The 57,034-nt window shown below is 40.3% G+C and overlaps 3 protein-coding genes across 4 annotated transcripts in view; 2 read left to right on the top strand and 1 right to left on the bottom strand.

Annotated features, from left to right (window-relative positions):
* The first annotated feature begins 6,950 nt into the window (after window positions 1–6,950).
* Window positions 6,951–46,769, top strand: rc3h1b (ring finger and CCCH-type domains 1b). 2 transcript variants are annotated; one of them, XM_034183705.1, is made up of 20 exons: window positions 6,951–7,076; window positions 12,840–13,264; window positions 20,295–20,415; window positions 26,555–26,794; window positions 26,947–27,122; window positions 27,254–27,454; window positions 27,666–27,798; window positions 29,545–29,663; window positions 29,995–30,107; window positions 30,256–30,498; window positions 30,764–30,975; window positions 35,346–35,758; window positions 35,890–36,048; window positions 36,182–36,337; window positions 39,030–39,249; window positions 40,544–40,634; window positions 40,749–40,845; window positions 41,328–41,540; window positions 41,704–41,807; window positions 41,903–42,080. In XM_034183705.1, exons 2-20 carry the CDS (start codon window positions 13,034–13,036, stop codon window positions 42,054–42,056), a joined length of 3,396 nt encoding a protein of 1,131 aa, XP_034039596.1. In that variant the 5' UTR covers window positions 6,951–7,076; window positions 12,840–13,033; the 3' UTR covers window positions 42,057–42,080. The 2 variants fall into 2 exon arrangements, with proteins under 2 accessions (XP_034039596.1, XP_034039597.1); XM_034183706.1 differs by lacking the exon at window positions 6,951–7,076 and having other exon boundaries at window positions 13,034–13,264; window positions 41,903–46,769.
* Window positions 46,770–48,339: 1,570 nt separating this feature from the next.
* zgc:110366 (uncharacterized protein LOC550476 homolog) lies at window positions 48,340–49,174 on the bottom strand. Its single transcript, XM_034182596.1, has 3 exons — window positions 48,980–49,174; window positions 48,538–48,597; window positions 48,340–48,435 (listed from the first exon to the last, which is right to left on the bottom strand). The coding sequence occupies exons 1-3, from the start codon at window positions 49,172–49,174 to the stop codon at window positions 48,340–48,342; spliced, it is 351 nt and encodes a 116-aa protein (XP_034038487.1).
* A 2,770-nt stretch (window positions 49,175–51,944) lies between these two features.
* The window catches only part of extl2 (exostosin-like glycosyltransferase 2), a 10,501-nt gene continuing 5,411 nt past the window's right edge, over window positions 51,945–57,034 (top strand). Inside the window, exon 1 of the mRNA XM_034183709.1 lies at window positions 51,945–52,101. Coding sequence (XP_034039600.1) covers window positions 52,097–52,101 — 5 coding nt within the window. The 5' untranslated portion in view covers window positions 51,945–52,096. The remainder of the gene's footprint in view (window positions 52,102–57,034) is intronic.

Here is a 57,034-nt window from a genome sequence, read left to right as displayed (position 1 = left end):
AGCCCACCTAACAATGAGACAAGCTCCCCCATCATCCCCCCCCCCCCCCCAAATAATTCTGCTAATAATGTGAATAGCGACTGACATATTTGTGGATCTCAACTGCAGTTTTGCACTGAGAATGTCTTAATATTGCGTAACTGAGCAAAGTGATGAATGTGTGTCTTCGATGATCCACCAATGCTGAATCACCCTTCACAAAAAGAATTTTCAGTTTTGCAAATAAACATTTATTTGCAAAAACCCACACACGTTATAAATCAGAAATTTGTGTTTGTGGATCACTAAGCACGTGTACAAATCAAAGGATATTTGTAAATCACCTTCTGTGCATTTGCAAGTATTGAGACAAATTTAACTCCATACTCCAAAAATTTAGGTTTCCTAAATATTTATTACAGCCACTCTTAAAATTTCACTTATCTTTATTTATACTTATGTGCAAGTTTACTAAACTTGCATTCATTCTAAGTGATGTGTGTGTACATTGATACCACATTTTAGAGGAGCATGGGTAACTAAAACATATACCTTGGTATTTATAAAGCAATTTACTATATACTGTTCATTTCAACGACATTTTGTGAAGCCCCCCCAACTTTTACCCCAGCCCCCCTCAGCCCCCCCAACAAAAATTTCCTGGCGCCGCCACTGAAGGAGGCACAAAACGAGTGGGTGAGGAGCCCTGATCGCAAGAGCGCAGGTGTGATGGGAAAGTTGGGGAAACCAGGGGCAGAGTAAGACTCTGATTTGCCTGGGTTGAAGCTCGGGGGGGGGGGGTGGCGCTATTTTTTGCAGCTATTTTCTGCAAAAAAAAATGTGCACAACACAACCATTATCACAAACACAGCCCAGTTTCATTTTTTTTTTTTTTTTTTGTGCTCCCGTCACAAAATGAGTCAAATTTTCGTGACATTTTTTTTAACTCACTATTACTAACCCTACTCCTACCCCCAGCCCGAACCTTAACCATAACCATAGGCTTCACTTTTAATTTCGTGCAGCCATCACCAAATGAATTAGAATAAATTTGTGCTGCCGTGACGAAAATGAGGCGCTTTTTGTCATAATATATAGATTAATGTATAGTTCGTGATGCTGAATCATGACTTGCCGTGAGACTGGGTTGCACAAACAACACTATTCGCCCTACTGAGGTTTCAAATGCTGCAAAATCTCACAAAACTTCGGCGACATCATGTAGCCAATGTCATTGAGAAATGCATTGAGACGATCTGATCAGGCTGCACTTTAACCGCTGCACACTGACAACAGCATTAACATCACAACATAAAACGCTTTGTATATTGTGCCTAAAACTCTTGTGAATATATTATCTGGGTTTTTAGATGTTGTTATTGTGTTTGTTTTATGTAAACATGTGAGAAGCTCAGGTTGTTTCTCTGTTATTTTCAGTGGGAATTGCTGTGAACCGCGATCGCTTCCAAATTAAGTTTGCTCTTTAACGCCCTGCTTCTTGTCCTTTACAACACTGTTTGTCCTGTTTGTTCCAGAGTAATATACTGTATATAAGATGTCTGAAAGTCGGTTGGCAAAGACCAAGCTTTACTAAATTATAAATAACTTTTTAATGATATGAGATAGAAACTTACGGGTTTTTTTTTTTTGCTGAAAAGTTAACTCCGCGGACTTTAGAGCCAGCCATCGGCCATCTTTGTACTCCTCATAGAAGCTGTGTGATGACGTGTGCAATGTGAGTATCCAATCGGAATTGGTTCACCGTCACATGGTTTTCCAAAATCCAATTGTAGGGCAGATTTACCTCACGTGAAAAGCCAAAGATTGTTTTCAGGAGTGATATGTTACTAGTTGGCCCATTTGAATAGCCCCCTGGGTGCTCCAATGAGTACATACTATTAGTACATACTCAGTGCGCCCTGCGCCATTACACACAGCGAAAGTGAAAGCAGACCGAGCAGACGGAGAGCCTCTGATGACAATCTCACGTGCTCAAACAAAGAGTGTGTAACTATCAGGATTGCTCCACTAGTTTGCATATGAATGTTACTGGATAACTCTGATGCTTTCTCTGCATAAAGCACTGTTTACCATATCAAAATAACAAAATGCATAGACCATTTTGTATATATTGTTCAAAATGTGCATTTGTGTTTATCGTTTGAACCTTTTTGTTGTACAGTCTTTCACACAAGACCTCAAATTACCTTTATAAAGTGTCAAAACAGTTGTTTATTATAGTTTGCTGTGTGTTTTGAATAAATGTGTGTGGAAAATTATTTTTCGCTTTATTTTTTCCTTGTCTATTGTTGATTGTAAACATTTATTACACTTATAAAACACAACAAAAACATATATATTCTGAAAGCACAGGTTGTCCTGAAAAAAAGAGACATAAAACTTGATTGTGGGATGCAGGGAGAGCTGTTAACAGCAATAATAAAACATTTATGCCAGGCGAGTTAACTGTCCAAAAAATGGCCTCGGACTCTAGAGGGTTAAACGTAGAAGACACGGAATATTTGTTTTAGCAAGTTTTCAGGGTCTCATGCAGCAGTCTCTTATTAACATGACAAAAAGCATACAAATTTACATTTCAGTAGTATAATGTTCATTTGCACTTGTTGTCATGTGGATTCTCTATGTTGTTTAGACTGCTGCAACTCTCTGGTGTGCAACGGATTATGCGATATCTCAATAGGGCGAATGGGTTGCCGCGAACTTTACCCAATCGCCGTTTTTAGCCAATGAAATCATCGCTGAACGCAATACAAATACATGTAATTTGGTCACTTTTCAAAGGGGTCGTCAATAAATCAATTTAACAACGGCTCATTTCAGGTCAGCTTGGTGTATAAATCTCATCATTCCAGGCAATGAGAGCCGTCAGGTGACTCTTAGAAGCAACTTAGAGACGAAACAAAACCAACTGATTTCAACAGACAATCAATGCAGCCCGAGCTTGTTTTCATCGGGCGTCCAGTCGCGGAAGTACAAATTCTCACCTTCGGATTCACCATTTCCCCGGAAGTGACGTGTCTCCGCACCAACCCATTAAGGTAGCATGAAATACAAAAATGGCATTCAGAGAGTGCAACACCAATGTTATACAAAATATTTCTTTGTGATTCAGTAATACAGTAATGTGTGGCCTTGACATTTGATAAAGTCTGTCCAAAACTGAGCCACTTTGTCCCTGACTAACATACAAACCTTCCACCATGTATTAGCCATATCGCACCCCACCCCCATAACCTGTAAAAACGGTTAGGTAATAATGGATTATGTGTAATCCAGATTATGTAATAAAGGCCTTTATTGTCATTGTACAGACATATATTTGTTCTCTGCATTTAACCAATCCTAATTTCAGTGAGACACAATCCAACCAGAAGCAGTGGGCAGCAGCCATAGTCCGGAGCCCGGGGACCAACTCCAGAAGTAGAGATGCTTGGTCAGGGGCAGAGAAAGGAGTGGACCCTTAATAAGCATGGTTTTGATAGTGGGAAAAACCGTAGTGCCCAGAGGAAACCCACACAGACACGGGGAGAACAGACAAACTCCACACAGAAAGGTTAGACGGGAAATTATCTCAGGACATTCTTGCTGTGAGAAAGTAGTGCTTACCACTAAACCACCAGATTACAATGAGATTACAAAACCTAAACAGATATAATCAGGCCAGATTATAATGAAAACAAAATTGGAATTCGATTGTAGTTACATTGTCAGGGATTACTTGACTGGATTTTAATTATAAAAATTTGGTGATTTTTTCTTTTTGTGAACTACAGGTAGAAGCAGGTCTACCTGTGTAGTAGGAGAGGTCAATCTTCAACCAATATCCTGTCTTTTTTTTTTTAAATACTTTGTATGGACTGTCCAGTCTTAATATATACTGCCCAACCATCACTGTGTACTCAAAGTAAAGAAGCGAGTAGTGGACACAATTCATATGTACTACACCACTACCATCTTGTACTTTGAACCGGATGTTCACAGATGATGCATCTGTGGAAAACTACATATGAAGCAAACATTTCTATTTCGCAACAGCAGACTTTTTTAAAGTTCCTCGTGTATGTTTGTACAGTTCCTTGGCCCCACCACTTCAAAGTATGTCCGCGTCTTCTTTGGAATTTCCAAGGAAGTAATTCATCTTTAGTTACCAGGCTCTAGCATCCTCACGGCATACCACAGTGTAGTTCATTTGCACACTATGGAGGTAGTAGATCAACGGGGTAGAGCCAGACGATATCTCAGGTAACCGATGAGATTGGCTCATATGCACCTTTCGCCACATGTCAGTATTGGCGTTATATAAAAGAATTTATTTTCCCGAATAAATAATCCAGAAGACATTTTGGATGTTGGAAATGGTATCATTATGTATTTTGTCCAGCAGAGGGTGCTCCAACAGCATTGTTTAGAATGCTGTCAAGCATGACTGGGACCGCCATCACCTCTTGGTCACCAAGCCACCCGTTATTTCTCATTTTCAATCAGAGTGGGTATTTTACAGTGACAAGAGGTTGCTATGCTGCCAGCTAAGCATAGCCAAAATTACGACGGCGTTTTAGGGCCACATTGATTTTTTTTTTTTTTTTTTTTTTTAGACTTCGAGAATGAAGTCGTAATATTACGAGAATAAAGTCATAATTTTAAGACTTTGAGAATAAAGTTGTAATAATATGAGAATAAAGTCATAATTTTACGAGAATAAAGTTGTATTTTTATGAGAAAAACAAGTTTCCCGGTTGACACACAGCTATCGTAGGCTAACGCTATCATGTGGAAGCAGCTCTAGAAGTTTTTTTTTTTTTTTTTTTTGGAAACAGTCTTAGAAGTAGTTAACTAAACAGTGCCTCAAACTTGGGTTTATGAACAAGCAAAACCATTTTATAGAAGTTTGACGTGGATGTGGCACACCAGAGAGGAGTCACAGAGGCTGTTTTGTGTGCTGTCATTGTTTCATTTCCGGAATCAAGGTTTTTTCCTCTTTCACGATTACGAGTTTTTTCTCATAAAATTACGACTTTATTTTCGGAAAATTATGACTTTATTCTCGGAATATTAGGACTTTATTCTCGACTTCTAAAAAAAATAAATAAATTCAATGTGGCCCTAAAACACCGTCGTACAAAGTAAATCATCTATTTTATATGGAAATGCTGAGCAATGCAACATAGTGACTGCAACCTGAGTGAAAGCAGCATGATGACATTACAGTGGTTGGTTGTTGGTTATACAGTGCAACCAGAGAGTGTTCACAGCGCTTCACTTTTTCCACATTTTGTTATGTGACAGCCTTATTCTTATGGAGTATATATATATTTTTTCCCTCAAATTTCTACTCACAACACCCCATAATAACAAGATGATTTTTTTTCCTAATTTATTTTTTAAAAAACAACTAAGAAATCACATGTACATAAGTATTCACACCTTTTGTTCAGTACTTTCTTGATGCACATTTGGCAGAAATTACAGCCTCAAGTCTTCTTGAATATGATGCCACAAGCTTAGCGCACCAATCTTTGGGCAGTTTTTCCCATTCCTCTTTGCAGCACCTCTCAAGCTCCATCAGGTTGGATGGGGAGCGTCTGCGCCATTTTAAGATCTCTCCAGCCAGAAATTTTCAATCACATTCAGGTCTGAGCTCTGACTGGGTCACTCAAGGCCATTCACAGAGTTGTCCTGAAGCCACTCCTTTGATATCTCGGCTGTGTGTTTAGGGTCATTGTCCTACTGAAAGATGAGCCATCGTCCCAGAGCGCTCTGGAGCAGGTTTTCATCCAGGAAGTCTCTGTACATTGCTGCATTCATCTTTCCCTCAATTATGACTAGTCTCCTAGTTCCTGCCGCTGAAAAACATACTTCACTGTAGGGATGGTGCCTGGTTTCTTCCAAACATAACACCTGACATTCACTCCAAAGAGTTCAATCTTTGTCTCATCAGACCAGAGAATTTTGTTTTTTCATGGTCTGCGAGTCCTCCAGGTGCCTTTTGCCAAACTCCAATTGGGCTGTTATGTGCGTGGCTTCTGTCTGTCTGCTCAGCCTGATTGATGGATTGCTGCAGAAATGGTTGTCCTTCTGGAAGGTTCTCCTCTCTCCACAGAGGAATACTGGAGCTCTGACAGAGTGACCATCAGGTTCTTGGTCACCTCCCTGACTAAGGCCCTTCTCCCCTGATTGCTTAGTTTAGACAGGCAGCCAGGTCTAGGAAGGGTCCTGGTGGATCTGAACTTCTTCCATTTACAGATGGTGGTGGTCACTGTGCTCACTGCTCACTGGGACCTTCAAAGCAGCAGAAACATTTCGGTACCCTTCCCCAGATTTGTGCCTCAAGACTATCCTGTCTGAGAGGTCTACAGATAATTCCTTTGGCTTCATGCTTGGTTTGTGCTCTGACATGCACTGTCAACTGTGGGACCTTATATGTAGACAGGTGTGTGTCTTTCCAAATCATGTCCAATCAACTGAATTTACCCCAGGTGGACTCCAATTAAGCTGTAGGAACATCTCAAGGATGATCAGTGGAAACAGGATGCACCTCAGCTCAATTTTGAGCTTCACTGCAAAGGCTGTGAATACTTATGTACATGTGATTTCTTTGTTTTTTTTTTTTGTTTTTTTTTTTCATAAGTTTGCAAAAAAAAAAAAAGAAGCTTTTATCACATTGTTATTATGGGGCATTGTGTGGAGAATTTCGAGAACAAAAAATGAATTCCATTTTGGAATAAGGCAGAACAAAATGTGTAAAAAGTGAAACGCTGAGAATGCTTTCTGGATGTACTGTATGCAAGTTAGAATAAAGTTCATGGTGAAATTGTTAACCATCAAACCTCAGGAATCATTGGAGCAATTGTGCTTGCGGCTTTTTGACAGCAGATGGCGCCACTATCACATTGCACGGGCACAGCGCTCCCCCAGCTAGCTGTAACCGGCTAGCGGCTCTCTGGTTCTGTTGTTGAGTTGACAGACAGACCTTTCCCAAATTACGGCAGCAGCAAAGCTGCACAGTCGAAATGGCGAGAAAGTATCGCAACGTTTTCCTAAAGAAAAATGGAAATCTTCCAAGTGTTTTGGAATGAGTGAGTATATTCGACCACCATGTTCCATTTGTAAAAGTGGTAACACCCGGTGATAAGCTTGATTGTGTCATTTTAGACACATTAACGACGCGTTGATAATGTTGGTAACACGGAAGGTAGCTAACAAGCTAACTGCTGAGAGGAGCTAACTGGTTAGCTTTATACGATCAAGCTTGAGTCTTAACGTGTGGTCAAAATATCACCAGGATATAATTCCAAACACATAATGTCCACGGTGTTGACGTAGGGTGACTGATCCGGTGCTAAGAATTAGGTTTGAAGAGTGTTTAGTTTCGTGTTAGCTTCGGTTACATAATCTCAGTGTTGCAAGTCAAAGGGCTCGACTTTTCAAGTGTCGCTGTGCTTAAATATGTTTTGTACAAGACACTAAATGTTAGTTTTTAGCTGCGTCGTCGAGTCATACCAACTCCGATACTCAAGATAATAACTCTTTTATTACGAAGCAGTAACAGGTAGTACATTATTAAGCGCCTGCTTTATACAGCCAAACAATGTTTGTCGTTAGCCAGCTTAGCAAACTAGCCACCCATAGCTTAGCTGGCTAAAGCCAAGCTAAAGCTAACCATAAGTTCCATTCGCTGTCTAATATTAACACCGGTGTTTAGATAAAATTGTTCTTATTATTATTAGCATTATAAATGGGCTACCAGAGGATTACAGTCGTGGCAGTCGGTAAGTTATTTGAATTTATATTTGTCGTTCAGTGTTGGCAAAGTGCTACAAGCTAGCCGACGTTAGCTCCGTATCAAAGTAGATAGCTGAGGGACTTTGCTGTTAGCCTCTTCAGACCCTTTGTCCATAGTAATAACCAGCTCATCAAACTAGGCCACACGGCACTTGTTTGGATTCTTCTTTCCCCTTGTTTCCTCAGTGTTTTACAAATATGTGCTGTGTCACCAGTGACGTATTTTAATTTTGTGTGTTGTTAATAAAGCAGTGCAATGACGAATGGTCTTTAAAGTATTGTAAATTTCAGTGTCAGTCGATGCTTCATTAACTGATTATTTCATTACTTTTCGTTTTTAGGCCGTTTTATGGTTATTTACAGCAACCGTTGTTCATTCACATAAGATATCATTTGTCTGTATACACAGTCATGTTCAATCAATCTTGGTCTTTAATGCTAGTAGTTGAACAATGACAGTTTTTGTAATTTTGCCTCCACACTCGAGTTGAAATAAAATAATCAACATGTGCTTGTAGTATGGACGATCAGCGTTAATTGAAGGACTTCAACAACAGTATCACATTAACCATTTTTGAATTACAGCCATTTTTATACACAGTCCCCTTTTCAGAGCTCATGGTGGTGGCCAGGGTGTTAGTGCGCTTGGTTTCTGTGTGGAAGGTTCCCAGTTTACACCTCACCCCTGTCACATTTCTCCATGTAATGTATAGTTGCGTCAGGGAGGGAACCCGGTGCAAAACTTGTGCCAAATCAACATGCAGATTCACCTCGGCTCTGCTGTGGCGATCCCGAGTGAAAACAAGGCAGCAGCTGAAGGGACTTTTAATACACATCATTATTTTATTTTTTTTATTTCTGTTTTCTTTAGGCAACTTAAGGGTAGCAATATTAATATTTTGTCTTGGACTTAATTCCCGTCAGTCATTACAAAATGCAAACCTCATGGTCCTGTATAGTAAATCTGTTTGGAGTAGTTTGTTTTCTTGAACAAAAATTCCTCTCTTTCAGTCCATCATGAAGCTACAGTTGACACAACAGGGAAACACACACACAAGACAACAGGAAAAATTGCAGCATTTTCAATTCCTCCATTCACAGACACAAAAGTGTGTAACTCCTTCAGAGTTGTTAGCAGTGTCTTGTTGGCTTCCCTCACTTGTCTCCTTGCATGGCCACTCACTTTTTGATAACTGCCTACTCCAGAAAAGATTTACCATACAGTACCACACTGTTTTTATCTTAATGATTGACATGAATGAAGATGAAGACAGTGTCGTGTTTCCCCTGGAAATATTATCAGGCCCAGTGGTACTCACCTTGCGTTGGGGGGGGGTATCCTTAAGCCACAACGTGCATTGTATGGAAAAATGTGAGGTTCACAGAAATGCTAAAGCTCAGGTAAATTCACGTGTTCATTATTTATACAGTCTGACCACAGCCCTGCAAAGTTCAGTCTTTTATATACACACAGACACACACACACACACACATATATATATATATATATATATATATATATATATATATATATATATATATATATATATATAAACGCAACACTTTTGGTTTTGCTCCCATTTTGTATGAGATGAACTCAAAGATCTAAAACTTTTCCACATACACAATATCACCATTTCTCTCAAATATTGTTCACAAACCAGTCTAAATCTGTGATAGTGAGCACTTCTCCTTTGCTGAGATAATCCATCCCACCTCACAGGTGTACCATATCAAGATGCTGATTAGATACCATGATTAGTGCCCAGGTGTGCCTTAGACTGTCCACAATAAAAGGCCACTCTGAAAGGTGCAGTTTTATCACACAGCACAATGCCACAGATGTCACAAGATTTGAGGGAGCGTGCAATTGGCATGCTGACAGCAGGAATGTCAACCAGAACTGTTGCTCGTGTATTGAATGTTCATTTCTCTACCATAAGCCGTCTCCAAAGGCGTTTCAGAGAATTTGGCAGTACATCCAACCAGCCTCACAACCGCAGACCACGTGTAACCACACTAGCCCAGGACCTCCATATCCAGCATGTTCACCTCCAAGATCGTCTGAGACCAGCCACTCGGACAGCTGCTGAAACAGTCGGTTTGCATAACCAAAGAATTTCTGCACAAACTGTCAGAAACCGTCTCAGGGAAGCTCATCTGCATGCTCGTCGTCCTCATCGGGGTCTCGGCCTGACTCCAGTTTGTCGTCGTAACCGACTTGAATGGGCAAATGCTCACATTCGCTGGCGTTTGGCACGTTGGAGAGGTGTTATTTTCACGGATGAATCCCGGTTCACACTGTCCAGGGCAGATGGCAGACAGCGTGTGTGGCGTCGTGTGGGTGAGTGGTTTTCTGATGTCAATGTTGTGGATCGAGTGGCCCATGGTGGCGGTGGGGTTATGGTATGGGCAGGTGTCTGTTATGGACGAAGAACACAGGTGCGTTTTATTGATGGCATTTTGAATGCACAGAGATACCGTGACGAGATCCTGAGGCCCATTGTTGTGCCATACATCCAAGAACATCACCTCATGTTGCAGCAGGATAATGCACGGCCCCATGTTCCAAGGATCTGTACACAATTCTTGGAAGCTGAAAATGTCCCAGTTCTTGCATGGCTGGCATACTCACCGGACATGTCACCCATTGAGCATGTTTGGGATGCTCTGGACTGGCGTATACGACAGCGTGTACCAGTTCCTGCCAATATCCAGCAAATTCGCACAGCCATTGAAGAGGAGTGGACCAACATTCCACAGGCCACAATTGACAACCTGATCAACTCTATGCGAAGGAGATGTGTTGCACTCCATGAGGCAAATGGTGGTCACACCAGATACTGACTGGTATCCCCCCCAATAAAACAAAACTGCACCTTTCAGAGTGGCCTTTTATTGTGGACAGACTAAGGCACACCTGTGCACTAATCATGGTGTCTAATCAGCATCTTGATATGGCACACCTGTGAGGTGGGATGGATTATCTCAGCAAAGGAGAAGTGCTCACTATCACAGATTTAGACTGGTTTGTGAACAATATTTGAGGGAAATGGTGATATTGTGTATGTGGAAAAAGTTTTAGATCTTTGAGTTCATCTCATACAAAATGGGAGCAAAACCAAAAGTGTTGCGTTTATATTTTTGTTGAGTGTATATACACAGTAGTGTTCAGAATAATAGTAGTGCTATGTGACTAAAAAGATTAATCCAGGTTTTGAGTATATTTCTTATTGTTACGTGGGAAACAAGGTACCAGTAGATTCTCACAAATCCAACAACACCAAGCATTCATGATATGCACACTCTTAAGGACATTTTTTTTATGAAATTGGGCTATTAGTAAAAAAAAAAAAAGTAGAAAAGGGGGTGTTCACAATAATAGTAGCATCTGCTGTTGACACTACAAACTCAAAACTATTATGTTCAAACTGCTTTTTTAGCAATCCTGTGAATCACTGAACTAGTATTTAGTTGTATAACCACAGTTTTTCATGATTTCTTTACATCTGCATGGCATTCATTTTGTTGGTTTGGAACCAAGATTTTGCTTGTTTCCTAGTGTGCTTGGGGTCATTGTCTTGTTGAAACACCCATTTCAAGTCATGTCCTCTTCAGCATAAGCCAACATGACATCTTCAGGTATTTTGACATATCCAAACTGATCCATGATACCTGGCATGCGATATATAGGCCCAACACCATAGTAGGAGAAACATGCCCATATCATGATGCTTGCACCACCATGCTTCACTGTCTTCACTGTGAACTGTGGCTTGAATTCAGAGTTTGGGGGTCATCTCACAAACTGTCTGTGGCCCTTGGACCCAAAAAGAACAATTTTACTCTCATCAGTCCACAAAATATTTCTCATTAGGCCAGTTGATGTGTTCTTTGGCAAATTGTAACCTCTTCTGCACGTCTTTTATTTAACAGAGGGACTTTGCGGGGGATTCTTGCAAATAAATTAGCTTCACACAGGCGTCTTCTAACTGTCACAGCACTTACAGGTAACTCCAGACTGGAGCTGATCACTGGGTGAGCCTTTGCCATTCTGGTTATTCTTCTATCCATTTTGATGGTTGTTTTCCATTTTCTTCCACGCGTCTCTGGTTTTTTTGTCCATTTTAAAGCATTGGAGATCATTGTAGATGAACAGCCTATAATTTTTTGCACCTGCATATAGGTTTTACCCTCTCCAATCAACTTTTTAATCAAACTACGCTGTTCTTCTGAACAGTGTCTTGAACGTCCCATTTTCCTCAGGCTTTCAAAGAGAAAAGCATGTTCAACAGGTGCTGGCTTCATCCTTAAATAGGGGACACCTGATTCACACCTGTTTGTTCCACAGAATTGATGAACTCACTGACTGAATGCCACACTACTATTATTGTGAACACCCCCTTTTCTACTTTTTTTTTTTTTTTTTTAACTAATAGCCCAATTTCATAGCCTTAAGAGTGTGCATATCATGAATGCTTGGTCTTGTTGGATTTGTGAGAATCTACTGAATCTGCTGATACCTTGTTTCCCATGTAACAATAAGAAATATACTCAAAACCAGGATTAATCTTTTTAGTCACATAACACTACTGTATATATACTTTTCCAAGAAAAATGCATCTGTATTTTTCATATTAAAGAATACTCAAAGGTGAGGATCACTCAGTTTCAGCATCAGTAGCCTCCCCACTACCAGCTGTATGGGTGCAAATAATATATTTGGGTATAAGCAAGCTTCATCTACAAATTTATTGTTGGAATCTCCCCAATCATTGCTGACTATAGTTTGTCACTGCCTTCGGGCCTCAGAAGATGGAGGGACTGTTTGAAGAAAATGGTTGTAATTCCTAAATGGTAGATGTGTGTGGTAGATTTGTGAAACCTCTTGAAACCTGAAAGTTGACACTACAAGTGTACCTTGGCTGTTCCAGTTCTGTTGTAGTGGTGTACAGAGGCAAAATTACAAAAACCTTATTGGCTAGACTGTACACTGGTTTTATGTCGAATTCTTTGTTGCTACCTAATTTTAATCCATGCTGTCTTTTCTTTTACAGTATTCATCACGCAATGTGATCCAAAATCCACAATGTGTGAGGACATTTAACGTTTGAGTTCGGAAGAAATTTTTCTTGATTCCAGTGGAATCTTCCATATATATTATATAATTTTTTTCTGTCTTGGGGCCTAACAACATTTGCATACGCACCCTCCCAAACCCCTGCCACATTTGTCCCATCACCACTTAACCATGCCAGTGCAAGCACCACAATGGACAGAATTCCTGGTGTGCCCTATCTGCACCCAGACATTTGAAGAGACTGTTCGCCGGCCCATCAGCTTGGGCTGCGGGCATACTGTGTGCAAGATGTGCCTGAACAAGCTGCACCGCAAGGCCTGTCCATTTGACCAGACAGCCATCAGCACAGACATTGAGCAGCTACCTGTCAACACGGCTCTGTTGCAGCTGGTGGGAGGCCAGGTGAGATGTATGTCTGTATGTATATATGTGTGTGTGCAGCAGTTTGTGGTAGACATTTGTGAGTAATGTAATAGGAATTCTGTATTTGTTGTTAAAATGCTCTTAATTGGATATAAAATTATGTGTGTTGTATTTGAGATAGTTTTTGAACTGGTTATGTAATTTACCCACTTATATTAATTATATGCATTTATGGAATGCAAACACTTTAAGCACAGCCAAATATCTCTCAGGTAATGTTTGTCCAAGGGGCTGTGGCACAGCAATTTTAGTTTTGACTGTGGCAGCTGAGTTTCCAATTTTGTTTCCTCTAAAATCCTGCGTGACAGTGTCTTGATCAGAAATGTGATTGTATGATACAGGCATCGCTTTGGCATGTTTTCTCATTTGTGAGTTCTGACATGTCTTTGCTCATAGATGTTTTGTAGGGTGGTGGATACAGTATAATTGATGTGGTCAAATAAAAATAATGCAGTGATGAAGCAGTTAAAAAGTGTGTGTGTGTATATATGTATGTGTATATATATATATATATATATATATATATATATATATATATATATATATATATATATATACTTGCATCTAAAATCATTCTGCCATGCCAGTCTGAGGGCATCAGATCTGCACATGTAGAATTGGAGTTGCATCAGGAAGGTGCCAAATCCCAATGTGGGTCTGTGCTGGATCATTTTCAGCAAGCTGGATCAGCCACAAACAAAAAAAATGTGTGTGTAATGTATCAAAAAGTAGTACACTATAATGAGGAATTAATTGAACAGTAAAAATGTCAAATTGACATAAAATCAACACCAACAAAATTAACTTAAATTACATCCTGTCACCTCCAAATGATTTGGTTACTTACAACAAAAATGATTCACTTACAACAAAAATGATTCATTAGTCACAACAAAGTAATGCTCATTCACGTTCCAGGTGAAATTCAATCCCCCCACCCACCCTCCCCGGCAAAAAAAGTGTGTGTGTGGGGGGGGGGGGGGGTTCAGTTTGGTCAACATAGAATAGTTCCAGATTAGTACTTGGTTGGGAGGTGGTTTGGGAACACTTGGAGCTGTACATGTAGAAGTGGAGTTGCATTAGGAAGAGTATACAGTGTAAAACCTGTGCCATATCCTAATGTGGGTCGTGTGTTTTGGGTGGGGGGGGGTGCTCTAAAACTAGCACATTAAAATGAGAAATTAGTAATTCATCACAGTAAAACATCATATTCAGTGGGGGAAAAGGCTAGATGAGATTGGTTAATGTTTACTAAAGTTTTTGTCCTTCAGTTTTAACATTTTGGGAATGTTTGTGCAGATAAGAATACTCAGTACAATAATTCACAGTCAAGGCAAATAAAGGTTTCATATGTTCATTAATAAAGCCTGTAACACCCAAGGTGTGCAGTGTCCTGTCATTAGTCACATGCAGTGAGGGAGAACAGAAAACGCTTTTCAGCAAAAGCATTCATTTTCTTTTAACACTTTCATGCTCGGAATATTAATGTATAAATAGTTAAATTTGATTCTTGTGTCTTTATTAAAAGATACACTTGAGGGCTGCATGTTGTTTTGGGAGTACTGAAAGCTGGTCTCTTTATTGTATCTGTATGTTGTGTTTCGTTGACATAGTGAGACGTGAAGCATAAAGGTCTGGTTAAAAAAGGAAAAAAAAAAGTGTGGTCCTTCCCAGTCAGTGCTACTTCACTGCTTGAAAACTTCCATTTCTGTTACTATTTATGCTTCATTTCTGGTGTGTTGTAGGGGTTTCAGTAAGGAAGTAGAAGATGGGATGAAAAAACATCAGTTGCACATTTTTTTTCTTGCAGCATGGGCAAAGATGTTTGAGAGGGAGAGTATAGAGGGGATTTTTGAGAAAATTTGCAATTTTGTGTCTGTTGATACCTTCTGGTGCCTTTTCAGGACAAAAATAAGAATGAATTGTCATTATACCTCATTTATGAATTGTAGTAATATTGTATTGTTGTTGTTATTACCAAGAATCAAGGACCTTCATTTTTGTTCTTTTGCATATTTATTTTCTACTACCACCCCTGGAAACCTGCCTTCACATTATGAATTTATTTATGGAGATGCATGAATGAAATGATTTGAAACATATTTCTGGACCATTTGAATGTGAATTATTTAATTGTCCTAAACTAAAATGTAGGAGATTCATTGATAGCTTTAATCATTCTAGAAAAGACATAAATAAATCTGAAACCAGCGCACTTTATTTCATCAATATTGACTGGGTGAATGTGAAACCCATTCTGTGGTTTGCATTTGAAAACTTTATAGATGAATCGCCTGAAATACTTAAAAACACACTGAACAGATGATGTCTTCATAAGGTTTGATTGCATCAAAATTTTCTCAGTCTAATCAGTCCTGATCTGACCAAGGATGCTCAGATCAGGCTTTATGCTGCTGATTGTGATACTGATCAGCCTTGAGTGCTGATCACCGATACCGATCACATGGATTGGCTGTAAATTTTTGGATTTAGTTATGATGAGCTACTGGCTACATAAAATCACCTTAATTTATCCAAAAACATATTTTTACATAATTCTTGATAGAAAAACGTACAAAAACCTTACAGGGTCAATGTGGCAGCTATTCAGTCAAAAGGACAACTGAAAAACACCTCAATTTACCTGCAATCAGTAACACAATCTTTAACAGATTGGAAACATTAAGGCTGTCAAAAAGTGCAGGAAGTCAAATAAAAGGGAACATATTTCACAACATTGCATAAAAGAAAGAAGGGATATATCGTCACCTTCCTAAAATAATGGGCTAAGTCATATTCTCCAAAACATGTCTTAGGCCATTATTTTGGGAAGGTGACGATATTCAAAGTCAAATGCAACTTGCATTCAAATAAACTATCATAAGTCTTGCAAATTTACTCCGTGTTTGTTCTTTAAAGGTCTGATTTAATATTGAAGCATTTACTGTACTTCCCCTACGAGGATGCAAACTTTCCAACGCTCTCACAGACCATATAAAAGTTCTACATGGTAGACATGTTTGTTGGAGTTTGCCACCACGTGCCTGCGCAACGCTGCACACAGGGCCTTCTTTCGAGTTAATTGTCAGTTTGCAAACCAACACGGTGCATTACTGCTACCAGCTGATTGGGTCACACAGGGCCTCTACATGCTGCAAAGTATGAGCTACAGCCGATTGGTTTTTGTGAGTGGCAATGAAACACATTTGATCATCAGATGCCGATTATATAAAATGTCTTTCTGATGCCTGATTCTGTTTTTTTCTCTCTGTTTAAGGTACACTTCCATCCAGAGATGGGTGTGGTATTTGTGCTGAAAACCCTCCTGTCCTGTGCATCAACTGCATTTTTTGTGTATTCGTTTTGTGAATTGTTCTGTAATTTATGTCTTTAGCATGGGCCAAGCAGAGGGTCACCCCTTTGAGTCTGGTCTGCTTGAGGTTTTTTCCTCAGAGGGAATTTTTCCTTACTGCTGCTGCTCTGGGGGTTAGTAAGGTTAGACCTTACTTGTGTGAAGTGCCTTAAGGCCACTCTGTTGTGATTTGGCGCTGTATAAATGAAAATAAATTGAAAAAATAAATTCAAAAATTGAATTGACATACTTTTTCACGGAAATCGCCCAATAATGTTCGGTAGTCGGATCAATCAGAGCACCACTACAAATGACTGAATGTTCAGAAAATCAGTTTTGCATAATTTGTTGTTGTTGATAATTAGATTATATCATTTTAAAACTTTGCGGTTTTCCTCTTTATGCGCATTCCCACTGATGTGCTACATAACTTAATAATAATAATAACTTTATTTTTATACCACTTTGCAGATGCATTAGTACTCACCTGAGCAGACACATCACTTCGCAAAAGTCAGATAAAGTAAGCCCAGTGGAATTTCAGCTCTTAGCACAGGACAGCATGGAGAAGATGAGGTACACACTCTCTGATCTCAGTAATATTGGTGCACGCATTCCGTTCCCAACTCCAGGGCCCGGTTTCATAAAGTGGTCTAATCTTGTTTAATGGACTAAACTCACTTAGTCGACTCATCTTTTGATGTTAGTTGTTGCAAAAAGTGCTTAGTTGGCTAAAGTTTCGCGTTACCCGACTAAAGTTTTTAGCCTGGTACAGAGAAGGCTAATCTTAATTTAGTCGACAAAACTTCAGTATCTTACCTCATAAAAGGCAGCTATCATGTCTCACCACTTGATGGAGGAGGAAGGAAGGAGAGACTTGTGGCGGGACTGGATGTTCCAGGACCAGAACAATCCATTGGAGATGTTTACAGACACATTTTTGTTGGGAGCGCTTCTCCTCTGCTGCAGTGGACTTGGCCATGTTTGTAGCAGACAGACCAACCCGGAAATAAACAAAACCTTCGTGCATTGGAGGTGTTTATTAGCAATGGCACTCGTGAGGCCGCTATGACTGTACAAATCATGAACTAAGATAACATGGGTTACCTACAGATAATGTTGGGCGGCTAACCTTAGTCGAATAAGTAACCTTAGCAGAGTAAAAGATTAGATTGCTTTATGAACCTGGGCCCTGATATTTTGGAGTGAATATTTCCATGTTGAGAACCCAACGTGTCGAGCCCCCAGCAATTTTGAGTAGAACACAAACAGAGACCGTCTGTCTTCTTTTTTCACTCCTTTTCTCCACTCTCAACTGCTTTAAGGTCACTACTCCACGTTGACATTTATGCAGTTATTACTTCAAAACCAATTCATTATAATCATAAATCTGTATTTCATATAAGTAATGTGGGCTTTGTAATGATTCCGTGGCTCATATGCGTGCAAAAACGCAACACCTCTAAAAGTTACCATCCCATTTTGCAAAGTGAGTTGGGATTTGGGATGGCCAACGGTAGCTTTCGAAATCCCTGGTGTTGACTGTTTTTAAAATGGAATTTGACAATTAAGTACAAAACTTTCAGCCTGAAAAGTCATGACATTTTGAACAATGATTCTCAACAGCATCTCAAGAGTTTCTCAAAGTATGGGGATGTTTGTGATTTGTTTGCTGTAGTTACTAAGATCTCTCTGTTGCTGTCTAGTAATTCAATGAAACATTTAAGCTGCTTTTACACATGGCCAAACAAAGTCCAGAAAAGTAATTTTTTTTCCCCAGAGCTTGGTGCACTGTCAGACTGCTTATTCACCTGTCACCGGTCACCTGTCCTCTGCTCAGGATGGCACAGGACAGGCACAGCGTCACATTCTGTCTTCAACTACTGATATCGCTGAGCAGTTCATTATGTGGTGGGCGTGTGACAAACCTGCACCGAGGTGTCCGGGAGTCCAAATGAGCTCCAGAATATTTTGAGCATGTTCCAAACAGGCACAATTTAAGCGCGCTTTCCCAGGATGTGCTAATCTGTGCCGTACAGCATGCCGTTTTCTCCCCGACACACACGCACACTTGGGGAAATCCGGCACTGAACTTGGCAAGGTGTAAGAGCTGCATTATGAGGATGTTGGCATGAGCAATTAATTGTTGACTATTAACAGATACAGACAGGCTTTTAAGAGTATCATCCATCATATCAAACCAGTAGTGATGAAACTCAAGTAGTAGTTCTAAACTGTCAGTGCCATCAGAATTGTGCAGTTGTAATGTTCGTAGGCTTTAATGTCATGGCAATGTGTCTTTCCGTGATTTCTTTGAATTGATTGTTTTACTGTAACAGAATGTTTGTATAACATACAGCCATAATAGAAACAAATGGTGCACAAGTTTTAAGTTGTTTTAGGTTTTCTGAAATTTACATAGGGTCCAAGATATTCATGCACCCATTTTGATTATAATATTATGGTGTTGAAAGTTCCAAAATGTCTGATAATTCTGTTAGCTTTTGTTTGTTGATGGCTGCCCCACTGATTTTGGTCTGCTTGAAGTGTCTTCCCATAATCAAAAAAGGCCTCAAGGAGTTTTTCCATACCACTATCACCAGGGTACTTGCTCATAGGGTGGGTATGGTGAGCCTGCTCATGTGTAAGCGCCTTGGAGTGACTGTTGTGATATGGCGCTGTATAGTAAGTCCCTACGGCTTCTCCCTAAAATTTTCACTCAGGGTTGCCACAGCATATCCAAGGTGCATCTGTGTGTTTATTTGGCACAAGTTGGATTGAATTGAATGGAGGAGCAACTGAATGCACCGCATAATTTTGGAAAGGAAAAAAATGGTACCCATTGGTAACTCAATAAAAATTTTTTAAAAACAATATATAGCTTTCAATGTTGATATTGTGGCCGCCACAAATAAATCAACTTATGGGAAGCACTAAATTCATTTTTAGCAGGACCAGTTGGACCAGCATTATGTGTGGTGCACTAGACTGCCTTTGTGTTAAATCCTGACGGTGTACATTTTTGATCCTTTATGTTCAGTTTTAACTTAGTTGCTTCCAGAATTCAGACTTAGAAGTTGTACACCAAATTCTTCTTTTGTTTTTCTATTACAGATGCATGTTGTACAATCGTTGTTCTCCCCAAGAAGAACAGATGAACAAAATCATCGAAAGCCCAATATTGTGATGACTTTGACTTAAACATCTGACCACAGTTGTATGCCTCTGAAGTTGTCTGTTCCTTTTATTGATGCGGCCATGTTATTCTGTCAGTTGTGTATTGTAAAAGCTCATATGCCGTGATGTCAAAGTCTGCATCTCCTTGATATACAGTTGATCTGTGATTTTGAAGCTCCAAGTAAAACAGACAGCAGTCTGTCCTTTCTCTAATAATTCTTAGGTTTTCCTTCAATTAAAACGTTCTTGGCACACGGTGTACTATAATCACAGGATGTGTTTCTTTTTTGCTTGTTAAAGTGCCTTAAGCCATTCTACTTTATTATTGTGATTCAGACTCATTGCTGTGGGTCATCATGCCTCACGATACTTGTTTCTAACATTACTTGAGACATCGTTGTGGCACACAGTTTCAGATAGTGCTGCAGGTGATTGATTAAGTTTTGTGTACTTATTGCCCTTCACTATGTTCTGCTGCAGGTTCCTAAAACTCAGCCAGTTGCCTTGATCACCAGTCCAGAGGATTCACAGCATTATGAGGAAGCCCGGCAGTGTGTGGAGGAGCTGGCCCTCTACCTCAAACCTCTCAGCAACACACGAGGTACTTACATTATCTCTGTGTTGAGAGTATTTGTATGTTTTTTGTTCATTTATTGTTATCTGGACATTCTTGGTGTCTACAAATTAACAATGAGGTCATGGTTGCATAACTTGAATAACGAGTGGCGAAATACAGTAAATAGGAATTAGTCACTGCTGTGTTTGAGAATGATGTGGATCATGTTGCGATTTTTTTTTTTTTTTTTTTTTTTTTTTTTTTTTTTTTTTTTTTTTTACGACCTTGCGACTTAGTCATAAAAACTACAGAGATGGGAGGGTGGAAGCAAAACTGCTCCGTAAATGTCAGAAGGTGCAGTGTCTGAGTCAGTTAGCTTTGGGAAGTGTTGTCTCATGTTCGACTGCCTCACCGCCTGGGAACTTGGCTACATTTTTGAGAAGCCATGACCTTTTATTTTATGACAAAACTTGTTCATTGGTTGCTATTACTGTTGTAACAGTTTATCAATCAATCAATCAATTTTATTTATATAGCGCCAAATCACAACAAACAGTTGCCCCAAGGCGCTTTATATTGTAAGGCAAGGCCATACAATAATTACGTAAAAACCCCAATGGTCAAAACGACCCCCTGTGAGCAAGCACTTGGCGACAGTGGGAAGGAAAAACTCCCTTTTAACAGGAAGAAACCTCCAGCAGAACCAGGCTCAGGGAGGGGCAGTCTTCTGCTGGGACTGGTTGGGGCTGAGGGAGAGAACCAGGAAAAAGACATGCTGTGGAGGGGAGCAGAGATCAATCACTAATGATTAAATGCAGAGTGGTGCATACAGAGCAAAAAGAGAATGAAACACTCAGTGCATTATGGGAACCCCCCAGCAGTCTAAGTCTATAGCAGCATAACTAAGGGATGGTTCAGGGTCACGTGATCCAGCCCTAACTATAAGCTTTAGCAAAAAGGAAAGTTTTAAGCCTAATCTTAAAAGTAGAGAGGGTGTCTGTCTCCCTGATCCGAATTGGGAGCTGGTTCCACAGGAGAGGAGCCTGAAAGCTGAAGGCTCTGCCTCCCATTCTACTCTTACAAACCCTAGGAACTACAAGTAAGCCTGCAGTCTGAGAGCGAAGCGCTCTATTGGGGTGATATGGTACTATGAGGTCCCTAAGATAAGAAGGGACCTGATTATTCAAAACCTTATAAGTAAGAAGAAGAATTTTAAATTCTATTCTAGAATTAACAGGAAGCCAATGAAGAGAGGCCAATATGGGTGAGATATGCTCTCTCCTTCTAGTCCCCGTCAGTACTCTAGCTGCAGCATTTTGAATTAACTGAAGGCTTTTCAGGGAACTTTTAGGACAACCTGATAATAATGAATTACAATAGTCCAGCCTAGAGGAAATAAATGCATGAATTAGTTTTTCAGCATCACTCTGAGACAAGACCTTTCTAATTTTAGAGATATTGCGTAAATGCAAAAAAGCAGTCTTACATATTTGTTTAATATGCGCTTTGAATGACATATCCTGATCAAAAATGACTCCAAGATTTCTCACAGTATTACTAGAGGTCAGGGTAATGCCATCCAGAGTAAGGATCTGGTTAGACACCATGTTTCTAAGATTTGTGGGGCCAAGTACAATAACTTCAGTTTTATCTGAGTTTAAAAGCAGGAAATTAGAGGTCATCCATGTCCTTATGTCTGTAAGACAATCCTGCAGTTTAGCTAATTGGTGTGTGTTCTCTGGCTTCATGGATAGATAAAGCTGGGTATCATCTGCGTAACAATGAAAATTTAAGCAATGCCGTCTAATAATACTGCCTAAGGGAAGCATGTATAAAGTGAATAAAATTGGTCCTAGCACAGAACCTTGTGGAACTCCATAATTAACCTTAATCTGTGAAGAAGATTCCCCATTTACATGAACAAATTGTAATCTATTAGACAAATATGATTCAAACCACCGCAGCGCAGTGCCTTTAATACCTATGGCATGCTCTAATCTCTGTAATAAAATTTTATGGTCAACAGTATCAAAAGCAGCACTGAGGTCTAACAGAACAAGCACAGAGATGAGTCCACTGTCTGAGGCCATAAGAAGATCATTTGTAACCTTCACTAATGCTGTTTCTGTACTATGATGAATTCTAAAACCTGACTGAAACTCTTCAAATAGACCATTCCTCTGCAGATGATCAGTTAGCTGTTTTACAACTACCCTTTCAAGAATTTTTGAGAGAAAAGGAAGGTTGGAGATTGGCCTATAATTAGCTAAGATAGCTGGGTCAAGTGATGGCTTTTTAAGTAATGGTTTAATTACTGCCACCTTAAAAGCCTGTGGTACATAGCCAACTTAATAAAGATAGATTGATCATATTTAAGATCGAAGCATTAAATAATGGTAGGGCTTCCTTGAGCATTCTGGTAGGAATGGGGTCTAATAGACATGTTGATGGTTTGGATGAAGTAACTAATGAAAATAACTCAGACAGAACAATCTGAGAGAAAGAGTCTAACCAAATACCGGCATCACTGAAAGCAGCCAAAGATAACGATACGTCTTTGGGATGGTTATGAGTAATTTTTTCTCTAATAGTTAAAATTTTATTAGCAAAGAAAGTCTTGAAGTCATTACTAGTTAAAGTTAAAGGAACACTTGGCTCAATAGAGCTCTGACTCTTTGTCAGCCTGGCTACAGTGCTGAAAAGAAACCTGGGGTTGTTCTTATTGTCTTCAATTAGTGATGAGTAGTAAGATGTCCTAGCTTTACGGAGGGCTTTTTTATAGAGCAACAGACTCTTTTTCCAGGCTAAGTGAAGGTCTTCTAAATTAGTGAGACGCCATTTCCTCTCCAACTTACGGGTTATCTGCTTTAAGCTGCGAGTTTGTGAGTTATACCACGGAGTCAGGCACTTCTGATTTAAAGCTCTCTTTTTCAGAGGAGCTACAGCATCCAAAGTTGTCTTCAATGAGGATGTAAAACTATTGACGAGATACTCTATCTCACTTACAGAGTTTAGGTAGCTACTCTGCACTGTGTTGGTATATGGCATTAGGGAACATAAAGAAGGAAACATCCTTTAAACCTAGTTACAGCGCTTTCTGAAAGACTTCTAGTGTAATGAAACTTATTCCCACTGCTGGGTAGTCCATCAGAGTAAATGTTATTAAGAAATGATCAGACAGAAGGGAGTTTTCAGGGAATACTGTTAAGTCTTCAATTTCCATACCATAAGTCAGAACAAGATCTAAGATATGATTAAAGTGGTGGGTGGACTCATTTACATTTTGAGCAAAGCCAATTGAGTCTAATAATAGATTAAATGCAGTGTTGAGGCTGTCATTCTCAGCATCTGTGTGGATGTTAAAATCGCCCACTATAATTATCTTATCTGAGCTAAGCACTAAGTTAGACAAAAGTTCTGAAAATTCACAGAGAAACTCACAGTAACAACCAGGAGGACGATAGATAACAACAAATAAAACTGGTTTTTGGGACTTCCAATTTGGATGGACAAGACTAAGAGTCAAGCTTTCAAATGAATTAAAGCTCTGTCTGGGTTTTTGATTAATTAATAAGCTGGAATGGAAGATTGCTGCTAATCCTCCGCGCAGGCCCGTGCTACGAGCGTTCTGGCAGTTAGTGTGACTCGGGGGTGTTGACTCATTTAAACTAACATATTCATCCTGCTGTAACCAGGTTTCTGTAAGGCAGAATAAATCAATATGTTGATCAATTATTATATCATTTACTAACAGGGACTTAGAAGAGAGAGACCTAATGTTTAATAGACCACATTTAACTGTTTTAGTCTGTGGTGCAGTTGAAGGTGCTATATTATTTTTTCTTTTTTAATTTTTATGCTTAAATAGATTTTTGCTGGTTATTGGTATTCTGGGAGCAGGCACCGTCTCTACGGGGATGGGGTAATAAGGGGATGGCAGGGGGAGAGAAGCTGCAGAGAGGTGTGTAAGACTACAACTCCGCTTCCTGGTCCCAACCCTGGATAGTCACGGTTTGGAGGATTTAAGAAAATTGGCCAGATTTCTAGAAATGAGAGCTGCTCCATCCAAAGTGGGATGGATGCCGTCTCTCCTAACAAGACCAGGTTTTCCCCAGAAGCTTTGCCAATTATCTATGAAGCCCACCTCATTTTTTGGACACCACTCAGACAGCCAGCAATTCAAGGAGAGCATGCGGCTAAACATGTCACTCCCGGTCCGATTGGGGAGGGGCCCAGAGAAAACTACAGAGTCCGACGTTGTTTTTGCAAAGTTACACACCGATTCAATGTTAATGTTAGTGACCTCCGATTGGCGTAACCGGGTGTCATTACTGCCGACGTGAATTACAATCTTACCAAATTTACGCTTAGCCTTAGCCAGCAGTTTCAAATTTCCTTCAGTGTCGCCTGCTCTGGCCCCCGGAAGACAATTGACTATGGTTGCTGGTGTCGCTAACTTCACATTTCTCAAAACAGAGTCGCCAATAACCAGCGTTTGTTCCTCGGCGGGTGTGTCGCCGAGTGGGGAAAAACGGTTAGAAATGTGAACGGGTTGGCAGTGTACAGCGGGCTTCTGTTTAGAACTACGCTTCCTCCTCACAGTCACCCAGTCGGCCTGCTTTTCCGGCTGCTCGGGATCTGCCAGAGGGAAACTAACGGCGGCTAAGCTACCTTGGTCCGCACCGACTACAGGGGCCTGGCTAGCTGTAGAATTTTCCACCGTGCGGAGCCGAGTCTCCAATTCGCCCAGCCTGGCCTCCAAAGCTACGAATAAGCTACATTTATTACAAGTACCATTACTGCTAAAGGAGGCCAAGGAATAACTAAACATTTCACACCCAGAGCAGAAAAGTGCGGGAGAGACAGGAGAAGCAGCCATGCTAAACCGGCTAAGAGCTAGTAGCTGCGCTAAGCTAGCGGATTCCTAAAAACACGCAAAGTGAATAACGTGTAAATAATTTAGAGGTGATTCAGCAGAGGGAGTGCTTTAGTTAAGGCACGTGAAGATTACACTGTGAAACAAATCGTTAACTAGGTAACTAGATCAATCTAACTGCGCAGATTAAACAGCTAACAGATACAGCAAAACGCCGCTGTGCTCCGGAACAGGAAGTGATACAATACCGCAGTGAGAGCCAACCACCAGTAGAGTTATGTTAAGCTGCGCTGCCCTGATCACCAACATCAGCTTGTTATGGTCCATCTCATTCAATCTCATGTGCACACAGACACACATGGCACTACAAAGTTGAAAGCTTTCCTCCCCACTGAGGAAGCCATGGTTTGTGATGCACTGAATGAATTTTACCAGCGCAAGTCAGCTTGACGGTTGTGTCTATAATCCCTTCTTCCTAAATCTAACATCAACTCACAGTATATTGTATGAAGGGCTGTTAGGCAACGAGGTGTTTCTTAGCTTATTAACTACACACTTTGTGATTAATGTAAATGAATTGCATATATCATTTTTGTGCGGTAGGGAGAGTCTCAAATCTTAAGGTGCATACAGTGTAAAAATATGAGGTGCTCAGAATCACAAACGCAGTGAGCAAAAATAACAACCTCCACTTCCATTTGAAAACAATTACAAAACTATTTTTTAGTTTGCATATTAGGGTTTTTATTTGTTTATTTATGTTTGGCATGATTTTTGAATACAGTGGTTCTCCTGGGACCTCTTCCAAGTTAATTGTTAGCTAACATTAAAACCTGGATGAAAGATGTCACAAATGAAACATTATTTCCACCATTTTAAACATTTAAGAGACGTTTCATTAATAAATGTTAAGGCTTAAATGAGCATTTCTGTGCATAAATCCAATATGTCTACACGTGCATGCACACACACACAAAATGTTTCAGGTATGAGGGTTTAGTTATGTCAAAGCCAAGTTGCATAGATAAGAAAAATAAATAACAGGTGTTTAACTTAAGTATGCCGCAGAACAGTAGGAAGAATGAACTGAGCTGTCTCGATGCCTCACATTTTAAAAACACATTATTTCTTGTGTAATTAATTTAATTAATGGGTTGTTTTGACAGCTGTATTTGTGTGTATGCATACCATGGTAAGAATGTAAAATGCCATTTAAAACGTGCCGCTTCAATATGAAAAGCACATTGCATGCTATGTTTCTGAAAATATTTATGAGCTTATAACTTATCTCGTCAAATCTCTCTCCAGGTGTTGGTCTGAGCAACACAGCCCAGAGTATGCTTAGTCGACCCATGCAGAGAAAGCTGGTAACATTAGTCCACTGCCAGTTGGTGGAAGAAGAGGGCCGTGTTCGAGCCATGAGAGCCGCCCGCTCCCTGGGTGAGCGAACAGTCACCGAACTCATCTTGCAGCACCAGAATCCACAACAGCTCTCCTCTAATCTTTGGGCTGCTGTCCGTGCACGAGGATGTCAGTTTCTCGGTCCAGGTAGATGCATTTTGTCACCTCGTGAGAAACGTGTTTTCTAAAGAAAGCACTCGTATGCTACATGTATGTACGGGGGCTGTTTTTATGAAAATCTTGATTAACAGTTTTCATGTTTATACTCCTCCACACCTCCCACCCTCCCAAACCTCCAGCCATGCAAGAAGAAGCTCTCAAACTCGTTCTTCTTGCTCTAGAAGATGGGTCTGCACTATCCAGGAAGGTGTTGGTCCTCTTTGTGGTCCAGAGGCTTGAGCCACGTTTTCCACAGGCCTCTAAGACTAGCATAGGCCATGTAGTACAGCTCCTTTACAGGGCCTCTTGTTTCAAGGTAGACATCACTGTGAAAGTGAAAATAAAATGCACGCTATACTTTAAAAGTAATGTAGATCTAAAACGCAGCATGTAATAAAAAAAAAACACAGTCTAACTTTCTATTCTTTTTTCACTGTGGTTCAATAGGTGACAAAACGTGATGAAGATTCGTCATTGATGCAGTTGAAAGAGGAGTTTCGCACTTATGAGGCTCTCAGGCGGGAACACGACTCTCAGATTGTTCAGATTGCCATGGAGGGAGGGCTGCGCATAGCACCAGACCAGTGGTCTTCTCTGCTATATGGAGATCAGTCTCACAAGTCACATATGCAGTCTATCATAGATAAAGTATGTAGGAGAGGTTGATGTTTGTGGTTTCTTTGTCTGAATTCCATCTTTTTATCCTCATGCAATTGCATGTATTGTAAAGATTGTTTTATGAGTTCCATTGAATGTGGATGTATCCTGCATCTTATGTGAAATCTTGTCCTTTCTGACCATAAATTCTACAACATGGACACTATAACATTCACTTCCTATTCCTTTATTCACTGCACAGCTACAGACACCAGCATCTTTTGCTCAGAGTGTCCAGGAATTGACAATTGCCCTACAGAGGACAGGAGACCCAGCCAACCTCAACAGGCTGCGACCCCACCTTGAACTTTTGGCCAACATTGATCCCAGTCCTGGTAAGCAGCAAAATAACTTGAGTAAACTTCATGTCTTCGGTGATTCTTTGCAAATGAAGATACCATGTTACACTAGAAAACATTGGAGCCAACATCAGTTTAATCTTAATTTCAGAATGCAGCATGAAAATTCAGATGAAAGTGTCACTTGAAAAGTCTATTAGATTGCTGCCCTCATGTAATTTCACTTGGAAAATACCAAGTTCCATTTTACACTCGTGTCAAAATATGGATCTTGAAGCACCAAAGACGTATTAATATATGTAATTATCTGAAATGCTAAAATATTGGTATCCCAACTGCTTAATTGCTTTGTGATGAGGGTATGTAACCCACCCAACATCATAAGCACTGTTTGGTGAACTTACCACTTTACCGCTACTGTGTGGAAGATGAAAAACAACTTTGGTCAGGTGATAGCAGCTGGGTTGTAATTTGCAAATGAGATATGAATGTTGTAGTTCTCTAGGACCAGTGATGCCAATAGGTAACGTGTTACTCAGTAACGCGTTACACTAATCTAACCACTTTTTTTTTTTTTTAGAAACGAGTAATCTAACTCGTTAATCTTTCCAAATCAGTAATCAGATTGAAGTTACTTCTCAAAGTCAGTGTGCGTTACTATTATTTTTGCATTGTGGGTCGATAGCAGCATTAAACTTGGTCTGTGGGCAGCAGGTCGGGGTTCGACTGAACTGCCCACTTTAAGCGAGCTGTGAGCTTTTCATCCGTGGTTTTCTGCAGCAGCTACGACTCGTCCTCACTTCTTAAAGCGACGCGACGCGCGGTGGAGCAGCTTCTCTTTCCATGACAAAAACTCCTGTAACAGTGAAATGTGCCGTTCATTTTTAAACTGGACGCTGTCTTGATCCAGTATGTCGTCTGACTAGCACAGGAATTGTGAAAAGACGTGGACATCAGCACTTTTCTGGCACATTAAGACAGACGTGCGGAGGAGTTCCACGCGTCGCAAAGCAACGCTGTGATGAAGCCTCACGGGACATGTTCTGGCATGTCCAGCTCATGCACAATCACAATCGGATATTCACACGACTGGAAAGCAACCGGAATCCATCTGAAATCCACCTGAAAGCTGTCCTGAGAGACCAACACCGAGCTGGTTTTGTCCCGCGTAATGAACGGAGCCGTGGCGCGTCCCTCCGCTTTTCTTTCCATGAAAAAAAACTCCTGTAATGGTGGAATGTGCCGGAAAAAGTGCTGATGTCCACATATTCTGCCTTTTTGTGAAAGTCAGACGAGGTCCTGGATCAACAAAGCTTTCACGTTGGAAATGATCTGGTTGTTCCAGCGGGGTGTCAGCCTGTCGATGGGGGCTGGGAGCACGCTGCGCTCTCAGCAGTTGTGGGCCGTCCTTAATGCGGCAGTAACACCCCGTAATCTGTTTAATCCCCATAAAATCTTCCCTCAAAGCCATATTAATTTTTTGAACGGTGTCCACCTGGAGGTCTCTCACAGTTTCTGGAAAAAAATTGATGCAGCAAAGCTCCAAATCGTTCAGACATTTATTCGCAATAAAAAATAGACGAGAGGGGTGGACCACACGTCACTCAAAGCCTGCTCACAGGCGAATGACGCAACCGACAGGCATGAAAAAACTCACGCATGCGCACGAGGGTTCAAGCTTGTCTGACGCAATCACACGTGATTCAAATCCATATGGTTTTTTAAAAAAAATAATAAGGTCGGATACTTTTCTAACAGACCTCGTAATTTCTGTTTCGAAAGATGCTCCCCCTCCTACATGGGAACAACTAGAAAAGGGATTGGTTGCTGTCAAAACAGTGGTGCATGGCCTTGTGGACTTCATTCAGAACCACAGCAAGAAAGGAGCTGATCCTCAGCAAGTGAGTTTGCCTGTTTGGCCTCAGAAACAGTTGGGTTTCAATTTGTGTGTATTGTGTCATTAAAAAAGGCTACAGCCTGAGATTTGTGTCAATATTTATAACTCTGCTAATGTGTGAGTGCGCGATGTACTGATGTCATATACATATACATTAGAGCACTGTGTGTGTGTGTGTGTGCGCGCGCGCGCAGGGTTCTCCTCAGAAATTTATATATTATATGTTATATATTATATGCGCCAGGACAGCGTCACTGTGAACTCTGTCTACCAAAATGATGCTTTTAAGGAGTTTACTTTTGATTCCCTGACTAATTTTAAACATATTTCCTTAGCCTCCCCAGCACAGCAAATACAAGACATACATGTGTCGTGACATGAAACAGAAGGGGGGATGTCCCCGTGGAGCCAGCTGTACCTTTGCTCACTCTCAGGAAGAACTGGAAAAGTGAGTCTGAAAAATATCATTGTGAAAGTTATTTTAATTTTTTTGGGGCGGGGGGCTGGGGGTATTGCTGTTAAGTGAAATCGTGTTTCTCTGTCAAAGTCCATGTATATTTGTCTAATACATTGTTTTGTTGCATTGTGTGTGTCAGGTATCGTAAGATGAACAAGCGTCTGGCAGCTCGCCTCCCTGGCCCAGGGGGGCTTTTGTCTGATGAGGGCCTTCCCCTTGACGTAACAGTGACCAGGAAACCTTCTCCGCTTACCAATGGGAGTGGTGGTCCCTCCTTACCACAGTTAATTGCCCGTGGTACCGACACAGGTGCATATGATCTACGTAAACCTGTCAAAATGGATGGAGGGAGTCCCAATGCTCCAGGGTCACCACCTGATGTGTGAGTTAAAGCATCTTTTGTAGCTTCCAGCAAAATAATTTTAAAGCTGGGAAGTTGCTCCACAAAATTGTAAAATTGTTTCATCTTCCAGATTTGACATAACAAATCTAAGTTCAGTTATAATTAAATGGACACAAAATGAAAAACATAAATCTAATGTGCTGTGCTTTTAGAAGCTGTTTGCTCTGCAATGCACAGTTGCTTCATCCTTTGTTAATCATGTTTTTATTTTCATTCTTTCTTAATTTAACCTTAATTCTTCTAGACTGGATGCTGTTCCCAAATCTGGTATGCCACTCCCACCCCATCCTATGGCTCACACCAGGATACCAGCAGACCACCTGTCTGGCGTGAAACAGATGCCAGTGGTACCCAGAGGTTCACCAATTTATCCACAACAACTGCCTGAGATGTACTACTCTGATACACGTCCGCCACCTTCTGCCTCCCAGTATGAACCCTCACAGTATCCTACAGGTGAGGGCCAAGATGCTGTTTATTACCACAGGATTGTGGGAGATACTATGTTTTGTTTTGTTTTTTTTGGGGGGGGGGCTATGCACCCCCTCAATTTTTAATCCATTTTAAAATAAATACTTGAGTATGGTATAAAATTAAAATGGTAGAACTAAGGAAAGTTTTGGGTTTGTGTAAATAATTGTGTGCAGTGTTTTCATAAACATGCTGTTTGTGTATGAATAACACAGCAAAAAAAATTCACACTCATGAAGGATGATAAATGAGACAAAATGTAATACATTTTACAAATGGTCAAAACACAATCAAATAGAGCATCAGCGTTCACAATAAGAGGCAGCAGGTGGCAATTTCACTGCCCACTACAGGCTTCAACGCCACCTACTCATTAACAGAAAATAAAACAATCCTTTTGTACTACTGCTGATGACTTGTCATTAAGTGCTTCATTCGTAACACTGGTACACACGCAAACGCACATTGTACTTCTGAGTCACATTTTCTGTGCATGAAAGGGCTCTGTGAGATTTCATCAGCAGTGAAACTTTAACTAAATGTCTTAAATCATAGTTTTTTTGTTTGGTTGTATTTTATTTTGTTACAAATTTCATTCATTTCATTTTCATTTATTTATTTATTTCATTCATTTAAAAGAAAAAAAAAACAGAAAAGCAGCAATAAAGCATCTCCATTACCAGAATGAAAAGGAGCAGAGAGAAGAACAAGTCTTATATTTTCTGCCCCTTTTTACAATACAATCTTTCAATATCCAGCGTCATTTTTCAACATTATTTAACAGCTTGTATTTCTTTAAACTTGTCACATACCACTGACTTATTTCATAATTATGACCATTATTAAATAGATTACATCTCTGACGGGTTATATTTTTAAACTTAAAACATTTTATACATTATTAACAAATTACATTTTTTTTTTTTTTTTTTTTACAAATGCTTGACTATGCTCACTTGTGGGACTGACTTTGTGCACACAGCAAGGTATATGGGTGGGGAATGTGGACATGGATATGGCAACTCAGTTGTCACAAGGTTCACCTGTTTTCACACATTTAATACACTCTTTAATCATGAATCCACTCACGTTGTACTCAGTTTTGTCTCTTAATGAGTTAACACTTGTGTCATGTTACAGTACTTCAGCTTCAGCCATACGAAAGAGAAAATAAGTGTGTCTTAAGTCTGGACTTGAAAGTCTCCACAGAATCTGACTGTTTAATTGACGCAGGGACAAAAACGCTCACAATCTGGCTTTTGTACTGTGTGAAAACATTCAGCTGGTTGAACGAAGTCATACTAAATGCTAACGTTTCAAAAACTAAACAAACGATATAAAAAAAAAAACGTGAAAAACTACAGCAAAACGAAAAACGGACAAATTGAGGTTTTCGGTGGCATTCGTTTAAATTTTTCAACAGTTTAAAAATCCTAATGAAGTGCCAGCTGCAGGAACAAAGTTGCGCGAAGGTTGAACGATGCCAGTGAAAGTCAATCAATCAACATTTATAAAGCGCTTTACAGCACCGACTGGTGTCCAAAGTGCTTAACATTAAAAACACAAATTTACAAAATAAAACACATATAAAATAAAATTTTAAAACAACACATAAAAAAAGAACATAAAAATAACAGAACATGTCACCTCCCCACTAAGTGTTAAAAGCCAGTTTAAATAAATAAGTCTTTAACTTAGATTTAAAAAGTGCTAGGTCAGGAATAGTACGTAACTCAAGAGGTAGCTCATTCCACAGTCTGGGGCCAGCTACCGTGAAAGCATGATCACCCCAGCGTTTATATCTTGACCTTGGAACATCTAAGTAAAGCTGGCCAGACGCCCTTAACGTCCTACTGTAGGTGCGCAAAGTTAAAATTTCAGACAAGTAGGGAGGTGCAAGGCCATAAATAGCTTTAAAAACAAACATTAAAATTTTAAAATCAATTCTAAAACGAACTGGAAGCCAGTGGAGTGAGTATAGGATGGGCGCAATATGCTCACGTCTAGAAGTGTTTGTCAAAAGACGAGCAGCAGCCAGATTTCAGAAGAAGTCCAGATTTCTTGTTTTGTTTGGGCTTCGTTGCCCTTCATTAAGTGCCCTGTGACCGGGCCTTAAGAGAACACTGCCTTCTGCACCTCGAGATGCAACAATATTGTTGTGTCTGTTGAGGCACATTAAAAATCATGTTTGTTCTGGGGTCCATGTGAGTTGCTCTGTGTTTCGTTCTTCAGTAAGTTAGTGTTTAAAAGACGTCGCACTGTATTTTAACATTCTGCTTAGCAACATATCGAAGTATTCATGATTGTAAGTACATATGGAAATAATTTGTGGTTGCTGATACATTTTATTGTTTATTAGTAATGGAGAAGCAGAAGCGTTCTGAAACTGAATCAAGATGAAGCAATTTTGTGGCAATGGTTCAGTGTTTTGAAGCATTTGATACAATTAAATATGGCGACATCTGCTGGACAATCTTTAACATAGCATCTTGATATTTTTGACTATATTTTCGTTTAAAGACAAAATATAGAAAGACATTAATAATATAGAAAGACATTAATAATATACTTGTGTTATAATGTGATTGTGCCATCATAAAATACTGTTTATAATAAAGATCTAAATTGAGAAATGCTTGTGCAGCTAGGGACTGTTATGAAAGTAGTTGTATAAAATGATGGTGATTTTGGGCGCTTCAAAGGTGTTTATTTAAACACAAGATCATTTCAGTGGTGTTAGGTTTGAGTCTGTTCCTTTTCTTTGTTGCTATCTCTTTAGTTATGGAGAAGACTCTATCACACAGCGCAGAAGCTGCTTGCGTTTTGTCCAGCTTGTAAAGAGCTGGATAAACAGCTGCCTCCATCCTCCTTATCTCTCCTTGCAAATTCTCTGCATAAAATGGTTCTGGGGAGCATTAGCATGGCTAAAACCCTTCAGCTTCATCCCCCAGACCCCCCGACCAGGGCCCTCTGGACCCCTAGCCATTTTAAGCATTTTTCGTTATATGCCTCTCACATGCCTGATATGTATAGTTTGCACTGGGATACCAGTTAAGCATATGCAAATTATAAAGAAGACAATGCTAATGCAGCCAAGGGTATTTCAGCATTGTTATATTTTTTATTTTTAGAACCACCTGTAATAAATACCACTAATTGGGCAGCGCAGTCTCGTTTGAGGGTGGGCGCTAAAGTGGTAAAATATGACGCATATTACAATTTCTCTACTTCTGGGAACAAAATCACGGCATTCCTCGTGAGTTTTTGGGCAAATTGCACATAAACAAAGTGAAAATGCAAACAAAAAGTGACGATGCGGTGGGAAAGTGGACGTATTAGCTGTGTAGGCTAACACTTACTGACATGACGTCTCCCATTTCCCTCATTTTCCCTTCTCCACTGGGAACCGAAAAAACCCACTTTTTGCGACTGCTTCAGTGATTGCAGCCGGAAAAAAAACAGTACACCATTTTTCCATGTGAAGATATGCTGTGTTTATATTGCACAACGGGAACGGCTGTCCCCATAAGCGGTCAAATCCCGTGGTATCACACAGGGTTCAAACGAGACTGTGTTGCCCTATTACCTACTTTCTGTAATTGTAATTGCACCTGAAGTGTAGCCCAGGGTGCCATGACCACTTTAGTCTTCCCCTGACCATAGGTCAACATGAAGAAATCAATTTCCATGTGCTTCACATACTGTGTTAAGGAGCAACACAGTTCACAAAGAGGAGTTAGAAAAATGGAGCATTATAATAAAGCATTACACCCTATACAAGAAAGTACCTGATCCCCTGCTGGTTTGTCTTTGGCTTTAGGTGGCCAGGGGATCATTGTGTAACATGTCAAAAAGGTTTTGGGATGTATCACAGCTTCACGTTGCTCTGAGGTCATGTGTGGAAGCTGTCTTCTCTGGACCATTAGCCTCCGTCTCTCAGTTATTGAGAAAGCTGGCGCACACATTTGAGCCATTCAACAAATGAAGCAGAAGTAATCACCTGTGCTGGTTTATTTTTATACAGTGTGTTACTGCTACTTTAAAAAGATCTTGGTACTTTTTTCCAGCACTGATTGATAATGAGTAGATTGTATTTATCAACTGTTTGTACCCTGAATTTGGACATTTCATTTTCCTAATCTTTGAGAAAAACAGAGGTGCAGCTTATAACTAAACAAAATCTAGCTAAAGTAGGCGATGGCTGGCTGTCATAGTTTTAAGTAGTTAATGGGAGAATGCCTGAGATAACATAGTGTGTATCTGCAAGTGACTGATAACTTTTTTTCTTCTTCACTGAACACTTGACAATCACTGACAAAATTGAAGACCTTTTGCTGTGTATTATTATTTTTCAGGGTACCCCTACCAGCCACCTCAGTACGTCCCTCGAGGTTACATCCGCAATCCTCCACCCCCCAGTGAGTCTGCAGTAGGTCCTTATCAGGATCCCTACCCTGGTTATGGTCCACCAGACCGCCCCTACCAGGCTCCTCACTCAGGCACCCCCTTCAACTACCCTCACCCTCCACACTATGACACCCGAAGTCGTCATGGGACGTACAGTGGCCAACCACCTCCCCCTCAACCATATCCATCTCAGAGGGATGACCTTGTCAGAATGAGCCCTGTGCCTCTGGATGTGCCCCCACCATCAGCAGGGCAAGCCAGCTCTCTCTATCACCCTGAACCCACTGTTCGTGACAGATACCCACCAGATGGCTATTACCCTCAGGGCACACAGCCTCCACCTATGAGGGCTTATGGCAGAGTGAGTTATTTTTAAATGTTTCTTCATGGTAATGGTTTGCATCAACTGCAAATTAGCATCCTGGAGAAAAAAAAATCCTTGAAAACACAAGTAGTTCACCAGTAATATTCCTTTGAATGTTTGTATCATAGGGGCCAGGATATAGCAGTTCCCAGCCAAGCTTGGATTATCTGCATCGTCGGCGGCAGGAGCTGTTATCTCAGCTGGAGGAAAGGAAGGTCATCTCCCCTCCACCCTTTGCTGCTTCCCCCACTCTTCCTCATCCCTTTCCAAGCGATTACCCTCCTGAGGTAGGTGCTGTTGTAAATGCATTGATTCATATTGATTCACATTCTACTTCCAGGATTAACGAATGCAATACTGCGATCCTTGTAATCGTAAAAACAACAACAATGTTGCCTAATTATCTATGCAAATTGACAGTACGGTGAGGAGAGTTCCAAAGCTTTTGGGAAGTGTCGAGAGTCTGACTATGCAGGACAATATTCCCCATGGTCTTGTGAGACCATTGGCTCTTACATTGGTTCAAAGGATGCCAAACCCAAAGAAGTGATGGTTCCTGGTACCATGGAGATGATGGTGAGTCCACATTGTTGCCAGAAAATATTCTGCTGTTTCTCTTGTAAACATTTGAATTAGCAGCATACAATATAGCCTCAAACGTTTGTCATGATATTTCAAGGACATTTGCGATAATATTTAGGAATGATATAGAAAAAGATACTAAACAATTGGAGGCCGACACGCTGCCCTCACTTTTAGACATGATTAGGTTTGTGCATGTGTACAAGAACATAAATGCAAAATTATATAATTTGAAGGTAATTGAAAATATGCTTAGTGGAAACATATTTAAAAACACACATAAATATGGCAATATTGAACAGGACTTCCTTATTAATTGCAGTTGATGCAAATGATAACTGTAGACCCCATGCAGTCATGTGACCCAGCCACTTCCCAACGCCATGTTGCTGGCCATGTGCAGTGCTTCCAGGATTATTTACATGAGAAACAACGTATATGCTGCAAACTGTGGGAGAAGCTTACAGATAAACTCATCATGTCTGAACCTGATAGTGGAGTAAGCGAACATACCAGGCATCTTTCTGGTGCTGAATTACAGCGGTACAAGGAGAAAATTGCTGTTTTGTCTGGTGGTACACGGCACCGGGCATGTTGTTTTCTTTGTTGACTGCACCTATAGCGACATTATCACCCCACGTGTAAATACACTCAAGACTTAAGTTAATTGAGGATTGCAGACTTACATATTTATAAACGTATTTAGTGATAATGCTTGTCATTGACTTTATTGAATTTTGTGTGTGCTGCTGTGGATTGTGGACCAAAACTCAGCCACGTCCTGTCACGGCTTCCGTATCGAAATGAATAACATTTTCATTATGCGTTTTGTTTTTTTAATTTTACTATTTCTAACCCTATCCTTCGTGATAATGTTCGGCATTAACTTTATTGTATTTTGTATTTGCTGCTATGGGATTGTGGAGGAAAACTCAGGCAATTCTCTCTCTCTTTTTTGGGGGGGGGGGGTTCTTCATTGTCCCGTCACAGCTTCCGTAATAAAAATGAGTTAACATTTTCAAGATGCGGTTTTTTAATTTTATTTTGCTATTTTGCTGTTTCTAATGCTACCCTTAGTGATAATGTTTGTCATTAACTTTATTGAATTTTGTGTTTGCTGCTGTGGGATTTTTGGGCAAAAGCCAGTGCTCTGTGTCCACTGGAATCCTGTAGAAGTTCACATTCTCCTTCGGTCCACGTCTGCTGTGACAGTGAACTGCACAAGTCTCTGGCATGGTTTATTGGTGGAAAAAAAACTGCGAAAAACAGAGGAAAGATGAGTTGAGATTGCTTGTTTACACAGCCCAGCGTATTGTGACCGGTGTTCTGATGAGATGTCATTCCTGTTTAGAGGTCAGCCCTCCATGCACTTCTCTCTCCCCAGACATTCACACCTCCCCCCGTCGGGTTTATGTGCCTCTCTTTACCATGTTGAACTCCCCGACCAAGCGACCGAGGAATGAAAATACAACAGCAATAAGTGTCTTTTCAATTTAAAAAAAATTAAAATTTGCATGTGCACGCTGTATTTACAGCACAATATTGTCGGGACGCGGAACTGTCGATTTATGCAACGAGACGTACAATTCGACAAGATCGCACATCTCACCAGAACACCGGCTAAACTTGACCTTCGCCTGTGTGTGGCACCCCTGCACGTGACATGTGACATCCTCGATTGGACTTGCAAGTTAGTACAGTTTCAGCTAATTTAGTGGGCAATGATCCGTTGTTAATTAGTGCAAAATAATGTCACTGCTGATTGTATAAAGCAGAACATTGCTATTAGTTAAGGGCATCAGTTTTGCAACTGTCAGATTCCTCTGTCTGAAGGTTAATTTTGGGTGGAGGGTCTGTGGCCCCAGACAAACAAGACTGCAGGCCGCCAGTGCGTTTATGCTGGTTTAAATCCAGCTTGAGTGAGTGTCGCTCTTCCTACCATGCTAAAACCAGTCAGTTTCACCGACAATACAGCTGAGCTTCGGTATGTACATGCACGCACAGCAGAACCTGTTTGTGAATAGCTGTGAAGATCTCTCACACTTCAAAACCAGTTGACCTCAACAGTGAATGGATTTTAAAACCTTGCAGCATGCTGTCTGCAGTCTTACAATCTTCATTTCAGTCAGGTGTGCCGCACTTGTGCCCTCAGACTGACGCTTGCTCTCCACTCGCCCACTAAAACACCAGTACAGCTGACAGAAATATTACAGGACTTGCTTATTTTTGCAATGCTAATTAACAACTCTAGCAGATGACTCTGCTTGACATTATAAACCAGGAGAGGAGAAGCATTGCCAACCAAAGAAAAACACAAAAGAAATGGAAAAAGAAAAGTGGGCAGCTTGTCAAACACACCAGCGCCATCTTGCTACTCCCCTATTCTGTAACAGAAACTCAGCTGTTTATATCACGATATGACACTTCTTTTATCCCATAAACATTTATACAGGTATTATCATGGACAGTATGATGTGGCACAGCTCTGTTTCTGATCATAGAAATAATCAGTATTGTAGCTGCGTCTTGATGTTTTTCAACAATAAAAGTCAATAATAATACAAAAAACATAAATAAAAAATACACAAAAAAATTGTCACATTGCAAGTCTGTGTTTCTTCCTCTGAGCTTTACATACAGCACCATTGTTTTTTGTCTGACTGTTTCCCTTTTCTTACTCTGTAAGAATGTGGACACTAAAAGTTTGAGGGAACCTTCGCTGGAGGCTCGGAGGGGTACCGAAGTCAAGGATGATGATCCCATTATCCCGTTTGGCCCCCAGCCCACTGTGTCACGCTTTGGTGCAATCTCCCGCACTTCAAAAACTGGATACCAGACCACTGGCCCTGTACAGGCCATGGCCTCTACTTCCCAGAACCCAAACTCTAAACATATGGCCATGGCAGGTAAGAAACCACATGCATTGTATATAACTTTTAATTGAACCCAGGTCCTTCTTTCTGTGAGGCAAGAGTGCTAACTACTGCACTATCCGACACCACTGTAGCATAATTCTCCAGGATGGGGGAACACCTCCTTCCACACATCTCTCTCCAAATATTGATATTTGGTTTCCCCCCCCCCCCAAAAAAAAACTCTAATATTGCCAGGTTTGGACTCTGGGTTGCAGTCCTGATGGCAGTGAAGGCCAGGCCTTCACTACAGCTATTGTGGCATGGTGACTTCAGCTTTGTGTTTAACAACTAAAATCCATATTCAGTTGTTCACGTGATTGACAGCTATTGCAGACTGCTGTAGTTCTTTGCCTTTGTCAACTTTTGGGGTGCGTTTATAAGATGGTTTGGGTCATTCTGCATGTGCACAAGGAAGTGCCTTCCAATTACTTTTGGGCATTTTAGCTGAAGAATTATACTCAGTGTGAGCAGATAATATAACCCTGTGTACTTCAGAATTTATCTTTTTGCTTGTCATGTCATCCATTGTTGTTTGTTTTATTTTATTTTTATTGTAGATTTTCAAACTCTGATTCAGCTGCACCATCAAGGTGTTTGATTCAGTTGATTGGATTGCTCTTTGGGACATCCTGAGAATTTGTGGGATCCCCAAGAAGTTGCTGGACCATATAGCTAGCCTGTACACAGATACTGTGAGTGCTGTATGAAGTGGAGGCAGAGACATTTGGTCACATTTCACAAGATGGTCCATAAAGTGTTACAGGGGCCAAAACTTCCTTTTTTTTTTATTTAATATGTGATTCACCTTAATTTATATTTTAAAACGCTATGTTTCAAGCTCAGATCTGTTTTAAATAAAGCTAAAACCAATAAATTTCACATAAAAATACAATGTAAATGTGAAAATTTAAAGCCGTTTTTCTCCCGTTCTACTTTTCTGTAAAATAACCTAACATCTTGGAGATTTTTTATGCTGTTTACTTCAAATTTACAGAGTTCACTTTGTTTGCGTGTAATTTGCCCAAAACCTCAGAGAAAATGCTATCTTTTTTCCCCGGAAGTAGAGAAATTACATCATATGTGTCAAATTTGACCCCTTTGGTACGAGGTCTCTCAGGAGGATCCCTGGTTACTGCTGTAATGACTGTGTCACAGATACACCTGCCTGCCTCCTGTAGGTGTTCTTCATTTAACCAATTGTTGTAAAGAAGGTTTCTATTACCAGGAAACAAATCTTCACATAGCATGAACACCCCCCAAATATTTAACCATCTTCTTTTTGCAGAGTACTCATATGTAAGCCATGGAGCATGGGGTGGAACTTCTTACCCCTCCCATCAGACCGCCTCCTCCTCTCAGGGACATTTTAGTGAGCGGTGTGTATGTTATTGTTATTATTATTAAACACATTGATTGTGTATGCAGGTAAATATGAGAAACACACTTTCAAGAGGCTAAAGTAATGACGTCTTTCACTGTCGCCATTGCAGCCTAACTTTGGCAGCCTCAGACAGAGAACAGTTGAAGATTGAACTGCAGCAGGTCAACCATCAGATCAACCAACAGACGCAGATGCACAGCATGGAGGTACTTATACTTTGTGTTTTTGTATTTTTCTTTGTTTGTAGTTGTTAGCAGGAGTGGCCTTGTTTGACCTGGGCAGCTCATGCTGCTGAAATATTATTAGTAGCGTTTACGGTCTTCCTCTAGCTTGGTGGAATTTATAATTTATTTGCTATCCACCGGTTGCTTCAGCAGTAGTCGTATGTGCTTTGATGTATTGTGTTCACTGGGTAACATTAGACCGTTGCTACCCAGTGAGTGATTTTTTTTTTTTTATTAAATAGTTAATGCACCTTACAGTTACAGCTTTGCACTGCCTCATGTCCCTGCTCTCATTTGGTGGAATTGTAGTGTCGAGCAGTTGACACTCATAACACCTAGCTGTCTCTAGATTACATTTTGTGAAGTATAATATGCACTTTGCAGTCAGTATATTTTCTTGGTAATGCGACACATTTCAACACATCCTTCATCCTGTCATTTTTATCTTCTGTCTCTTATTACAGGCTGCCAGTAACTCATTACTGCTGCAGAGAGATGCCAGTGCACTGCCAGGGCAGCCTGTGCTGTCCAACCAGGGCCAGCCAGCAGCAGCCCTACAGCAGCCCAAGTGGCCAACAGGGGGAGTAAGTGCAGCAGCTGTCTCCAGTGAGCAGCTCAGCCTGGAGCTCCACCAGGTGGAGCGAGAGATCGGCAAGAGGACCCGTGAAATGGCAATGGTGAGGGAGGGCAGACTGAGCAGGGATTCTTGAGCCCAGTTCAGTTAGGCCACAGCAGAATTGATAGTCCATCATATCACACTGTATGTGGATGATACAGAAAACATTGTGTATGTCTTTGAAAATCCATGAGAATTCAAAGCTGTTGTTATTTGTACCCCAGGAGAGCCAAGTAGCGCATGACATGCAGCAGTACAAGATGAAGCCTGCAGAGAATGGACAGCCTGAGCACAAAGGTCAGCTGGAGGACATGTCTCTGGCCCTCAGGTGAGCCAGCACATCAACACCGCTGGGCTGAGCATGTTGAACTGCCGTGTTCCTTTCCCCTGCCTTCTCACCCGGTTCCTCTTTTCTCACTTAAGCGAGGTGTCAAACGGCTCCAGCAGTCTGCAGGAAAGTGTTGTGGGCGGGTCCATGCTGTCACTGGCGAATAAGGCGTCTACATTGAGCCTGTGTTCTGACTCGGGTGCCGGCGGTTCAGAGCTGCAGAAGAATGGCGTCCATTCCTGCTCGTAGGCAGCACACTCTCAAACTCAGAATGCTCATTTGAAAGCATGCACAGGCAAACATACACCCATTCTGTTTAGAAGATGAGCAGTATCTGCCGTGATAGAAATTTTCTTTCTTTTTGTTCTGTGAATGAGCTTTTTTAATGACTTTCCTTGCCTGGAAACCAAGGCATATAACATTTCTTGTGTGTGCATTTTGTTTTGTGTGCGTGTGTGTGCTTTTCTTTTTGGGGGGGTTATTGTATCGCAAGGTCACTATAGATTCTACTAGGAAGGGCAAATGGTGGTGATGTTGATACTGGTATGTAATACTGTTCAAGAGGGCAGGCCGATGACATATATTTGAGCACAGAAGAGGCTTGATTTAGTTCTATTTTACATAGGTATGTAAATAAACGGTTACATGCAGAGCACTGTCACATATGCACTGTGAGAACATATATGTTCATCACTTCTTACAGGTGATGTTCCATGAAGTTATTGTAGGCGAGAGAAAAAAATGTGGCACTTGGTGCTCACCCCCAGAATCGTTTAAAACCATCAGAATTGGTTGCCCAGATTCAGAGGGTCTGAGAAGGGAAATGCAATCAAATATTAAGTCAGTATTCATTTGAAATTCGGACTCAAATCAGCAAGGTTGGCTTCTTTTTTTTCCCCCCCTCGACCCATTTGTACCTCATGCACATGCTCACTCGCCGCGAGAAGAGTAATTTTAGTAGTGCATTTTATGAATACATCACGTCTGTTTCATACTTGAAAAGTGGTATGTTATATATTTAATTGAGGCATTCTGTTTTAAAGATTGCGAAAAAGTCTTTTTGATAATGAGCTTTCTACATGTTTTCTACAAGGGAATATTCTCTGCGCTTCTGACCTGACGTGGGTTCGGCCGCGGTGCCTTTCGCCTGTGTGCTCTGAAGGGCTGGCGTTTAGTCCCAGTCTGGTTTTATTGTGAAGTCCTTCAAAGCATGTTTAAATAAAGAAAATTTTATTTATGTATATATATATATATATTTTAGTTTTTCAAAATACACACACAAACCCAAGTGAAAGGGTGCATTTTCTGCACCAGGAATCTATTGAATCCTGCATTTGATGTGAATGTGACTGTCAGGGTGAATAAGGATTTCCCTCCTCAGAGCCTCTCATCTGGTCACACAAAAGGCCTCCCCATTGGGATTATCTTGTCATTTGTTCTCCTTAACTTCTATGAAGTTGCCTTCCCTTGTGTCGTTTTAGTTTTGTGTTACTTTTCATGCTCTACGTTGTTGTGATTCGGGGGTGTAGCTTACCTCGTGATGGCTTGACAGAACTTCTATTACAAAATGGTTAACTTCAAAGCATTTACTTGGATGTTTTTTTTTTTTAAGAACCTTAATTTATGGAAAGGCCATAACTGTTGTAGCGTTTTTAGCTGCGCAGCACATTTGAAATTAAGTGTACAGTTGAGGATAATAGTACTTGTTGCAGAATTGGAAACGAGGAATTTTTCTTTACATTTCCTGATATGAAATTTAAAGAATGTAAATTTCTCCTGTATTTGAGTACTAGAATGATCATGTTTTTGTTTTTGTTTTAACTCACAGCTTGTTGTCATCACCACCACCATTATCGCTTTTATTGCCCTCTCCATGTTTACCTCTGAAGCTCAACAAAGCTTTTTTGCCTTCTGTAAGCAATTAACGTGACTGTCTACAATTTCAGTGCTCTGCCAGAAGCTAGTTACTGTGCTTTAACGGTTGGAGGATAGAGGTGGCGCTGTATGTTGATCGTAGTCGAATGCAGAACTTTCATTTTTGTCAGATGGGGCGTACTGAAAAACTGACAGTTTGGAAAATTCCCTAACCCAAATGTTGTCAGACATCTTCCCTGATTCATTCGAAGAGCATCTCTTCCACTTGATTGGTAATGTGGTAGCGAATAATTAGGGCGGGTTCTTTCTGGGGGGTTTTGTACCTCCACACCCACCCCCCACACCCCCCTTGCTGCATTTATTATTTGGTACACAGTTCACTTATGTGAGTATGTATACATACATTAATATACTAAAGCACTATTAATGTGCCACCTCTTATTCTGCTTGCTCAGCATTTATATTAAATGATCTCTACTTAGAATCAGCTTTTTTTTTCTTTTTTTTTTTCAGTCTACTGGTTGCCAACACAGACTTTATCCTTTCCCAGATGAAGGACTTCTGTGTGCATTGATGTTAGATCACTTAAACGTTTGTGTTCAAACAGAGATGTTCTTTATGGACTTTGCTTCCAAAGAAGACTAAATTCTGTATCTTTGGAAAATTTATGGAGACATTTGGTGTGTATTACATTGTATTGTAGATAAAGTACATGACTTAAGGTTGCGTGCGCCGCCCCCCCCCAAGAACAAGAGATGTGTGCTGTACTGCATGATAGTGTTTGAGGTATTAGGAAAAAAATAAGTGTTGGGGTTGTTTCCCACCCCCAATGGGAAGCTTCAGGAAGCCTCTGATGAAAGGTTGGCCTTATTTCCTCTTACGGTGGTCCTGATTCTTCTACGGCAGCATGAGGTGACTGGAAAAATATTGACATTGTATTGGCTTCATTCACTCATTCAGATGAACTCCAACAGATTGTCCTCCTTTGAGACAGCATCCATGCAGTAATGAAGATTTAAAGTAAGATGTTTTATGGTTAATGCGATGGCTAAAGCTGGATGTCTAGTCTTAATTCCCCCAAATCCTTTTGATTCTGCAGTATTTGACAAAATTGTTCGACAAAATCTGACAGTCTTAAATGGATCATCTGGTTTAGTCATTTATTCAAAGTCACACTAAGTTTGTTGGAATTTTTTAAGGATTCAGAGAAATTGATGTTCCGGCCTCATTCTGTTGTGGTCATGTTTAATAAATTGAGATCAATGAATCTCATGCAAAGAAGGAATACAGTCAGATCTAGAAGTGTTTGGACAGTGACAGTTCTTGGAATTTTGCCTCTGTACACCACCATAATGGAGTTGAAATTAAACAGTCAAGATGTGCTTGTAGTGTCAAATTTCAACCATGTAGGAAGGTCAGCCATTTTTATACATAGCCCCTGCATTTTCACAGCCCACAATAAGTAATTGAAGAAAATAAATATACACATTATTTTATACGTCATCACTTTCACAGCTAGTTTTCTTTAGACACATCAGGATATGAACACATTTTCCAAGTCACTAAATATCAATATCTATACTTCATTTGCCTCAAGCAATAAGAAATACAACCAGTGTGGTATTCTTTAAAATCTGCGTGAGAAGGCAGTTCTTGAAAAGTGACTGACCATGCAAGGAGACAAGTGAGGAAAGTCATCGGGACACCCATTACAACTTTGAAGGAATTACATGGTTCTGCTGCGATTGTAGAAACTGTATACTGCGTCTTCTGTCTGTTGCATCATCAGTTATACAGCTTTATGGCAGAGTGGAACAGCGAAGGATTTTCTTTAAAGAAGACTTGAAATTTCAGCTGCGGTTTACCAGACGGTACATGGGGGACTCCAGCTTGGATTTGATTGATTTTCCTGGGTTGAAATCCATCTCAATTCCACTCCACCATGAAGCTGTGACTGTTGATTCAACAAGCAGAAGTTGTATTATCCAGATTTTCCAGTTACATCCTCAAAAGCCGATAACCCCTTCAGAGTTGTAAAGCGTGTCTTTGTGGCTTTTCTCACTCATCTTCCTTGCACGGTTCTTCAGTTTTTCTGAACTGCCAACTTGACAAAGATTTACCATAAGGTATTGTTCCGTTTTGTGTTTCTTAATGAATGATACAAATGAAGTCCAAGACACATGACTTGGAAATGTTCAAGTATCCATCTCCCTCAAAAAAAAAAAAAAAAAAAGCCCCTGGCTATTCAAGCTGTAATTTGTATTCACAGTTCTGTTTGTATTTAGTTTGTTCAGTTAGTTATCTTGATTGTCTCCTGTAAACTCCACTGCACCGAGGCAAAATTACAAATATTGCTGTCTAAATACTCGTGGACTTGACTCAGTATTTTGTGGAGCTTCATTCTCTTCAAGTGCGAGTCAACCAAAAATCTATGCTGATTCTGCGTGATCGTTTCACTGGTCTGAGGACCCATCTTTAGCTTAAAATGTGGTGATTTATTATGTAGCAAAGACCTTCATTTCATTCTTGCTGTGTGCGTTTTTTTTTGTTGTTTTTTTTTTAGTGTAAGTGCTGCCGGCCTCTTCTAGACCTATCAAATGAACCCCTCCGCTCCCTCCTGTGACCACTGAACTCTGTTACTGCTGTTCAAGGTTCAGATTTTATTCCCGGACTTTCTGGGGAATTTCACAAACTGTTTTTTTTTATATATATATACAATTACACCCTTGTAAAATATCTCTTAAATTAAGGTACAGGTTTGATTTCAGCAAGAAAAATTTTTTATATGTATATTATACTCCATTAAGGAATGTCTAGAATTATCTTCCTCCAATGTGGATGTAGCCATTATAACGCCATTTTATGACTTTGTAAGAGAATTCACTGTGTGAAAATTGGTTTGCATTTTTGTATAATACAATCTGCTTTTTGTTTTGTTTTGTTTGATAAGAGAGAGAGGTCAAACTGGAAGTTTGATGAATGAAAAAAAAATAAATAAAAGAACCTGTGAAATTGAGTAAACAAAAACTTATGTACAACAGTGATTCTAAGATGAGGGGAAAGAATTAAAGGTTATTGCTAACTGAATGTTTGTGTCTTCATTTTGCACGGTCGCTGCAGGTTGAAATAGAAGATCTTTAAAGTGACATTCTCAGAACACATCCTGGTCATTGTTTTGGTTCTGAAACAGGAACCATTGAAAGGCCTACATGGATGTCGTGATTCTTGTATTTTTATCAAAAAGAAGACCTGAAAGTTCAACTACAATTTGCCAAGAGGTACACCTGCGATGCAAGCCTAGATTTGATGTTTTGGTGAAAGAAAATCCTCCTGTGTACCACTTCATCATGAAGCTGTATAACTGGGGATATAAAATGCAAAACATGCATATGCACAATTTCTCCAGTCACAGCCAGAGAAGCCGAAAATGTCGTCTTGGTGGCTTTCCTCACTCTTCTCCTTCGTGGACAGTCACTCAGTTGTTGAGAACTGTCTACTCCATGCAGATTTACCACAGAGTAACATACCATTTGTATGTCTTCATAACTGATATAAATAAAGTCCAAGACACATTCAGTGACTTGGAAATGTTCATGTATCCATCCCCTGACTTGTCTGAAGAAAACTGGCAATTAAATTGATTATTTACATGTATTGTACCAAAGGGGCCCATTATTTATGCAACCCCTCATCTAGGCTTTTATATTTTTAAATGATTTATATCAAGTTGTAGAGATTGACTTTCAGTTTGAGTCTAAGGGAGATAATTTCAGAGATTTTTTTTTTTTATATTGAGAAGCCCGATTTACTTTTTGTATTTAAAATGCCATAAACAAATTAAAATGCATGAAATACCAAAGGGCTGAATACTTTTGCATATACATACACACACATACACAGTGGTATGTAAAGGTTTGGGCACCCCTAATGTTTTCCATGATTTTCCTTTATAAATCATTGGTTGTCTGGAGATATGTATACACACACGCACACCCTGAGCATCCGGAAAGTATTCACAGCACTTCACTTTTTCCACAATTTATGTTACAGCCTTATTCCAAAGTGGATCAAATTAATTTTTTTCCTGAAATTTCTACACACAATAACCCCATAATGATGATTTGAAAAAGTTCCTTTTAAGATTTTTGCAAATTTATATATTAAAAAAAAAAAACCCTAAGAAATCACGCGTACATAAGTATTCACAGCATTTGCCATGAGGCTCAAAATTGAGCTCAGGTGCATCCTATTTCCACTGATGATCCCTGAGATGTTTCTACAAGTTAATTGTCCACCTGTGCTAAATTCAGTTAATTTGACATGATTTGGAAAGGCCCACACCTGTCTACATATAAGGTCAGACAAAACGGAAATGTTACACTTCAGGAACCAAACACACACAGAGTCCTGTTATCACAAAAACCGATGGCCCAAAAGATAAGCATTAGAGGTGAAGAGCAAAATCCCAGTTAAATGGACTACATTTTGGGGGGTTAGCGCATGTTGATGGAAGATCAGCCGCTAACAGAGACGTTGCCTTGATTTTGTGCACATGATGGTGCCCAACCCATCAGTCGGATCTCAACACTTCCCATATGGATCCCACATGTCCCAGTTCTGGAAGGACTCTTCTAGTTATTAATGGGTTTCTGCAAGGTTACTCCACGTTTGCCGGATTCCAGCTCACATGTCTCCCATCATGCAGCTTTTTCAAAGCTTCCATGTCTGCCTCCTCTAGTTGGAAATCAAACACCTGTGAGTGAAAAGAAGAACGAAAGAAGGGACGAGTTGGGTCGGAAAGAAAGACAATGGGTCACTCTAATGTCAAACCAGGATTACTGTTTGAAGTAGTCACCTGACAGTTTTGTAGCACATGCTGCTTTTTGGTGGACTTTGGTATTGTAATGGCTCCATTCTGAGAGGATAAAAGAAAGAAAGGAGGGTTTGATTTGTTAGGAGATATTTCAGTTGTAGATTGGATTGTGGACAACAGACTAATCAGGGCTTCATCTCAGGCTTTGTGAAACACTGATGAACGGTTGCCAGCATTTTCTGACATTATATGGACCAAATAACTCATCAATTAATTGAGAACGTAACATTAATTGGTGACAAAAAATTAATTGCAGTCTTAATTTATTAGTAGTGGCATGAAAGAACAGTAACTGCTTTTTTCACATTAACACCAATTCTGGCAAAATTCTATCTTACATTTTATATTATTACATTTTCACTGTATTAAATATTACTACTTCTGCACAACATAATTTTAAAAAGGGTTATTTTTCTTTTCTTACCTGTATGCTCCAGCGGATACAGATCTGAGCAGGTGTTCGGTCATACTTCTCCGCAAGCTTCACAATAGTGGGGTCATTTAGGACTTGACCTTTGGCCAAAGGGCAGTACCCCTCAAATGCGATTTCTTCTTGGCGGCAGGACTCTATCAGCTGATTGGGCTGCTGGAACAGATGATACTCCACCTGATGGATCATTAACAATTTCTGCAAGTTTCACACTCACTGGTACCGTATTATCAAGTGTTTTTACTTAATTTAGACACTTAAAAGCTTAATTATCACCAGATTTAACTGACATAATCCACTGTAAAAAATACAAGAAGTTGAGCCGACTTAAAAATGGAACGCAACTAGCTGCGAAAGGTTTTTAAGTTCTCAACTTCAGGCCTGATAGTTGTGCTGACTTGTTGTAAGTAGGTGTTTGAGTTCAGAGGACGTCAAGTTGACTCATCTTTGAATTACAACTAGCAACTCGGGTTTGATTGAACTCATAACCTCACTCAGAAAAGCAAGTTGACTTAACAGCATGGTTTCTGAAGTTGGAAAAGAAAAAACTTAAAAACCTTTCGCTGCAGGTTACTTTACTTTGGTAGGTAAGCACCTTCAGTTTCTCTCTTGGGGTTATGGACAATGGGTAGGGTTTGAACTGGGAACTTCCAGCACTGGAAACATGCACACTTAACCGCTTGTCCACCATCTCAATTTTAAAAACCTTTCACAGCAGGCTGTGTTTGCTTTACTTTGTGACTAAGTCCGTTCAGCTTCTCCCTTGTTTTTCCACTCAGGGTCACCACAGCAGATCTGCGTGTTGATTTGGCATATGTTTTATGCCGGATGCCCCTCCTGATGCAATTCCACATTACATTGGTAAGGGCCAAGGGTCATCTTTGAACCAGGAACCTTCCTCACTGGAAACAAGCACACTGATCCGCTTGGCCACCACTGCAAACTACATTATTTTGCAACCTATTTTTACCCGAGGCCATTAAATATGGCTACTGGGTATTTTAGGTATTGCGAAGGCTTTGCGCCAGTCCGTCCATCTGTCTGTCTGTCTGTGCTCAGCATAACTCCAGTCCTATTACTGCCACAGTCTTCAAATTCACAGGGAACATTCTTGGCACACAGACCTTGGACAAGTTCAAAGATGGCTAACCCTGACCTTTTGTAAGAGGTCAAAAGGTCACATTCTGTTGAATATTTTTAAGCTATGAATCATGCAAATCTGTATTTTTTTTGGTGGTGGGGGGGGGGGGTGACAGCCAATCAGAGCAGAGAGGCACCGTGGCATCACTAGCAGGTCTCTCTCTTGTTGCTATAATTCGGCCTTTGGCCTCAGGGTGTATAAAGCCATATTCATTGGTAAAACAAGTTCATAAGGATTTTATCATATACCTATAAATGATAAATGCACGCAGAACACAATGTGCATGCTCTCCCTTCTCTCACTGCCTCCGGGGGTAAGGATGCGGGACCCGCAAAGAATCCAAGTCATGGCCACGGAGCTCTGCGGCTGCGGTTACGGAGACCATGCAGCAGGCGCTGCACATCAAAACAGCGAACGTAGTCTCTGGACCTGGTGGATGTAGCTCGGCACAGCAGACGGGGGCGGTGTGAGTGGCCCGCTGCGGCGCTTACCAAGCCCGCAGACTCAGTAAGCACACTGGAGGCAGTGAGAGCAATCGCTGTGATGCCGACCGGCCCGCCTGATAGGGACGCAGAACACAATGCGCTGTTAAAAAAAAGAAGCATGCAAAATTGCACAAAAAAAATCTGCGAAACTGCAAGCCCGCGAAGGGGCGTTACATTCTAAAAATAACCCGCAATAGGCGAAATCCGCAAAGTAGTCAGCGTTATTTTTTACAATTATTACCTATAGATGTTTTAAGGCTGTAAAACCCCTCACTACACTCTTTATACACTTTTCTCAACAGGATATATATATATATATATAAGAGGATGGATAACAAAAGTCATGATGGATGATACAGAAATAGTGGATTTTTTTAAATAGCTGCACTAAAAGAATAAAACACCACTTAAAGAACTACAGGAGAGTTAGTTTTCCCTGCAGTGACAACATTTTTTACACACAGCTCTATGAGCTTCAGCCTTGGGTGAAGAATCACTTGGGGGAAGCTTCACTTGGGTGCAGCATCAACAGAGGATTTATTGTTTTTATTCAATAAGTAAAACTATGCACAACTAGACCCAATAAATGTCTTAAAATAGCTCACCCAACACAAAACACAACATGTGGCTACACATGTGTTTTGTGTTGTGTTTTTATTATTATTATTATTATATTTGCCTATATGCTGGAATAAGGGATAGAACTTTTCAAATTATTTTTCATTACTTCCAATTTCAATCATACTCACAGGTGAAATGTTCGTCCACAGCCTTTGATCTGGTAATTTGCGCAGTGTATAGCTGCACATGAAGGTATTTTTTAAACAAAATTACAAAGAACAAAGTTGCATGCTGATGATTCCACAAAACATATATAAAATTTGATTAAAGAATGATAATTTTTGAATTGAGTATTTGTCCCTGTGAGAAGTGTCAAAGTAATAAAAGAAAGAAAGAAAATAAATTAAATAACTAATCATGGCATGCATAGATTATGGGGGATTAATCTTACATTATCTGAAGAACAAAAATAAGTAAATGAGAAAATTTCATTACTTGAAATTGTTGACCTTCTCATAAGCTATGTGAGATAAGTTGGGAGTGGCAAGATGGCCGCCAGTTTGCTTCAGCGGATTGTATGGGGGGTGTGTGTGTGTGTGTGCGTGCGCGCGCGCGCGCCAATGAGCTATCCAGTAATATATGCATTAGCGGTTGCAACAAACCAGTTTCCGCATACCGCAAATGTTTGCTTTCGTGTGAGATGTCGTTCTCCCACTCCGGTCCTATAGATGGCAGGATTGCACTTTTTCTTTGGTTGCCAAACGTCAGTTAACTTCAGAAGAAGGCGGTTTCCTTGCTGAAGAATTGTTATTTGGTTCTCAGAGGTTTTAAATCCACTGAGATTCTTCTTGTGGTGTCGGGGTCTGTGTGTTACGTTCTCCTGGTCTTGAGTCGACATGAGGACGGTGTGAACACTCACGCAAAATGAGGTGAGTTCGCAAAAATTAACTGCAGTAAAGTTAGAAAGATAGTCATAGGTTCAAAGTACAAAGCTTAAGAGAAACGTAGAAAAACATACGACACTAGTTTCTAACCTCAGGAACGTAACGAGCTACAACCTTGAGAAACGGAAGCGTAGGGACCGTCTACAAAGTGCAAAACGGAAAGAGACGTCTGAAAAATATTTAATAAATTCATTCGTATAAGGTGTGTTATCACCAAATTCACTGCACACATCTCTGCAATCTCCTGCTGGTTATACAGCATTCAGTTTGGGAAAATGTCTTTTAGCATAATTTTTTTCATTGTTTTAATATTTAATAGCAGTGTTGCTGTAAGGTCTATTGTTTGGGGTCTGCAACCTTTATAAGAGCCATTTTTGTCCCGTCTTCCACAAATAAGATTTTTCTGGAGTTGCAAAACGTATTTGACTTTCAAAATTCTTAATAAAGATCACACAGCTTATGAAGTTTTTCTCTATACATTTCAACTATATATATTTTTAATTGTTGTTTTTGGGGTTTTTTTTGTTTGTTTGTTTGTTTTTTTACAACCCCATATCTACGGAAGCGTATTGCATTCATTGGATTAAAAAAAAATTGACCGCTGATCTCGTAATTACGACATCAGGATCTCGTAATTATGAGATCAGGCTATTTTTATTTTTATTGTGTGTAATCGCTTCCGTACTTCCAGTCCTTCGGTAGAGACAAGTGTGAGAATTCCCGAGTGATAATCGAAAATCGGCCAATTTGTAACCTCCGACACTGCACTGTGATCACACGCCACGGCGCACTCAAAGTGTGGATTTCCTCCTAACTATTCCTGGATGAATGAAACTTCCAGCGAGGTGGGGCATGGGGCCCACAGACTGGCATGTGCCCGGGTGGGAGTGAACACCACTTTGTCCCTCAGTGGTCGGTGGGGCTGTGCGAGTGAAAGCTGGAAGATGCCCCATGATCCTTCCTGGACATTCATCCAGGAGCACTTCAGGGGAAAATCCACACTTTGTGGCCTGCAACATATTCCAAGAGGGTCAGGGTGGGTGGGTGGGGCTATGGGCAGTTTATTCTAAATGTAAGAATTAATTAATCATTTTTACAGCCAGTCTTCGTGAGAAATGTCAGGAGATGATTACATGAACGTTTCCAAGTCGCTGAATATTTCTTTGACTTCATTTACATCAGTCATTTAGAAATATAGTGTGGTACTTTATGGTAAATCTGTGTCGAGTAGGCAGTTTTTAAAAACTAAATGGTCATGCTGGAAGGAGACAAGTGAGGGAAGCCACCAAGACACAACACAGTGGCGAAACTGGGTACGGCACAACAGTTTTATGATTATTTTTGTGGTTCTGGCACTGATCTGATGCCATAGCCAGCGCTCTCCTCAGAAATATAGTGGCACTTGGGTGCAGCATCAGCGGAGGATTTATTTATTTTATTCAAATGGAGAAGTTATCGCACTATCTTTTTTTTAAATATTAATGGAAGCCAATTTCCTGCAACTTCATAGGCAGAAGAGACTAGACAGAAAAAGCGATTCTGCTTGGTTGCCCACTAATTGAAAAAACAAAACAAAACAAAAAAAACAACAACAGACTTTTCTACATTTTGTGAGTCTTCACTATTCCAATACAGGACCTGGACTGGACTGTGCAGGACTCTGTGGACTTTAGTCAACAAACAAACACTTGTTTCTAATGTCAGGAAGGTCGACAACCAGCTACAACCTCATTTTTATCCTAGCTGGAATAATATGTGTCGGGACTGTCTACAAATGCAAAAATGAAAAGAGACGAGAAGAATATCAAGCAAGTTCATGCAATAAGGTGTGGTGACACAAAATTCACTTCACACATTGGGGTCTCCTACTGCGTATATAATAACACTCAGTTTGGAAAAATGTTATTTTGCACATGCATACATATATAAAAAATAAAATATTCAGTAACTTCCCTGTCATAAGGTGTAATGACCCCAAATTCACTTAACACATCAATGGTCTTCTGCTAGTTATACTTAAGTCTGAGAGCATGCACTGGCACTGCTCTTTGCCCCATCCACACCATGAAACAGCCCTGGGGCCTGGATGGCAACCACCCAGACAGATAACTGTCCATTCCCACATTACTAAAGGCTTGTTTCCACTGAGCAGTCCGGATTGGTACGGCACAGTATGGTATAGGTCAGAATGGTTAAGTCGGGCTTGGCTTGTGTTTCCACCGCAAGCGGTACGCTTTTGTTTGATATGCAGAAAAAGATAGGCATTGACATGCACATCATTAAGAGCGTGTACTCTGTCATGTGGCCTCGCCACTCCACACTTAGTCCACATTTTTAAAATTTAATTTAATTTCTGTCTTTGTGGATCATGGGGTTTATTTTTGTTGCAAGTAGAATGCTGAAGAGTCGACTGATGCCTGTGGTAAACATTTGGCATGAATGAATGAATGGAGTGCTGTGAGTCTTTCAGCTTTTAAAACAAGTAAATGTTCTTGTTGTGGGAGTGCCTGCGTTTTTTGGTTCAGGCTGAGAAATACATCTGGAGCAGACAAACACAGAGGGACGTTTTTTTAAAAATGCTATGTTTATTCAGCCACAACAAGGAATTAAAGCTTTTCCAGATGGCATTTTCCAAAAATAAGTGCATTTTAAGTGGATAAGTTTTTGTCAGGCTGTGATGATTAATCCAACTGAACCGACGTAATAGGTGAGATTAAGACTTTATATTTATTCAGTGAGTGAATGATTTTAATATTTGAAACAGCCGGAACTGTATGAATGGTTGCAGTGGGTTTGCACCTCTCTTTTGTTGCCATTCCATTATTTTGGTACCCCAGCCGGAGTGCGCCGAAAAGTGGTATGGTATAATAAAACATCTTCTTAAAAGTGCTGTCCACATTAAAGTGCCCGGGTTTACAATAAAAAATACATGCGTTGGTGAGCATTCTTACATACCTGGTCAATCTGATGCTCAAAGGTCCCAAGATATTTATAATTCTGCACAATTTCCACAGCCAGACCATTAATGACGACGGTGGAGATGGCATCCTGCTTTTTCCTAAAATCAGTTATCATCTCTTTATCTCTCTTCTCAACTACCATCATTCATGAAACTGTAAGCTCACTCATTGTTTCATTAGTTGAAATGAAGTAACTATACAGCAGCCATGAGGTGACTACTTCGTAACAATATGAAAATGCAACAAATTTCAAATCTAACAAAATATGCAAAACTATATTTTCCAAACTTGAGTGCTGTAGTATAACCACCAGGAGATCCCTGATGGCTGAAGTTTATTTGGTGACATTACACCTTCTGACAATGAAGTTTTGAATAATTTATGAATAGGGAAAAAAATCTTATAAAATTATGCAAGATGACATTTTTTCAAATCTTGAGTGCTGTAATATAAGAAGCAGGAGATCCCTGGTGGCCAAAGTGGTGCATTTTCAACTTTCGTGACGTTAGAAGCTAGTGTTGTTTTTCTACAATGTTTCTTTTATGATTTATATTGACCAGTGAACTTCAAATCTGTGAATATCTAACTTTCCTGCAGTGAGTGGTGGTTTGGACCCCAAATATATTGTTCAAATTACCAAACACACACACACACATATATATATATATATCCTAACCCAGACCCTTAATCTGATTCTAACCCTAAACAAATTTAACATAAAATCATTTTTGAAGTCATTAGGCGGTGGATACTGATTTACATACAGCCTTATTCCAGCCATGGAAATGCTTCCAGAAATGGCAGTCACATTCACACCTTGCCCTGTTTTGCGAAAAGTGCAGAACCGATTTAATTTCTGCCATAGATTTTGTATGGCTTCTTACAGCCTGTCGGAGTACTGCTCTGATCAGACCCCTAATGCAAAGTAAGGCTGCAAACTAAGGATTATATTAATTATAGGTCTTTTTTTTTTATTAATCCCCCAAACTGTTTCTCTTCTGTCATTCCAATTTGGATCGAACTTAAAGACAGTTTTGCCCAGCTGGTCCTGCACCAAAGTTATGCTCCATGTCAACAATCAAGGCTAAGGAGACTGTTCTTCCCCAGCGCCTCCTCTCAGTTGGATGTGCCTAGAAGACCTCCTTATGGAATTGATCAGGGGGCATCCTCACCAGATGGCTGAACCACCTCAGCTGGCTCCTTTCGATATGAAGAAGCAGCAGCTCTACTCAGAGTCCCTCCTGGATAGTCACAGTGTTCAAGAATGTAAGCCTGACGTAGGAATCTCATTTTGCTTGCTTGTATCCGCAGTCTTATTCTTTTGGTCATTCCACAAAATTAATGACCTTTGAGGATAGGAGTGTAGATCGAGAGTCTCACCTTCTTGCTCAGCTCCTTCTTACCTATGACAATCTGTTATAGCATCTGTTAACCATTACGTGCTGTCCTAAACCGTCATTGATCTCATGCTCCAACTTAACCCCACTCATGAACAAGACACTGAGGTACTTAAACTCCTTCACTTGGGGCAATAACTGTCCCCAACCCAGAGGGGACAGTCCAATGTTTTACAACAGAGGACCATGGTCTCAGATTTGGAGACCTGCTCAGTGCACATCAGAGGTCACTGCTTGATGAAGCCAACAAAACCACATCATTTGCAAAAATCAGAGATGCAACTTTAAGGTCACCAAACTGGACACCCTCCGGTCCCTGAGTGCTCTTTGAAATCCCGTCCCTGAAGGTCACAAACAGGATTGGTGACAAGGGTCAGCCCTGGCAGGATCAAACACCCACCAGAAACTGGATGTAATGCAGAAAATGCAGAAAAACCTGCTACTTTATTCATACAGAGAATGAATCATGCATTGCAGTGGTTCCGGAACTCCATACTCCTGCAGTGCCCCCACAGGACACCTTGAGGGACCCAGTTGTACACCTTTTCCAAGTCCACAAAA

Source organism: Thalassophryne amazonica, chromosome 12, assembly GCF_902500255.1.
Source record: "Thalassophryne amazonica chromosome 12, fThaAma1.1, whole genome shotgun sequence".
Taxonomy (NCBI): Eukaryota; Metazoa; Chordata; class Actinopteri; order Batrachoidiformes; family Batrachoididae; genus Thalassophryne; species Thalassophryne amazonica.
This window is presented reverse-complemented; position numbering and strand designations above follow the sequence as displayed.

What these genes read in the sequence shown, in the direction of transcription:
- rc3h1b (XM_034183706.1), top strand. Translation starts at nt 13,034, where the DNA reads ATGCCAGTGCAAGCACCACAATGGACAGAATTCCTGGTGTGCCCTATC. An exon ending in ACCTCTCAGCAACACACGAG is followed by an intron (nt 20,416 to 26,554) that starts GTACTTACATTA and finishes ATCTCTCTCCAG; the next exon opens with GTGTTGGTCTGAGCAACACA. An exon ending in AAGGAGCTGATCCTCAGCAA is followed by an intron (nt 29,664 to 29,994) that starts GTGAGTTTGCCT and finishes ATATTTCCTTAG; the next exon opens with CCTCCCCAGCACAGCAAATA.
- zgc:110366 (XM_034182596.1), bottom strand. Translation starts at nt 49,174, where the DNA reads ATGATCCATCAGGTGGAGTATCATCTGTTCCAGCAGCCCAATCAGCTG. An exon ending in GTATCCGCTGGAGCATACAG is followed by an intron (nt 48,598 to 48,979) that starts GTAAGAAAAGAA and finishes TTATCCTCTCAG; the next exon opens with AATGGAGCCATTACAATACC. An exon ending in ATGTGCTACAAAACTGTCAG is followed by an intron (nt 48,436 to 48,537) that starts GTGACTACTTCA and finishes TTTCACTCACAG; the next exon opens with GTGTTTGATTTCCAACTAGA.